General features: G+C 44.4%; 5 protein-coding genes across 10 annotated transcripts in view; all 5 read right to left on the reverse strand.

The window, feature by feature from the left end:
- The window catches only part of LOC132871395 (rho guanine nucleotide exchange factor 28-like), a 97,016-nt gene extending 90,264 nt beyond the window's left edge, over positions 1–6,752 (reverse strand). For 5 of the 6 annotated variants that reach the window (XM_060905515.1, XM_060905520.1, XM_060905517.1 and 2 more), the window contains exon 1: positions 5,501–5,790. In XM_060905515.1, the coding sequence (XP_060761498.1) occupies positions 5,501–5,753 (253 nt within the window). In that variant the 5' untranslated portion in view covers positions 5,754–5,790. Of the gene's footprint in view, positions 1–5,500; positions 5,791–6,673 lie in introns of those variants that run through there. The other variant, XM_060905518.1, reaches the window with a different exon arrangement.
- A 2,264-nt stretch (positions 6,753–9,016) lies between these two features.
- On the reverse strand, positions 9,017–9,551 carry insl3 (insulin-like 3 (Leydig cell)). The gene is made up of 2 exons (XM_060905522.1): positions 9,365–9,551; positions 9,017–9,249 (listed from the first exon to the last, which is right to left on the reverse strand). Exons 1-2 carry the CDS (start codon positions 9,549–9,551, stop codon positions 9,017–9,019), a joined length of 420 nt encoding a protein of 139 aa, XP_060761505.1.
- A 3,351-nt stretch (positions 9,552–12,902) lies between these two features.
- si:rp71-39b20.4 (potassium voltage-gated channel subfamily V member 2) lies at positions 12,903–16,426 on the reverse strand. Its single transcript, XM_060905456.1, has 2 exons — positions 15,113–16,426; positions 12,903–13,187 (listed from the first exon to the last, which is right to left on the reverse strand). The coding sequence occupies exons 1-2, from the start codon at positions 16,424–16,426 to the stop codon at positions 12,903–12,905; spliced, it is 1,599 nt and encodes a 532-aa protein (XP_060761439.1).
- A 6,293-nt stretch (positions 16,427–22,719) lies between these two features.
- Positions 22,720–27,049, reverse strand: angptl4 (angiopoietin-like 4). The gene is made up of 7 exons (XM_060906605.1): positions 26,493–27,049; positions 26,031–26,141; positions 25,853–25,925; positions 24,513–24,626; positions 24,191–24,286; positions 23,746–24,024; positions 22,720–23,653 (listed from the first exon to the last, which is right to left on the reverse strand). Exons 1-7 carry the CDS (start codon positions 26,976–26,978, stop codon positions 23,487–23,489), a joined length of 1,326 nt encoding a protein of 441 aa, XP_060762588.1. The 5' UTR covers positions 26,979–27,049; the 3' UTR covers positions 22,720–23,486.
- Positions 27,050–53,849: 26,800 nt separating this feature from the next.
- On the reverse strand, positions 53,850–56,049 carry LOC132871397 (uncharacterized). Its single transcript, XM_060905523.1, has 2 exons — positions 55,425–56,049; positions 53,850–54,031 (listed from the first exon to the last, which is right to left on the reverse strand). Exons 1-2 carry the CDS (start codon positions 56,014–56,016, stop codon positions 53,994–53,996), a joined length of 630 nt encoding a protein of 209 aa, XP_060761506.1. The 5' UTR covers positions 56,017–56,049; the 3' UTR covers positions 53,850–53,993.
- Between the last annotated feature and the right edge of the window lie 15,225 nt (positions 56,050–71,274).

The following is a 71,274-nucleotide window of genomic DNA, read 5'->3' on the forward strand; positions in this document are numbered from 1 at the left end:
TTGCTCAATCGACTAGGCACGGCTTGCTTTTACTCAACACTGGATTTGACAAAGGGTTATTGGCAGATCCCCTTGACTCCATTATCCCGAGAAAAAATGGCCTTTTCCACACTGTTTGGCTGTGGCAGCGGGGGCATGGTCAAGCGCCGGTCTGTGACAGGAGGGTGGAGCCGGGGAAGGTGAGTGGCAGAATCGCGACACCTGAGGATAATTAACCTGTTTGTGTGTGTTTTTTCCCAGTAACCGCTCCCTATTTAAGGAGGCAGAGAGAGAGGAGAGGGAGCGCAACCCGGGACCAGACGAGTGTGTGTGTGTGAATGAATGAATAAATAAGATTATTAGACTGAAAAGTTATAAAAATAAATCACCTTGTCTGCCTCCAAACACTGTCCTGCCGTCCTCTGTGCTCCACCCACACTCGATACACGCTACAGTGGTGCCGAAACCCGGGAAAAGGTGGAGCACCAACACAGCAGCCCCATGGAATCCTCCCCGTTCGCGGACTTGGTCCACGCCCTCGCCACGGCTCAGCAGAGCCAGCACCAGGCACTTGTCACGCTCCGAAAGGAGCAGGAGCGCCGCTTCGAAGCCCTGGTGCTGGCCCAGCAGGAAGATCGAGAGGCGTTCCGGCGTCTCCTCGCGTCGGCGGGGTCCACCAGCACCCCGGCCGCAGGCCCGTCTCCCCTCACCGTGACCAAGATGGGCCCGCAGGACGACGCCGAGGCTTTCATCACATTGTTCGAGCAGGTCGCCGAAGCCTCAGGGTGGCCGATGGAGCAGCGCGCGGCGCGCCTCCTCCCCCTCCTGACGGGAGAGGTGCAGCTGGCCACGCTACAGCTCCCCGCCGATCGCAGGCTGGCCTACGCCGACCTTCGCCGGGCTGTCCTCCAGCGCGTGGGGCGCACGCCGGAGCAGCAGCGCCAGCGCTTCCGCGCGCTGCAGATGGAGGAAGTCGGCAGCCCGTTCGCGTTCGGCCAGCAGCTCCGGGACGCCTGCTGGCGGTGGCTGAGGGCCTAAGATCGCGATGCCGAGGGAATCATCGACCAGGTGGCGCTGGAACAGTTCATCGCCCGCTTACCAGCTGGAACCGCGGAGTGGGTCCAGTGCCACCGCCCGGCGTCACTGGATCAGGCCGTGGGACTGGCGGAGGATCATCTGGTGGCTGTTCCGGCAGCAGGACAGCGGACGACAGCATCTTCTTTCTCCTCTTCTCTCTCTCTTTCTCCCCCCCTCCTCCCGTGTCCTCGCCCCATTCCCCCACCGCGGAGGCGGGGGCAGGCTCCACCCCAGCCGGCCCGCCACACCCATGGTGCCCTCCCGTTTCTCCCTTCTGTGTCTGTCTCTCCCCCCCCTCAGGTGAGTGAGCCCCAGAACACAGCTGCAGAGGGAAGGCCCGGGCCGGTTTGCTGGCGCTGCGGGGATCCGGGCCACCTGCAGCAACAGTGTGCAGCGATGGAGGTGGGGGCGGTGGTGCAGATCCCCGACGCGCCAGAGGCTGCCCTCGATCGGGCCGGAGCGTATCGCATACCGGTAAGTGTACAAGGGGCTACATATCAGGCGTTGGTGGATTCAGGTTGCAATCAGACCTCGATCCGCCAAAGCCTGGTGCAAGACGAGGCATTGGGGGGAGCACAAGGGGTGAAGGTGTTGTGTGTGCACGGGGATATTCACAGCTACCCGTTGGTGTCGGTCCACATACATTTCAGAGGGGAGAAATCGATAGTGAAGGCGGCGGTTAATCCTCGCCTTACCCACTCTTTGATCTTGGGGACTGATTGGCCGGGATTTCGGGGTTTAATGGCACGCCTAATAAAGAGTGGGTCCTGCCGGTTAACAGGGGAGGGTCCTGGTGTCGCTTTGGCTGGAGCTGCGGTCGCAGAGCCGTCTACGTCATCTCCGCGACAGAGTGAGGAGCCACCGGCCCCTCCTCTTTCTATTGGGGAATCCCTCGCGGATTTCCCACTGGAACAATCGCGAGACGAGACTCTGCGACACGCGTTTGACCAAGTGAGAGTAATCGATGGTCAGACGCTCCAGCCGGGCGCCACCCCCTCCTTCCCCTATTTTTCCATTTTGAAGGACAGGTTATACCAAGTGATGCAGGACACTCAGACGAAAGAGCGAGTCACCCAATTGCTAATTCCAAAGAGCCGCCGGGAATTGGTATTTCAGGCGGCTCACTTTAATCCCATGGCTGGACACCTCGGGCAGGATAAGACACTCGCCCGGATAATGGCCCGATTCTATTGGCCGGGGATTCGCGGCGACGTCCGTACGTGGTGTACGGCGTGCCGCGAATGCCAGTTAGTAAATCCAGCGGCCATTCCAAAAGCGCCCTTGCGCCCCCTACCATTAATTGAGACCCCGTTCGAAAGAATTGGGATGGATCTCGTCGGGCCATTAGATCGGTCAACACGAGGGTACCGCTTTATATTGGTTGTGGTGGACTATGCAACACGATAACCGGAAGCGGTGCCTCTTCGCAATATCTCAGCACGCAGTATTGTGGAGGCCCTCTTCCACGTCATCTCCCGGGTTGGAATCCCGAAAGAGATTCTGACTGACCAAGGCACCTCGTTTATGTCACGAACACTGAGCGAACTGTATGGGCTACTGGGTATTAAGCCGATCCGCACCAGCGTTTATCACCCACAGACGGACGGTTTAGTTGAACGGTTCAACCGCACCCTCAAGAATATTATCAAAATATTCGTAAGTGAGGACGCACGTAACTGGGATAAGTGGCTCGAACCCTTGTTGTTTGCAGTGCGAGAGGTCCCCCAAGCCTCCACGGGGTTCTCCCCGTTTGAATTATTATATGGGCGTAAGCCGCGCGGCATCTTAGATGTACTGCGGGAAAATTGGGAGGCGGAACCTTCACCGAGCAAAAACGAAATTCAGTACGTTATGGATCTGCGCGCAAAACTCCACACGCTCACACACCTAACTCAGGAGAATTTGTGGCAGGCCCAGGAACGGCAAGCCCGCCTGTACAACAAGGGCACGCACCTTAGAGAGTTCACTCCGGGAGATAAGGTACTCGTCCTGTTGCCCACGTCGAGCTCCAAATTAATCGCCAAGTGGCAAGGACCCTTTGAGGTCACACGGCGAGTCAGGGACGTCGACTATGAGGTTAGGCGAACGGACAGGGAGGGGGCGCTACAGATCTACCACCTCAATCTACTGAAACGCTGGAATGAGGAGGTCCCCGTGGCATTGGTGTCGGTAGTTCCGGAGAAGGCGGAGCTGGGGCCGGAGGTCCAAAAAGGGTCATTGGCATCACGTACCTCTCCAGTCCCCTGTGGAGACCACCTCTCCCCGACCCAACTCACGGAGGTCGCCCAGTTGCAGGCCGAGTTTTCGGATGTGTTCTCGCCCCTGCCCGGTCGCACTAACCTCATAGAACACCACATAGAGACGCCCCCGGGGGTGGTAGTGCGGAGCCGTCCTTATAGATTACCCGAACACAAAAAAAAGGTGGTTCGGGAAGAACTTCAGGCCATGCTCGAAATGGGCATCGTCGAGGAGTCCCACAGTGACTGGAGCAGCCCGGTGGTCTTGGTTCCCAAGGCCGATGGCTCGGTCCGGTTCTGTGTGGACTATAGGAAAGTCAACGCGGTGTCTAAATTTGACGCGTACCCAATGCCTCGTATTGATGAACTAGCTGCTCGATCAACTAGGCACGGCTCGCTTTTACTCGACACTGGATTTGACGAAGGGATATTGGCAGATCCCCTTGACTCCATTATCCCGGGAAAAAACGGCCTTTTCCACACCGTTCGGCTTACACCAGTTCGTCACACTTCCTTTTGGGCTGTTTGGGGCGCCCGCTACGTTTCAGCGGCTGATGGACAGGGTCCTCTGGCCCCATGCCACCTATGCGGCCGCGTACCTAGATGATATCATCATTTATAGTAATGATTGGCAGCGGCACCTACAACACCTGAGGGCCGTCCTTAGGTCGCTGAGGCGGGCGGGACTCACTGCCAACCCGAAGAAGTGTGCGATTGGGCAGGTGGAAGTATGGTATCTGGGCTTCCACTTGGGCAACGGGCAGGTGCGTCCCCAAATTAATAAGACAGCAGCGATTGCGGCCTGCCCGAGGCCCAAGACCAAAAAGGGGGTGAGGCAGTTCCTGGGGCTGGCTGGCTACTATCGTAGGTTTATACCTAATTATTCGGACGTCACCAACCCGCTGACTGACCTCACTAAAAAGGGGGCGCCAGATCCGGTCCAGTGGACGGAGCAGTGCCAGCGGGCTTTCTCTGAGGTAAAGGCTGCACTGTGTGGGGGGCCACTTTTACACTCCCCTGACTTCTCTCTCCCTTTTGTGTTGCAGACCGATGCGTCGGACAGAGGGCTGGGGGCCGTTTTGTCCCAGCAGGTGGAGGGGGAGGACCGCCCGGTCCTGTACATCAGCCGGAAGCTGTCAGTGCATGAGGGGCGCTACAGCACAATTGAAAAAGAGTGCCTGGCGATTAAGTGGGCGGTCCTCGCCATCCACTACTACCTGCTGGGACGCCCTTTCACTCTCTGTTCAGACCACGCGCCCCTCCAGTGGCTCCACCGCATGAAGGATGCCAACGCGCGGATCACCCGTTGGTATCTGGCACTCCAACCCTTCAACTTCAAGGTGATCCACAGGCCGGGGGCGCAGATGGTCGTGGCGGACTTCCTCTCCCGTCGGGGGGGGGGGGGGGGGGGGAGTCGGCTGTGGGCCGGACGAGCGCCCGGCCTGAGTCGGGCGGTGGGGGTATGTGGCAGCGGGGGTGTGGTCAAGCGCTGGTCTGTGACAGGAGGGTGGAGCCGGGGAAGGTGAGTGGCAGAATCGCGACAGCTGATGCTTATTAACGTGTGTTTGTGTGTCTTCCCCAGTGACCGCGCCCTATTTAAAGAGAGAGAGAGAAAGAGAGAAGGAGAGCTCTCTCCCCAACCAGACGACTTGTGTGTGTGTGTGTGTGTGTGTGTGTGTGTGTGCATGCATGGCTGGAGAGTATTGCAACTGAAAAGTGCAAAATAAAAGAGTTTTGTGAACTCAGTTCCGGCCTGCCATCCTTCTGTGCTCCTCCCACTCATACGAACTGTCACAGTCATTTAAATTAAAGCTTTTTAGAAAATGTTTATTTATTGTTCAATAATTATAAATGTTATTGGCTGATATTGGATAGATTGTCTGAGCACATAATTTTAGTTTAGGAATTCAGCTTAAAAAAAATACTAGTGGTGAACAAAAACAGCTGCCATGACTGATGTAATGTAACAGTTCTCTGAGCTTACATTAACTTGAATAAATAATTTAATCTACTGAATCTGAGTCTAAAATAATTTAATAATTAATAATTTAAGCAACATGAAACTATCAGAACCAAATGTAACATGTCACAAATATGAATCTCTGCTGCTGTAAAATAAAGAGAGACCAAGGAATGAAAAGTGTTTAAATCTGTCGAGTTTGTAGTATGGTCGTGTGTGTGCAGTGTTTGTGAGCAGTGTTAGTTACCTGGAGTGATGAAGTACATCAGCGTGTGTACTTTAGTCTGTAGAACGTGAATTAAACTCGAACCTTCTAAAACCACAAACATTTCCTCCGATTCTGTTTGAGATGGAATTAACACAAAGACTCTTGCCTGTCCCTGACACACACACACACACACACACAAAACATGAAAATGATTCCTTGCTCTCTGTTTGTGATGCTGGCTGTTTTCGCTTCCAAATCTTACTAAGTACTTTTTTCTCTTAAACCTTAACATGTCAATAATGGTAAATAAGCTGCAAATTAGTAGTGGAGTTGACCTGATTTTGTGTGTGTGTGTGTGTGTGTGTGTGTGTGTGTGGTTGTGACAAAGGTGTCTGGCTGATAATACAGATCTAATGTTGTTTATCTTTGACAGCACAAAGGTAGAGCAAAAACATCCCTTTTAACTGTTTTGCATCTCGCTCATCAAGGGGAATTCCTCTGTTCTTTAAACTTTGTGTACTGGTCAAGTCTGAAATGCAAGGAAAAGAACTAAACGATGAAATGAGTGAAATGGATGGAGCTACTGAGCTACTGGGGCTGTGTTTGGCTGAACAAACATGGAGCTGAAGCAACCAGTCGCTGTTTACTGTGGAAATGTCACACTGAGAAAACCAGCGAGCACCAACAGGTTGATAAAACTCTTCATTCAGTGATTTATATCAAATTCCAAAGTAAGCAAAGAAATATTTAGTACAAATAAAAGCATTTGTATTTAGTGCAAGGCCCTGTCAGTGGAAACTCTAGGATTAGAGTGAAAGTATGAAAGATAGACATTTTTAGGGAGTTAATTAAGAAGAAGGTGAAGCTTCAGGTATGGTCCAAAGAGTCAAACATCCATTTCAAGGGATCTTTTCTATTAGGACTGTGACCTGCCCACATCATATTTAATCAGTATCTGTGAACTGTGAATAACTCTATCTATCTATCTATCTATCTATCTATCTATCTATCTATCTATCTATCTATCTATCTATCTATCTATCTATCTATCTATCTATCTATCTGTCTGTCTGTCTGTCTGTCTGTCTGTCTGTCTGTTACACAAGCACTAAAGACTAGGTGACTCTAGTCTAATCGTAAAAATGCATATAACCAATCTAGATTTTAACAAATTAACAACACCCACACAAACACACACAAATCTTTACCTACATAAAGTGGAACTTCTTTCCTGCTCAGCTCCATTAGGTAAATCAGAAAAAAATAGAAATGTATATAATTTGATATTTGTATTCAGATTGGTAAGGAAATAAATGTATTTGCTCTAAAGATGAAGCTGAAGAAGAGAGAGAACAGAAAACAGCGATGGAGGGGAGGAGCAGAAAAAAGGGAGGAGAAAATTAATGAGTAAAGGAGGAAACAGATGGAGGAAAACAGATAAACAGATTATTTAATAATGCTAAATTCAAACATGAGCATTTATGAGTGTGGTTTTGTATATACCCCCCCTAACATTCTCACACACACACACACACACACACACACACACACACACACACACTAATAATTCAGTGTTTGAAAAACTCTGGACACACACTTCTTTATAATGTAGTGAGCATTTTTATTGTCCATAATGCGAGAAAATACCTTCCACCATATATAGGGATGCATCAATACATTTTTTCTGAGTACAAGTATATATTTTTTGGTGCTTGCTGATGCCGATTCTGACACTGACGTGTCACTGCTGCGTCACTGTATGAGCTCCAAGCAGGAGAAAGAGCAGCAGCACACTTTCTGTTAGAATTATGTCATCTTGTTGTAATGTTCTGTGATTATATTATACATAATATAATGTTCCCTTAATCTTCCATTGCTGATGAGCTTTAACAATCTGGTGTTATTTGAATTTGTTCTGTCGGTGTGCACTGGCCTAACCTCCTGTTTTACACACATTTGTAAACACTTTGCTTGAGAATAGTTCTATAAATAACTTGTGCTTTATCAGTAAACTTCAGATTGAGCAAAACCTGACAAATGTGTGTGTGTCATTTCTCTCTTTCTCCAGGGGCTTGTAATTAATGACCAACAGGAAAAGGATATTTAACCCAAACACTTTCATTTTAATTTGTTTTGTCAACTCCAGCATTCAGTTATCAGTTATGAGAAGGTGAATTTGGTTTTGGGAACTATTAACGGTTTCATGTTTAATAATTAATAGAACAAACCAAGTTCAAAAGCCACTAAAGCTCCCAGTGATAACCACACCCACTCACAGCCACACCTCCTCTCAGCAAAGGCAATCTAAATCTCCCTTTTACTTGGGTTAGAGTTAGTCGTACATCTAGAGATTAAATTAATAAGACAACGATGAAAAGTAACAACCTTAATTATAAAAATTAAATATGCATAAACACTTAATATATTATTGTGCAGTATATTATTCATGAAAGCAACTCACAATAACTTTAATGCTTTTCTGCTCAATTGGTAATTTTTAATATATGATTGACATATGTAAAATACACACTTAATATTTGAAAACCATGTATTTATAATGTAATACCATGTGACATTTCAAATACGCACCTGGAATCTCCAAGTCTGTCAAAAACCATCAGTATTTCTTATACAAAGCCACATTTGCATGCTCACCAGACATTTTTTATTATATTTAGGTTTCTTAAAAAATCATAGTCAGAATTTGCCCCAAGATGGTACTGAAAAGTTATCTGGCTTGTGGATTATGAGCCAGTTTGTCCGTAACCATCCAAAAATAAACTGACTGCTGCTGGGGAACTATTATGTTCAGCAGTGTTGAATATTTATGTTTAGCAGTGTTGAGTGTTTATGTTCAGTAGTGTTGAGTGTTTATGTTTAGCAGTGTTGAGTGTTTATATTTAGCAGTGTTGAATGTTTATGTTCAGTAGTGTTGAGTGTTTATGTTTAGCAGTGTTGAGTGTTTGTTTAGCAGTGTTGAGTGTTTATGTTCAGTAGTGTTGAGTGTTTATGTTTAGCAGTGTTGAGTGTTTATATTTAGCAGTGTTGAGTGTTTATGTTCAGTAGTGTTGAGTGTTTATGTTTAGCAGTGTTGAGTGTTTATGTTTAGCAGTGTTGAGTGTTTATGTTCAGTAGTGTTGAGTGTTTGTGCAGCAGTGTCAAGTATTTATGTGCAGCAGTGTTGAGTGTTTATGTTCAGCAGTGTCGAGTGTTTATGTCCAGCAGTGTCGAGTGTTTGTGCAGTAGTGTCAAGTGGTTATGTGCAGCAGTATCGAGTGTTTATGCTCAGTAGTGTTGTGTTTATGTGCAGCAGTGTCAAGTGTTTATGTTCAACAGTGTTGAGTGTTTATGTTCAATAGTGTTGAGTGTTCAGTAGTGTTGAGTGTTTATGTTCAGTAGTGTTGAGTGTTCAGTAGTGTTGAGTGTTTTGTTCAATAGTGTTGAATGTTTGTTCAATAGTGTTGAGTGTTCAGCAGTGTTGAGTGTTTATGTTCAATAGTGTTGAGTGTTCAGTAGTGTTGAGTGTTTATATTCAGTAGTGTTGAGTGTTTATGCTCAGCAGTATTGAACCAGCTCAGTCTTGGTGCATCCGGATCTGCAGCACACTCCTGCAGGGCCGACATCACGCTTCAGCCTGGAGCTCGAATGTTCTGGAGACTCCATGATCTTGAGAAACGATGATAATGATGAGTTCAACACTTTCTCTGGAAAGTTGTCGATTGGCTGATCTTCACTTTTGCTCTTCGTTTGTGTCAGATTGAAAAACAGATCACTGTTGTACCGAATTTCTGGAATAAAATATAAATTTAAATTGAAGACTGTGGAATCTTCATATCTTAGACCCTCCATATTCAACTGAAAAATTAAGTTTACAAACTTTGCCATAAAAGATTAAAAACCCACCGTGAGGACTGATGGACACAGGGTCAATCTCAGGTGCATAGCGTCTCAGTCGTGAACTTCCACACAATGTCACAACCATCCTGATAAATTCACGGCCGCAAAGTTTCACTCGCACATCTTTTCCTGAAACCCCATCATTCTCAGTTATTAACAGAATGGTGAGAGTGATGATCCATTTAATATTCATGTTGCGTTTCTGCTAAGAGAACCGATAACGATTTCAGTGCGGTGCTGGAGTTTCTGTGATCATTTCTGTATCTGAGGGGTTTTATATCACCATCAAACCTGATGCTTTTACACTTGCCCTTCAAAACAGAAAATCATGTTCTGATCTGTGAAGTTCATCAAGGCTGCAGATAAAGATGAGGTGATTTATTATACAGCTTAAGGTCAGGAGACACTAACACTGAGATTCTAATAGCTGACTAACTTTAGAGAGAACTCAGAGGGAAAACGTCAGACATTGTGATGAGCCTTTGTCTGCGTCATGAATTTCAGCTGGAACATAATGTTTTATTTTTATTTGTGTTGTAAAGCCCCTACTTAAAAAGAATAATCTGGATGCTTCAGTATTGAACAACTACAGGCCAATATCAAATCTACCATTCATCGGGAAAATCCTTGAAAAAATTGTCTTCAATCAATTAACTGCCTTCTTGATATCAAACAGCTGTTTTGATAACTTTCAGTCAGGATTTCATGCCAATCACAGCACTGAAACAGCGCTGATTGAAGTTATAAATGACATACGTCTTAATACTGATGCAGGCAAAACATCGGTCCTGGTGTTACTGGACCTCAGTGCAGCTTTTGATACTGTTGATCACAACATACTGCTATATCGACTTGAACACTGGGTTGGGTTGACTGGTAAAGTTATCAATTGGTTAAAATCATACTTAAAAGATAGAAGCGTCTTTGTTACCATGGGAAATTGTACCTCAACATCAATGTCCTTGACCTGTGGTGTCCCCCAGGGGTCGATCCTTGGATCATTACTATTCAACCTTTATATGCTCCCACTTGGACAAATTATCAAGAACAACTCAATTTTGTATCACTGCTATGCAGATGACACCCAAATTTATTTTGCTCCATCACCAAATGATTATGCCCCCCTTGAATGTCTCTACCAGTGTATCGACCAAATCAACAACTGGATGTCACAAAATTTTCTTCAGCTGAACACAGATAAAACAGAAATAATTCTATTTGGGAAAAAAGATGAAAGACTCAGGATTACCACTATTCTTGACACAAAAGGGATTAAAACAAAAGATATGGTTAAAAATCTTGGTGTTTTCATTGACAACGAGCTAAACTTTGACAGTCATATGAAAGCAATCACTAAATTGGCATTTTATCACCTAAAAAACATTTCCAAACTAAGAGGACTTGTGTCAAAAAATGATCTGGAAAAACTTATACATGCCTTCATCTCTAGTAGGGTTGATTACTACAATGGCCTTTTCACAGGCCTGCCAAAAAAGACCATCAAACGACTTCAGCTGGTTCAAAATGCAGCGGCGAAGGTTCTCACACGAACAAAAAGAACAGAGCACATTACTCCAATTCTAAGGTCCCTTCACTGGCTTCCAGTAAGCTACAGAATTGACTTTAAAGCATTGCTGCTGGTATACAAATCTCTAAATGGTACAGGGCCCAATTACCTCTCTGATATGTTGCAGCGGCCTAACCCAATCAGATCTACCAGATCGCAGCAGCAAAATTTACTGGTAAAACCAGTTGTTAAAACAAAGTGTGGTGAAGCAGCTTTTAGCTACTATGCAGTACAGCTATGGAACCAACTCCCAGAGGACATCAAAAATGCTCCTGCTGTTGGCAGCTTCAAATCTAGACTAAAGACCAAGCTGTTCTCAGATGCTTTCTGCTAACTGATAAATATCATCATCTTTGCATGTTTTAAACTTTACTTAACTTTTATTCTATTTTATTCTGCTGTTTTTACTGAACTTTTACTTCATTTTATTATTTTGTTTCTACTATTGTTTAATTCTTATTATTTTTTCTCTCTTCTTCCCCCTTTATTTTATGTAATTTTATTTTCTATTGTTTATTGTTTTGCCTTTACCTCTGTAAAGCACATTGAACTGCCACTGTGTATGAAATGCGCTATAGAAATAAACTTGCCTTGCCTTTTGTGGAATTTTTGTGAGTATATAATAAGAATACAAATGTGGAGATCCCCTTAAATTGAAGTCACCTGCACCTAACCTTATAACTACTTATTCACACAGACAGACAAAGTGCTCCAGGCAGAACCACACACAGAACCATCTAGAACACAGGCACACAGCAAATCATGTAAGCAACTGATAAAGAGCTACACAGATAAATACAGGGTTATAAATAAATAATTTACAAGATAAATAATGAGCAATTAAGGGGTGACTCCAGGACAGAGCAGGAGGAAACTAGAAAGATAAAAAGATAAGAGTAAGAACTGGAGTAGATTCACTGTAAAACATGCTGTACAGGAGAGCAATGATATTATGTCCTTTTTTTCTTTCCATGTTATATTAATTTAATTGTTGGTATTTAAAAATCTAATTTATACAGGTGGATTAGCAGCCCTAAATTATCTCTAGGTGTGAAAGAGTGAGTGAATGAGTGTGTGTGGTCCCTTGAGATGGATTGGTGTTCTGTCCAGTGTGTCCACTGTATTCCTGGCTCATAGCCCATTTTTTTCCTGGATTAGACTCCAGCTCCACCACCACCCTGAGCAGGATAAACAGCTTGCTGAAAATGAACAAATATGTGTGTGTGTGTGTGTGTGTGTGTGTGTGTGTGTGTGTGTGTGTGTGTGTGTGTGTGTGTGTAAACACCAGACAATGCCAGGAGTACAAAACATCATTTAATTTGAAATAAAGTGTTTCAGATCACACAGTTGTTATAGTGCCATAAAATAAAATTTCAAATTTCAGAAATTTTAAAAATAAATTAAAAAAAAATTCTGACATTTTTTATTCATTGAACTTGTAACATTTTCAGAAAATTTCAGAAATGACTCACACTCACACTGCAGGCTTTGTTAAAGATTTGCCAGTTTGTCTGTTAATGCATTAAGTCTTAAAGCTGATTATCACTTTATCCTTAATTCACTTCGACTGTTTGGGACATCTCCACAAAGCAGATCAGTGCAGTGTTTAAATGCTCAGTTTTAAGACTCACATTAATAAATGTGTTATATTATAAATAAGTTCTATTAAACTTTTGTGAACCTTATGATGACCTTTGTCTGTGTCATGAATTTCAGCTGGAACATAATGTTTTATTTTTGTGGAATTTTTGTGAGTATATAATAAGAATACAATAAATACAATAAATACTAGTACACCTGATACACACCTAATAACATTAATAACTTATTAACCACAAATATGTACCTAAAACCAAATTGAGAACTTTTATTGAAGTAAATCTTTGCTTTAAAGCATTTAAGAATAATTAAACACTACTGACAGAAATTAAGAAACCACACATTTGATCCAATTGTAATAAACCTGTGTGTAAAGTTTCATCTCTGATGCTGAAATTCATTGTTGGTTTCAGTGTCTTGAGGATTAAAACAATTCTCAAACTTTCGCTCTAAGCGTTTTCTGAGGTGCAGACTGCACTGGACTTTCGTGTGGGTATGTTCCTGTGCTTTGAGTTTGGCATAATAATCTGAAAATTTATTAAACAGGATAGAAATTGGCATTCCATTTAAAATAATCCCAAATGAAATGCAGCCAAATGCCACAACACAACCAGAAAATGAAACTGGAATCACATCACCGTAGCCCACTGTGGAGATGCTCACCTGCAGGAAAGATACAATAAATAACAAATAATCAATAAAAGATTATTTCAAATTCAAGCACCACCAAGCTGCCATGGTTGGTGCCTAACCATCAACAGCTTAGCTGTATTCTGTGTCAATTTTAAGCTCCTTTGGAAAAAAAAAATCAGCCAAATGAGGTGAATGTTTATTTTCAAAATATTATTAAGCTCACAAACCAAAATAAATTAAAATACAGAGATAAAGACTCAGGAGTTTTAGTGGCTGCTTTTCATTTTTTACACTCGAGTGATCTGATTTGTTGATTCTCCCTCTGCAACTAAAGCATTAGAGAGCACTGATCAGATCAGATCAGATCAGATCAGTGGCTCATAAACACACATGGTAACATTTACAGTTTTGGCATCAACCACAGCCAAACACAAGTATCCACAAAACCCAAACCAATGAGAAGTCACTGCAGGAGAAACAAGCAAGAGTTGTACATGGACCAGAGGATTTGCATGGGTTCCTTAAAACAACTGCTGTTCTGTCTATTTTGCATACCATGTGATGCAAACAGTGAACAAACACAAGTGGTTTGAGGCTCCAGATATGAAAGATGCATATTTCTATTTTCCGATTGCTGTCAAATTCAGATTTTTCTTCTGCTTCTAAGCCGAGTGATATATCAGTCTTTCCCTTTGGGTTAGCTTTAGTATACAGCTTTTTCATATAGTGTGTGTGTGTGTGTGTGTGTGTGTGTGTGTGTGTGTGTGTGTGTGTGTGTGTGTGTGTGTGATTCGCCTATAGCACCCACAACCCCAGGGTCTGTGTCTAAACCCCATTTTGATGACTGACTGCAGTTTGCTGCATCGCAACAGCAAGTAGTGAGCCAGACAGAGCTCCTGATATCACAAACGAAACTCTGGGACTAAAAGTCAATCATGAGAAAAGTGCCACCCGAGCCTTCCTGAATACAGGGATGTCCTGATTATGGAAGAAGTCAGGAATTTATAAGTGGACATACCACACATATACAGAATTTCTACATCTGTCAGGAATGTTGGCAGCAGCAGTTGTCATAGTAAAACCAGGAACGCAGCACTTCAGACTGTTTTAGTCTGTTTTAGTATGCTTAATGTTGTTTGTTTGTTGCTTTACCAGTGGGTTTTCTGAATAATAAATATCTACATATATATCAACCAGCCCTATATACATATCTCCCTAATCTACAAACTTCACTGGCTGGCTTTAGCTCACAACTAACATCACTACAAAGTTTAGACATTATAAAGTCTGATTAAATGACATAGCTGTTTACTTACCTAGCTTTGGAGAGCTTCATTTTGGAGAAGTATGGAGTGTATGGAGATGAATTGTGGACTGAATATATGTAATATGTTTATATAATATTTAATATGAAATAGATTTTTCCTAGGACTTGATAAAGATCAAAGCCTATGATCAATGTTTTTTGTAGGTTTCACTTCTCTGCTGTTTATTTAATTTTCTGCTCTTTCTTTCCTACCAATGGACATTAATATGGCAGCTACAAAAAAAAAAAATCACATGACTGAAACAATATCTATATAAACAACTTACAGAATATCTATGAATTTTAATTTATTTTAATTTCCTTCTATTTTCTTTTTGTAAGAGCATAGAGACTTTGTTTATATGCTCCAAATACATATTATTATTATTATTATTATTATTATTATTATTATTATTATTATTATTATTATTATGAATACAAATCTAGCTCGATTATTTTTCACTGGTGAAATTTCAGCTGCATTTCTGAGCCTCATTACCTTTATTTCTGTTCAGAATGTATGTGTCCTGTTTGAGAGAGAGAGAGAGAGAGAGAGAGAGAGAGAGAGAGAGAGAGAGAGAGAGTGTGTGTGTGTGTGTATATGTGTGTGTGTGTGTGTGTGTGTGTGTGTGTGTGTGTGTGTACTCACTGCTGCCCACCACCACGTATCTGGAATGCTGCTGAATGGAGTCCCCACCACATCTTGTTCCACCGAGTACATTAGAGCAGAAAAAACAAAGATTCCCATAATAATAAATAAAAATAAGCAGCACACCTGCTCAAAACACTGACGCAGAGTGAAACCAAATGCTCGCATTCCTGTTGAGTGTCTTGCTAATTTTAGAATGCGAAAAATTCTCATCAATTTGACAATCTTTAGTACTTTGCTGACTTTGCTCACACGTGCCATTGTTTTGAGGTCATCTTGAACACTGAGATCTTCCTGATCTGAAAATGTCTCAAACACCAACTGGATAAAATATGGCATCACTGCTACCAAGTCAACAAAGTTCAGGGCACTTTTCAGGAAATTCTTCACATTGCTGGTGGTCAGCAGACGAAGGAAATACTCAAAGGTGAAGAAGAGAATTGAAATGATCTCGACAAACTCCATGTATGTTCTTCCATAAATTTTATATTCTGTCAGTTCATTCACAGTGTTTAGAGTCATGGCAACAATCGAGATGAGCACAAAGATGGTGGACAACACAGCGAAAAACTTCGCTCCCACAGATGAGTATGGATTTTCCATTAAATCCCAAAGAGTCTTCCGAAGATCACCCAGAAACATTGTTTTAAATCCCTCATCATTGTGAACAGGCTCAATTTCAGCCATCAGTTCTTTATTCACCTTAAGTTGGTCTCGAATTTCATCCACTTTTTCCTCATACAGGATTCTACAGCAGCGAGGTGTGTCATTCAGGTTTAAACCCCAAAACTCAATTTCTTCCTCAAAGTGAATGGGACACAGACTCTCCATCACCCACAGCATGTTACTGTAGTAAAGGTGGAAGATGTAGTGGAAGAACGTTGGGTCCCGGTCAAAGAAAAATTCGTTATTAATCACACAGTAATCATCACAGAGTGTCAGTCGCTTTACAGGATCTGAACATACAGCTAAAGCTCCAATTCGTGATTTAGGATATTTAATGGCCAGATGTTTAGAAAGATGAAACAATTTTCCACCTACATTCAGGTGTATCATTCCTGAATGTCTGTGTTGTGGCTTTGTATTATCACATTTATTTTCTTTACTTGTAGTTTTTAAATCTTCTACTTTATTTGCCGGGCTGTCGAGTCTATCCATCGATGTCCATGGTTTAACAGAACTGTCCTGTGAAAAAGGAAAAGCACTGTCTCCTTCCTCGATGCTTTGGGAGAAGCTGACATTGAGTTTAACACTAGCAAAAAGACTTGATCGCCTCTTTATCAACTGTTTGAAATGACATCTTGATTGGTTCATCATTGCAGGTCCTCAGAAAAAGGATTAGATGTCCACCCACTGATAATTGATTATTTGAGCAAGAATTCAAATCACAGTCTAAAAGTATTTTTCCAAATTAAGTCAAAATAATAGTTTTAAACTGTGACAAAAAGAAATACCCAAACACATTCCAAATCATCAATCCCTCATGTAGTCAGTCTCCAGTCTGCAAGATGAAGAAGAACAGAGCAGAAGACAAGGAGCAAGGGATTTAATCACTTCACACACTCCTAATCTCTTGGAGTTAAAAATACAGTCATGAGGATTAGTGCAGTGATTCAAAGTTCAAACAGGAAATGCAGAAGTTCAACAGCTTCAACCCAACACAGTGAGGCTCAAACCCATGTAATTGTTAAATGATCATTAATGTTTAGCGACATTAAAGGTCTAGATCTGTCCTCTGATTACTGTACTGTGTTTAATTGTTGCCCTGACACGATACAGTTATTTTTTCTGTACTTCATTAAGTGCATATGTTGTTGCTACATTGTGAGGCATGAACATTTGGGAATTGTTTTGGTCATTTGTTCATTTTTCACAGAGAACACTGTCTAAACCTGACACTGATGATCAGCTCTAAAGTCATAGATCCAGGGGCAAAGCTCAAAATCCTGACTCACCCCATTAATGCCCCCTTTCATTGTGGTCCAATACACAAGATAATACAAACCATCATAAACCCAGTGTTAGTCATACAGAAGTACATTGCAAGATTAATCACAGGAATTCATCACAGCTGGTACGAAACATTGGTCATGTAGATGAGTGCTGAGAAGCTCAATACAGTTAAACATTCATTAAACATTAATCAGGACAAAAAGATCTGCAGGAAATTGAGAAAATGAGCAACAGTGCTGAAATTCCTTATGCAACAGCAGCCCCCTCTACTGTTTATGTTAACACAACAGTATTTTTAATGATTATGAAAACCCAACATCACTATCTGGGGTTTCAAACAATGAGTTATGTCAGGAATCGTGTTTGGGAAAACGAGCAGTGCTAGTGTACTGGATGGTAGTATGTAATACAACAGTTTAGAAGTAACACAGCAAGTCTGCAGAAATAATGAACATTTCTCTCGCTTTTACAAACATTACCATATTCACTTATGCTGTAATTTGCTGATCAATGTATTATTATTATTGTTATTACATCCATCTATCCATTATCTGTAACCGCTTATCCTGTGCAGGGTCGCGAACGGGCTGGAGCCTATCCCAGCTGACTACGGGCGAAAGGCGGGGTACACCCTGGACAAGTCGCCAGGTCATCACAGGACGACACACAGAGACACACTCACATTCACACCTACGGTCAATTTAGAGTCACCAGTTAACCTAACCTGCATGTCTTTGGACTGTGGGGGAAACCGGAGCACCCGGAGGAAACCCACGCAGACACGGGGAGAACATGCAAACTCCACACAGAAAGGCCCCCGTCAGTCACTGGGCTCGAACCCAGAACCTTCTTGCTGTGAGGCGACAGTGCTAACCACTACACCACTGTACCACTATTATTATTATTATTATTATTATTAACAACTTTCACATTTTCTTATCATACACTCGACAACATAATACTAATTGATACATTTGTTGATTTCAAAGGACAAATTATTATTTTGTTTTACAGGACAACAAAATGTGTAAATAACTGAAATGCAGGAACACAGCAGGTGAATAATAAACTTAATGTGAGAAACATCAGGCGTAATGGAAGGCGATGGTTAAAGTCACACATGTTGACAAAAACAATTTTCCTTATCCAGACATCTGTGTTAAGAAACTTTTTAATTTCACCTTGGCATCTCACTTCAGAGACCACATTGTGTAAGTAGCCAGTTTATCAAACACAGCAGTAAGGTTTAAGATTTAAGAGAGCTTTATTGTCAATATGTCCATATACAAGTATACAGTGCATTGAAATAGCGTTCCCCTCAGGCTCCCCATGGTGCATTTATAGAGAAAATAGAAGATTACAAAACAAGGAATATAAATAACCCTATCTATAGCTTTTTTTCTGTTTCCATTTCTGTCTGAGAGTACGCCGTGCGCATTTTGGCTGCTGCTTCTCACCGGAGCTTTTCATTTTTTTTTCTTTTGTTGTGTTTGTGTAGTTTGATGTTTGTTTTTTGTTTGAGTATTTTGTCTGCCGGTTGTGGTGTCAGTTCCCTCCAGACCTTGGTGTGCCGTGGGCGATGCCTGTGCACCTCACTATGGACTGCAGTGAGCGCATTGCTCTTTTTAACATCGGGGTTGTCCAGTGCTCTGTGCGGCAATACTTTTGTGCTTGGTGCGGTGCTCTGAGCAATGTTGCTCAGTGGCATGGCAGAGGCTGTGCAGGTGGTTTGGGACATCCTGGCACTTTGCATGGTGGTGCTTCTGTGCTCGCTTTGTGGATCCATGACACGGTGTTCTGAGTGATGTTGCCTGGCAGGGTTTCAGCGGCTGTGCAGGTGGTGTGGGATTTATCTTCATGTGCCTGGTGGGATTGTGTTAGCTATGCCATTGGAATTACATCCTGACCCTCTTTTGGTGGACTCATTTTTCCCCCCTTCAACTGTAAAGCGACTTTGGGTGTGAGAAAGGCATTATATAAATTGAACTGATTATATTATTATTATTATTATTATTATCTCATCTCATTATCTCTAGCCGCTTTATCCTGTTCTACAGGGTCGCAGGCAAGCTGGAGCCTATCCCAGCTGACTACGGGCGAAAGGCGGGGTTCACCCTGGACAAGTCGCCAGGTCATCACAGGGCTGACACATAGACACAGACAACCATTCACACTCACATTCACACCTACGCTCAATTTAGAGTCACCAGTTAACCTAACCTGCATGTCTTTGGACTGTGGGGGAAACCGGAGCACCCGGAGGAAACCCACGCGGACACGGGGAGAACATGCAAACTCCACACAGAAAGGCCCTCGCCGGCCCCGGGGCTCGAACCCGGACCTTCTTGCTGTGAGGCGACAGCGCTAACCACTACACCACCGTGCCGCCTATTATTATTATTATTATTATTATTATTATTATTATTATTATAGCTATCTAAGTAGACATTTAGCTATCTAAACATATAGCTATCTAAGTGCAATAAACAACATAAATAACAAGACAGGTGCAAAGTGGCAATTGTGCATTTGTGTGCAAATAGGCAGTGTAGTGCAAATGGGTGTGAATGGATGAGAAGTTGTAGTTTCAGTTTGAACTGTCAGTTCTTCAGGGTAACAGCGAGTTGAGGACTCTGATACCCCTTTTCCACCAAATCAGTTCCAGGGCTGGTTTGGGCCAGTGCTGGTGCTGGTTCACAACTCGTTCAACTTGCGAGCCAGCTGAGAACCAGTTTGCTTTTCCATAGCTCATGGTGCTAAGGGGAGCCACGTCACTACGTCGCTGTATACGTCAGTTACGTTGCTGTATACGTCAGTTACGTTGCTGCATTTGCATAAACCTTGGTGCGAATATCGAAGCAACAACAACACGGAGAAGAAGCAGCAACAACAACAACAACAATAATGGATGACTTCGCATTTGTACAGCTGCTGCTTCTCGGCACTTAAAAATGGTGACCTTTCACGGTCTTGCGATTGTTGTTGGTCTTACCAACCCCCCCCCCCGCTGATGTAAGCGGTTCTTTCCTCTGGCCCAGCAAAGAGCTGGTGCTAGCCTGGAACCGGTTTTTCTGGTCCCAGAGCCAGTTCTTTGTCAGTGGAAACAGAAAACCCGGTTCCAAACTAAGCACTGGCCCCGAACCAGCCCTGGAACTGCTTTGGTGGAAAAGGGGCATGAGTGCCTGGGGGAAGAAGCTGTTGCCGTGTCTGGTAGTGATGGTTTGGACATTACAGTACCTTCTGCCAGACATTAGGAGGGAGAACAGTGCATGTGATGGGTGGGACTTGTCCTGCACTATGTTGTTGGCATGACGGATGGTGCGCTTCATATAGAGTTGGGAGATGGATGAGAGAGAGACTCTGATGATCCTCTCTGCCGTCCTTACTATCTGCTGCAGGGACTTTCGTTCAGTGATGTTGCAGTTCCTGAACCAGACAGTGATGTAACAGCAGAGAACACCCTCAACGGTCCCTTGGTAGAAGGATGGGAGGATGGGAGGAGCTTAGTAAAATGTCCATGGTGCTTCAAAAGAAAAGGAAGCATTCATTTGTCACATATACAACACAGTGAAATTATTTTCTTTATATATCCCTCATTGCTAGGAAGTTAGGGTTAGAGTGCAAGACCAGCTGTGTACACATCTCCCTGGAACAGATGGTTAAGGACCTTGCTTAGGGGCCCAACAGTGGCATCATGGCGGTACTGGGGTTTGAATCCCCCAACCTTCTGATCAGTAACCATTGAGCGATTGTTGTTGCGATGAGTTTCCAGGTCCTGGGTCCAAAGCTGCACTCATGTGTGTGGGATTTCACACTGCTTTTATTCCAGGGCTTTAAATATACATGATCAATTCATGTTAGTTGTACAAAAAAACCCTGAAACAAACATTTACATGGACCCAAGTTAACGAGTTGAATAAAATTTAAGAGATGAATTTATGTTGAGGGGCGGCACGGTGGTGTAGTGGTTAGCGCTGTCGCCTCACAGCAAGAAGGTCCGGGTTTGAGCCCCGTGGCCGGCGAGGGCCTTTCTGTGTGGAGTTTGCATGTTCTCCCCGTGTCCGCGTGGGTTTCCTCCGGGTGCTCCGGTTTCCCCCACAGTCCAAAGACATGCAGGTTAGGTTAACTGGTGACTCTAAATTGAGCGTAGGTGTGAATGTGAGTGTGAATGGTTGTCTGTGTCTATGTGTCAGCTCTGTGATGACCTGGCGACTTGTCCAGGGTGTACCCCGCCTTTCGCCCGTAGTCAGCTGGGATAGGATCCAGCTCGCCTGCGACCCTGTAGAACAGGATAAAGCGGCTACAGATAATGAGATGAGATATTTACAACTAATAGTTGCTCATCCACAGCCCATAGCTGAGGAAAATTTCTCTTCTGGACTCCCAGTATGGTGAAAACAACTATGCAAGGAATTGAGATTTATTCACAACCCAAGAAGCCAGAGGGTCTTCGGAGAACACTGGAGAAAGAAAAACCTACACATGCGTAATGTGGAAGGTCAGGAGGACAAGTGGAATGACATGGAAGAGCAGAACTTTGCATTTTTGACCAGGAGAAAGTGGTAATACCAAACTAGAGTTGGGAGCTTTATAATATTTATCAGTGAGGCTCTAATGCAATGGTTGGTCCTTGTGCTTTCTTCAATGTATTTAAAAAAATATATTTTGGTTAATAAACTCTGCATCATAAAATGACATTTTAACACCAAAAAAGCAAAAACATATCCAAATGTGCAAAGATTAATATGACAAAAGAAATATGTAACAAAATTAAGACTGTGCACCCTAAAGGAAAGAATATCTCTTTTATTTAGCATGAAGAGAGATCAGTGGTGTGAAGAGAGGACAGTGAGGCTTGTGTTTAAACACTGATAGTAATTTTTACCTCAGGTGATGAGAGACTGATGTGGATGATGCTGGTAATCAAACTAAGAACTTAGTAAAGTGTTGGCAGATTGTCTGTCAGCTCAGAATACTACAGAGATGACAGCAGAGTTACTAAGGACTTGAATAACAATAAAGAATATTATACAGGAAATTATTTCTACATGAGTGAGGCTTGTGAGAAACATGTGGCCCTAGAAGTACTTTGTTGTCAGAGTTAAGTAGAAGTTACTCTACATCCAGTGTCTAATGTCCATTACACATTCAACTTTGAAACATACAGCTGTGTCACTGGCATAGGAGTGGAGGCTAATAGCTTTACGAATAATTCCAGCATATATAGAGAGAAGAACAGTGAGCCTTAAACAGATTATTTATTCCAAATATTAATTTTAAAGCTTATTATTCAGTGACACCAATAGGAAATGTGTGTCGGGATGAGAGTGAGTTTAAAGGGTTATTCTGAAGGAGTTTCTCATTTTTAAGTCCATATGTTTGCTCATTAAGTTTTTTCCATTTACATTAATAGATTAAAACGGTTTATTATTGGTTCCATGTGAGGAGTCTGAGTGTGTGAGAGAGAGAGCGCATGAGCTTGTATGTACAACAGGCAGCGTGCTGCCTATAGACGTGTTCATGCTTTTGTTATCATCCCGTCATGTCCCCCCATCACCCACCAAAGCCTCACCCCCATCACCAACTCGTCTCCTCCCCCTACCGCCCCGCCTGTGGCCCTCGAACTCATAAATAAATTTTCAAGAGGCAGCAAGAAGGGTTTTCAAAAATAAGATTTATTGGTCTGTTTGAGACCAACTCTTTTTGTAAAAAATGACACTACGCCTTATCGTGCAAACATAAATTATGAAAGAAAATACAAATGCACAAAGAATGTTAAAACAACTATCATGAAAATAGGACAACTATCTAATCAAATAACATTAATATATTACACACAACACTGACAAACATACGCAAACACACGTCAGTGTTTAAAGTGAAAACAGCAGTAAAATATTAACACCAGTCAATGTGACTGAAAGTCAATCCACAGGAATGTGCACAGGTTCAAACTCGCTGAATAACACTCCTGTTAAGAACTGTATTTTACATATTTATAACGTTATGATGAGTGTTGAATTTTTCTCTGGAAAATGCCTTTAATTAATGCCATTTCTTAAAGTGGATGATCTGCTGCTTGGTCCATGAACCAATTATTTTTGTAAACAATCTCATTAGGAAGCTTCTGAAAATGAACCTTTGTCTCTGAAATGAATCTTTCTGAGATGTCCTGCACTTGAAAATTCCTAAAAAAATCAATCATTCAGACACACAGAACTGGGTGTTGGCTCAACATTAGAATCTGATTATTTTTGGCTTTCTATCTTGTAGTTCCTCTCAGATTCATAAATCAATTTATTAATACAAATTTAACAAAAGAGACCTTCTGTTTATCTGACCTTCTGAGCACCAATCAGTTCTTTAGGAAAGAGGATCTTACAGACATGACATTGCTGTTACAGTCTGCAGCATCACATGTTTAGCGAACAGGTGAAATCATCATCACTGTGGTTTTCAGAGAATAATATCGACCATGCCAGGTCTTCCAGAACATTCCCTGTTTCCTCTGATGCCTCTGTTTGGGAGGTGTGATGAAATACCTGCCATTGAGGTTGGAGCGGCCACAGTTACTGAACCACCAGCCACCTGAAAGTAGAAGAGGAAATGTTAGAACGGAGATCAGACTGTTTCTCCACAGTGGGGTAGGCTAATGTTAAGGTCGTGTTAGGGTTGCTCACCAGACAGATGTTTGGCGCAGTTGAAGTCATGTTTCTGATCATTGTCTCTGTCGCGAGTTGAAAAGGACAGACTGGATGAATCAGTGCTTAAAGAACTTTCCAGATTCCCACCAGGACTTTCCAGAATTTGGAGAGAATAGTTCCTGTCCTCCCCGTTCAGACGGAAACGGTACTGCACACTTTGATGCTCATCTCTCCAGTCAGACATTTGGATCCTCAGGATAAAATCTTCATCTTTAGTCACACGGTACATTTTCTTGAGTCCGAGCCAATATTCACCTGCACATGAAATTAGAGATGATTTTATTTTAAAAGCCTCTGAGATTTCTGATCAGTTTAATATTAAGATTCTTTAAATGACAGTAAAGTCTGACATAATACTAATGCTAAGGCAGGTTAAATGCTAACTGCTAAAGCTTCCTGTGTTTTGAGATCAGAAACTCACCATCGAGGTTTCCAAATCCATTTTGATATTCATTCCACAGCCGATCAAAATCTACAGATCCCTCATGACGTTTCTGGATAACGGTCCAGCCACCATCTATACATGTGCACAGGTCAGTGAAAAATGTGTAATTATCATTTGCTATGTTTAGACATTTAGTTTGTAGTTTTATTTATTTAAATTTTTGTTATTTTCTGTTGCTACTAAAATGTACTGAGCAAAAAAAAAGCAGTTTAGGCTTCATGCTAATTAAGAGATTTGTTTTTTAAGTGCAATATCTCTGAAGTATGTATTTATTTAGCTTATTTGTTTGTATTCATACCAGAAGTCATTTCGCAGTAGACGCGGAATGGCGGAGAGTCACGAGGCTGCAGCGTGTAAACTCCACTTGCTGTCTCTCCACGCAGGAAAAGATCATGACAGTTTGATGCTATCACTGCAAAATAATATTAAACACACAGAACACAACAGTGCAGCACAGGGGTGTGTGTAAGAAACAGACAGCAGTTGAGAAAAAAAATGTTTGTGTGTAAACACCTTAAATGTAAGATTTTTTATTTGAATTAAATGGACAATTTAAAAGCTGTGTGTGTGTGCGTGCGTGCATGCATGCACTATTGTTCCTTTAAAGCAATTTGAAAATTCCCATTTGGAAGCACTGAATGTCTCAACATGACCTTTCCCCTAGTTCTCAAGCTGACTTCCCTCATCTGCTGTTCATTAAACACACACACACACACACACACACACACACACACACACACACACACACACTTCATGCCTCTTTCACGTGCACAGCAGTGTGTGTGTGATGTCACAGCAAGCAAACAGCCATTGCTGAAATTTGAAATGCAGCCTCAAAGAGACACAGTGTAATAAATAGGCTACTAAACACCACAATTAAACCCATTAAAGGCATCACTCACTGTGTTCAAGCCACTGAACTGAAAGTATTTTAACGTGATTCATAATTAAACAAAACTCCATTTATACACTTCATTTCATTCACATTTGCATAACAATTCAGCTTTATTACAAAGGATTTTGTGTGTGTGTTTCTGACAGATCAAGGGGAAAGGTCACACTGCTGGAGGAAGTGACTGAATTTTTCTTTGTGATGGAATAAAATTTTCCCAAATGGCTGAAAGTCTGTACAAAGTTCATGAGACAAAAATATTCGTCTGCATTCCATCTGGATCCCAGCCAGAAATCCGACCTAAACCTCAGTGTCTCTGTGGATCAGATCAACACCCCTCAACTTTCACCTACTTGGAAACTTTACAACTCATTTAAATTTTTTAAATAATTCCACCTGAACCAAAGTAATTTCATTCTACTAAGTGTTTACAAACAATAAATAATGTTTACTTTTGTCAGGTCACTTAATAGCTGTACTTTTAGTGATCATTGCGTTGCACAAAGTATTGTCACCCCTCTACCCTGTCCAGAACATATGCACGAGTGGCTTTTATTCTTACTGTGTGTGTGCGCGTACAGAGTGCACTTTGATTACTGCACTTCATTTACCCATACGATTCAATGCAGTTTAGCTTTAATGAGTGTAACTGTAATAACATGCGTAATAGACACTTATACCTGCAGATGTAATGTTTACTTCATGATAATAATACATATAAATCATCTGTGTGGAGCAAAACTCACTGGTTGACGTGTCCTGTTGTTCAGTTCGAACTTCATCAGCGTCCGGGTTCAGTCTCTCCTTTCTCATCTGGATCTGTAAACCACATAAATAATTACTACATAAACACTATGGTGATATCACTGATGAATTCAATTTAATAGCTTCATTGAGAAACGATTAACATAATTAATAACTCACTTGATTCTGCAATGCTCGAATACGAATGTTCTGTTTGTCCAGTTTTTCCTGCTGCTGTTTAATTCTTTCCACAAGTTCATCAATTCTCTGATTCTGTCCCTCCAGCAGCAACTAAAAACAAAATATAAAACAGGCATTTGCAGTGTGAGGGTTTATTAACTGTACATTAGAATAAATAATGCAACTGAGCGACACACACCAGCAAACAGAATAAATGTCACATTTAAAATCATGATAAAAAATGAATCAGCTGCAGTGAGCGGCTCGGAACTGATGATGGAGTAAAATTTCGATCTGATCTGTGAAACTGTTCCTGCACGTACGACACGCACGCGCGCTAACGCCCACACGTACATGCACACACGCGCGTGCACTCTCACACGCAACCGCTGCAGGTGGACTGAGGTGTAATTGACGAGAATTATGCTGTTTTATGAGTTTATTGCTCAGAAATAAATATACCTGAATGGCGTGCGCGTCGCTATGATTGCTGCTCGTGAGCGCGTGCCTGTCTACTTTCCCCTCCAGGTTAACGAGTCTGTCGTGCGCGCGCTGTCTGTCCTTCAGCAGCTCCCCGGTTTTCTCCTGCATTTCGGAGGACATGTTGAGGATCCGGTTCTCGCGCTCCTCCAGACTCTGTGCTCGCGCTTTGAGAGCCTCGCTTTCCTCGTGCAGGCGCCGTGTCAGTGCCGCGAGCTCACTCACGCTGCCATTAAACACCTGCAGTTTGACAGAAATGTCCCTCATCTGTCCCTTCGTTTTGTCTACGTGCTCTTTCAGACTCTGTCCGAGTTGCAGCAGGCCGTGCGCGAGCACGTTGACGTCATCCCAAGCGGCATATTGCACGCGCTTCTCTTTTCCTGCAGGAGCTTTTCGCTCGTACGGAGAACCGGAACCGGAGCTCACGAGCAGCGCGATACACAGCAGCTCCGACAGCTTCAGCTTCATTTTGCTGTGTGTGAATAAATTGCGATCCGCTCGCGCTTAACACCGTGTATCGCTCGCGCAGGTCTGTTCTGTATTTATACTGGCACTGTGCTCGGTTCTAACCTCTGATTGGTCGGTTTTTCCTCGCGGGGTTTAACCGTTTCGGTACGCATTGACGCAATAATGCAGCGGTTTACATGATCAACGTCTCGCGAGATTTAAACACAAAACACCATCGAATAAATTATTAATAAAAAACTGCGATTAACATGATCAGTGTGTGTGTGTGTTGATGAGTGAGTGTGAGAACTGGGGGAAAGGTCGCTAACAGGAAAGTAGCAAAAAAAGAAAAGGACTGAATCACCAGATAACGTTTTCCTTTAAACAGGTGCGCGCGTGTGTGTGTGTGTGTGTGTGAGAGAGAAATGTTTTGTTTATTTTTATTTTACAGAAATTAATCTCAAAGCTTTGAAGGAAAATATATTACACTTTTAAAAATAATTCTTAATTTATTTAATCTTGTGTTATTTACAGCAAATAAACCACAAACCAAACATCTATTTACTTTGTGTTAAGAACAGTCTTCAGCATTAGTGAGTTTAGACCATTTTTAGTGATGCTCAAGCACGCCTAAATTTCATCTTAGCGCCCCAGAAAATAACAGTAGTAACAGTAGTAATAATGCATTTTATTATTATTTTCTGACATCGTCTCCTAACATTATATTTTGCCAACGTGTCTATTGGAGATGGTGCAGGTTCAAACACAAGCAGGTTTAACTGTCCAGTATTCCTGACGTCACGACGTCGCGGTGCACGCACACAGGCGTTGGATGCTTCAGCTGAATTGATTAATTGCAAGGCACTGTATGCATGACATTCTGACTTGGGGTTGAGCCCCCCTAAATGTCTGATTCTCGAATTGCTCCTGGTGTGTGGTGACGATGTTAGGACTGACTTTATGTTAGGACTGTTAATGTTATAGTCATGCTGTCTGTTGTTGCCCGGATGAGGATGGGTTCCCTTTTGAGTCTGGTTCTTCTCGAGGTTTCTTCCTCATGTCGTCTGAGGGAGTTTTTCCTTGCCACCATCACCACAGGCTTCATCATTGGGGATAGATTAGGGATAAAATTAGCTCATGTTTTAAGTCGTTCAAATTCTGTAAAGCTGCTTTGTGACAATGCTTATTGTTAAAAGCGCTATACAAATAAACTTGACTTGACAATGTGAACAGTGGAAACTATAAAAATCTTTCAAAACCAAATATAACATTTTGAAATATGTTTTATATATAGAATTATGAAAAACGTTTTATCTATAACATATATAGAAATAACATATTTAATTACACTGCAACTCTACAATTAAAATTATCTTTTTCAATAACTACAGCCAAGTTCATGATTATGTAAAACAAAACAAAAAAATGAAGAAAGGAAAAGTGCAAAGGAAGGGTTTAAATTGTTTTGTGTATTTGTTATTCAATGTGTTTATCTTATTAAAATATTTATCTTTAATAACATCTCCAGAACAAGGAAAAGAAAATGTCAATTTCCACATAAGCAGTGTGGAGTTATAGTGTGTGTATGAGCAGTGTGGAGTTATAGTGTGTGTATGAGCAGTGTGGAGTTAGTAGTGTGTGTATGAGCAGTGCGGAGTTATAGTGTGTGTATGAGCAGTGTGGAGTTATAGTGTGTGTATGAGCAGTGTGGAGTTAGTAGTGTGTGTATGAGCAGTGTGGAGTTATAGTGTGTGTATGAGCAGTGTGGAGTTATAGTGTGTGTATGAGCAGTGTGGAGTTAGTAGTGTGTGTATGAGCAGTGCAGAGTTATAGTGTGTGTATGAGCAGTGTGGAGTTATAGTGTGTGTATGAGCAGTGTGGAGTTAGTAGTGTGTGTGTGTGTATGAGCAGTGTGGAGTTATAGTGTGTGTATGAGCAGTGTGGAGTTATAGTGTGTGTATGAGCAGTGTGGAGTTAGTAGTGTGTGTATGAGCAGTGTGTTGCGTGTTTCGGGCTGAACAGCTGCATTTCAGCTCAAAGCTCACCGACCTTTCACCTACATTCTAAGACATCTGTGCAGCTGTTAAAAATCCACACTTCTGGAAAATGACTCAGCTACGTTAAAACTTTACACCCCCCCCCACACACACACACACCACAGGAACTGCATTTATTTACTTTATTTACAGTTTTACACAAAAGGGAATTACACATACCACATTTATGTGCCTATTCACAAGACACCAATGAAATACTGAGGAAAATAAAACTCATAAAATGTGAACATTCATTAACCCTCCGGGGTCCGAGGGTATTTTCTGGCACTCTAATGATTTTGGTGTGCTCTGATTTTGTTGTCAATTTCAACAAATCTAAGCAGTATTTTCAAAGTCATATGACTTTTTTATTCAGCACAAGTTCAGCTACAATAATATCGCTGTAGTTTGTATGTCATGATTGTACTTTAAAAAATTAAATAAATAATAAAAACTTTATTTGCCAGGTATGTGAACACACATGAGGAATTTGACTCTGGTTTCACTTAGCTCTCATAGTACAAACAGATAAAAAGCATAGACAAAAACAAAAAGTTATGTACATGTAGAAGGGTAAATATATGTACAGACAGCATAGTGCACAGATGAATTAGTAAATATAAATATACAGTGTGCACAGAATGACGGTATGAGTATGCAGATATTTCACAGTTGATGTTACTGATATTTGAGTCCGGTTTTAGCTGTTCATCACAGAGACAGCCTGAGGGAAAAAACTGTTCTTGTTTCTGGTTGTTTTTGTGTACAGTGTTCTGTAGCATCTCCCAGAGGGGAGAAGTTTAAACAATTTGTGACCAGGGTGTGATGGGTCTACAGAGATGTTACCTGCCCGTTTCCTGAGGGGCTCTGCATGCTCTTTCGACAAGGCTTTCGCAGATAGCTTTTCACAGACAGTTGTAATTTATCGTTGAGCGGGGAGTAATAGGCGTGCGTGATGTTATTCACCGCCACAACGCAAGGGGGCGCGAAGTCACGAAATCGCTAGGAGTAGTTGGTGGGTGTGGTTAGTGGAGTGTTTATCCTCTGGTTACTTATAATGACTAGAACTGGAGTCGTATAGATGTACGTACTTCCTCACTTCCTCGATCAACCGCTCTTCATGCTGCTCCATCTTCGCTCGTGTTTTTAAAAATGGCGGTCGTGAAAACAAAACAAACCGGGAAAGTAGGGAAGCGGAAGTGCGTGTACAGCGGATGTAGAGTGGACCAATCAGAGCCCTCTTGTCTGCGATGCTGTCTGCGAGGCTTCTGTGGTGGTCACAATTTTTGGGAGGTGCGCGCAGAGCGTCTGCGAAGGTGGGGGGGCTACGCAGACGCCATCTGCGACGCCATCTGCGAGGACTGTGTTGTCAGCATAAATTGGCCTTGACTCTGGACAGGTATAGGTCTTGGATGGAGGGCAGGCTGACACCAATAATTTTCTCTGCAGACCTTATTGTCCGTTGCAGTCTGTTCATGTCCTGTTTGGTGACCGATCCAAACCAAACAGTGATGGAAGAGCAGAGAACAGACTGAATGATGTCAGAGTAGAATTGTGTCAGCAGCTCCTTAGACAGGTTGAGCTTCCTGAGCTGGTGCAGAAAGTACAACCTCTGCTGGGCCTTTTTGATGATAGTGACTGTGTTGGTCTCCCACTTCAGGTCCCGGGAGATTGTGGAGCCCAGAAACCTGAAGGTTTCAACAGCAGTCACAATGTTGTTGGTGATGGGCGGCAGGGTGGGGGTTAGGGACAGTAATTTGGTGCTTAAAACAATCACACTCCATGACTTTGGTTCCATGGTGTCATGGTTAGCACTCTGGATGGTGAATCCAGTCATCTGAGTTAAAATGTCAGTAGAACCTGTAAAAGCTTCTACCTGCATTGAATGAGGGATAAACAAGACACTTCTGTTTCAGTGAGGAAAATCCCACTTTTTGTGCAACACATGATCAAAATACATGAAAAACAGAAACATCCCCCCTTTTTACTACAAAGATTAAAACATTTTTGTTTCGCCCTTCTTGCCATGTGGCTTTTCTTTTCTTTTTTTTCTTCCCATGTTGTCCTGAGAGAATCCAAACAGAAGCCCCCAAGAAGGGTGAAACAAAAAGCTTACAGCACCTGGCATTCTCAGGCAGTCTCCCATCCAAGGACATCATGGCAGTGCGACCAATGCTTGCAGCAGCCTCTGCTGACGTTAGTGAAAGTTTTTCCGTGCAAGGAGCAGTTTCATCCCTGTCTTGTAAAGCGGTGGGGCGAAAATATATTTATAATCACGCCTTTCTTCTGGATATTAGAAAGCACTGCGGGAACTGCAGACAGATATTGCTAAACTGGCTTAGTAAGTTAGGACTGTTATGCTGAGACTGCACAGAGGTGTAGCCCAGGCTGTAAAGCGACATAATTTTGTTAAGACTATCCTCTTAAAATAATCCATTTTACTTGGGGAAAAAAAAAAAACAATTCATTGAAAGTCATTGAGCAGTCATTAAAATTCTAAAAGCAATTCATTTTATTTTGAAATAAATAGATGCTTTATAAATAATTCATTGAAATTGATTATATGCACTAAAAACTATTGAAAAGTGTTTAAAATGGAGAAAAGGAGAAATAGAGAAAAAAAGTTGCTGCAGAAGGCTATGTAGAACGAGCTTCCCAAATAGCCAATTAGTGCACCTTGTGCGCCCCAGGTGATCAACCTCATAGGTTACGTCCGGTCGTTGCTTCCTGTTTTGCGGTCATGTTTACGATTGGCCTTGTGCGTTGTCTGATCCAAACATAGATAAAACCTGTTTTCATCCACGGGGTAAAACCTGAAAATAACGTTTTAAATTGAGTTGGAATAATTCTTAATGATGTTAAACACTGTTTGACTGGTATATTGTTAATATTTAAACTTTATAGAGCAGTGTGAGACCGGACGATTTCTGCCGAATGGGCGAGGGTAATTGCTGGAACACTTGTTCCTAAATTGATCACTCGGTGAGTGGAAAAAAAGCCCAAAACACTCTTTAACTTGTTTGGTTGATTTGTAAAGCATCTGAAAGTTATGTTAATCGGCGCAGCAGCCATGAAAAAGGTGCTAATGGTGCTATAGCCGCCTGAGACTGTGCCCATGTTTACATTAGACCGTATCAGCGGATCATCAGATTAATGTTTTTAAAACGATTAGTGTGCACACAGCAACACCAATACACGATTTGCGTGCATACAGCAACACCAATACACGGATACGCTCGGCTCCGCAGGCATCCTGCGCTCCAAATCACTCCGCCCTGAACAGCGAGTGCCCTCTGGAGGGTGCGCACTCCGGCCCTGCGCAGCTCACAGAGCGCGCGAGTGAAGCACACTAGCAGTGTTTTCGGGACTGAGCCGCTGTGTGTGTGATCCCAGCGCATATCACTTACCACTTGCAAGTGGAAGGATGGCAAGCCTAAAGACAATCATAACTACACAATGGGCAGTATTTGCATCAGTATTTGCAGTATTTTCATACTTTTATACTCTTTAATGAAAGGTGATACAAGGCGGAAGTCCGCGCCGTTTTTCAGCAGTCGCGTCACATGACCAACACCAGCGAATCAGGAAGGTGGATGTCACAGTGACGTTGTCCAGTGAGACGCCAGCTAGAGCTCAGCACAGTGTATCCGCGTATTCTGAATGTTTACACAGCACCGGAGCTGACACGATTTGGATTGAATACGTGGACGCTGGCGGATTCCCGTTTCCCGGCGTTTCCAGGCGGTTTAATGTAAACGGACAGTGCATCTGTGAAGAAAACGAGACAGATATGGTCTAATGTAAACGTAGCCTGTGTTGTGATGCTAATGGGCCATTGACCTGAACTTAGCAGTTTAGCTTGTTGGTGTCACATCTAAATAATCATTTCAGTGTTGTTTATTGTTATTTACTAAGGCCAAGTTTACATTAGCCCGTATCTGTCTCGTTTTCTTCGCGGATGCACTGTCCGTTTACATTAAAACGCCTGGAAACGCCAGGAAACGAGAATCCGTCAGGGTCCACGTATTCAATCCAGATTGTGTCTGGTCCGGTGCTGTGTAAACATTGAGAATACGCGGATACGCGGATACGCTGTGCTGAGCTCTAGCTGGCGTCGTCATTGGACAACGTCACTGTGACATCCACCTTCCTGATTCGCTGGCGTTGGTCATGTGACACGACTGCTGAAAAACGGCGCGGACTTCCGCCTTGTATCACCTTTCATTAAAGAGTATAAAAGTATGAAAATACTGCAAATACCGATGCAAATACTGCTCATTGTGTAGTTATGATTGTCTTTAGGCTTGCCATCCTTCCACTTGGAAGTGGTAAGTGACGCGCATGCCCGACATGCACTGAGATCACACACACAGCGGCTCAGTTCCGAATCACTGCTCATGCGCTATACTTGCGCGCTCTGTGAGCTGTGCAGGGCCGGAGTGCGCACCCTCCAGAGGGCACTCGCTGTTCAGGGCGGAGTGATTTGGAGCGCAGGATGCCTGCGGAGCCGAGCGTATCCGTGTATTGGCGTTGCTGTGTGCACGCAAATCGTGTATTGGCGTTGCTGTGTGCACACTAATCATTTTAAAGACGTTAATCTGATGATCCGCTGATACGGTCTAATGTAAACCCCACCTAAGGAATATTTTTCTAAGCTGTTGTTCATTCCATATGTTGAAAAAAAATAAGATATTGGTGAGACTGCTTGATGAAAGTGTGTGCTTGTGGTACTTAAAGAGGTAAATATTTAGTGCAGTTTCTCAATTTACCGGTGCAAGGAGAGACAATTAAGCACGTTAGGCCTTAATGCCTCTAGCTACCATGGGGTTTCTGAATTTAATGCAGTTTTCTACCAAATTAAAGGGTACTATGCAATATATATATATATATATATATATATATATATTAATTTTGAAAAATTATATTTTATTTGTTACTAATGTAACTAAAACTATTTCAGCTCTTGAAACAGTTATTAATGTAACTACAGTACTTGAATATAAAAAAAGCACTTTGAATGTATTTATAGTTTCGCAACTACAAATTAATACTTGAACTCTTGAACTAAAGATAGATTTGATTTTTGTTGTACAACTAAACCTTTTGAGAGCATGATTTAAACTGCTTAATGCAAATGAGTATTATTGATTGGTGATAATCAACATGCTATTTGGATCTGCTTTGACCTCTCTGTAGGTCAGGTTTTTTTCTGTGACTTCATTTGATGAGGTCCCAGCCACGGTCCACCGTCTATCGGGGAGTTTCCAGCTGGGTTCGTGTGAGGTTTCCAGAGATCCAGAGAGATTGTTTCGAGAGTCCATGATCCATAGATTCCCAGTGTGAGCTGGGTGGCGAGCCACATTGAAACCACCGATATTGAACTGAGAGTGGTGAAGGACTCCTAAATTCCCCCTTCCTCACGGACTGTGTGGTAGAATAGAATACACATACACTGATACACTTGACACGGATCTGAAGAAAAAGGGCCCCAACACTAACTTTGGGACAGAGGGTTTTATTTTGCCGGCTTTATTACAACCCTGATTCCAAAAAAGTTGGGACAAAGTACAAATTGTAAATAAAAACGGAATGCAATGATGTGGAAGTTTCAAAATTCCATATTTTATTCAGAATAGAACATAGATGACATATCAAATGTTTAAACTGAGAAAATGTATCATTTAAAGAGAAAAATTAGGTGATTTTAAATTTCATGACAACAACACATCTCAAAAAAGTTGGGACAAGGCCATGTTTACCACTGTGAGACATCCCCTTTTCTCTTTACAACAGTCTGTAAACGTCTGGGGACTGAGGAGACAAGTTGCTCAAGTTTAGGGATAGGAATGTTAACCCATTCTTGTCTAATGTAGGATTCTAGTTGCTCAACTGTCTTAGGTCTTTTTTGTCGTATCTTCCATTTTATGATGCACCAAATGTTTTCTATGGGTGAAAGATCTGGACTGCAGGCTGGCCAGTTCAGTACCCGGACCCTTCTTCTATGCAGCCATGATGCTGTAATTAATGCAGTATGTGGTTTGGCATTGTCATGTTGGAAAATGCAAGGTCGTCCCTGAAAGAGACGTCGTCTCGATGGGAGCATATGTTGCTCTAGAACCTGGATATACCTTTCAGCATTGATGGTGTCTTTCCAGATGTGTAAGCTGCCCATGCCACACGCACTAATGCAACCCCATACCATCAGAGATGCAGGCTTCTGAACTGAGCGCTGATAACAACTTGGGTCGTCCTTCTCCTCTTTAGTCCGAATACACGGCGTCCCTGATTTCCATAAAGAACTTCAAATTTTGATTCGTCTGACCACAGAACAGTTTTCCACTTTGCCACAGTCCATTTTAAATGAGCCTTGGCCCAGAGAAAACGTCTGCGCTTCTGGATCATGTTTAGATACGGCTTCTTCTTTGAACTATAGAGTTTTAGCTGGCATCGGCGGATGACACGATGAATTGTGTTCACAGATAATGTTCTCTGGAAATATTCCTGAGCCCATTTTGTGATTTCCAATACAGAAGCATGCCTGGATGTGATGCAGTGCCGTCTAAGGGCCCGAAGATCATGGGCACCCAGTGTGGTTTTCTGGCCTTGACCCTTACGCACAGAGATTCTTCCAGATTCTCTGAATCTTTTGATGATATTATGCACTGTAGATGATGATATGTTCAAACTCTTTGCAATTTTACACTGTCAAACTCCTTTCTGATATTGCTCCACTATTTGTCGGCGCAGAATTAGGGGGATTGGTGATCCTCTTCCCATCTTTACTTCTGAGAGCCGCTGCCACTCCAAGATGCTCTTTTTATACCCAGTCATGTTAATGACCTATTGCCAATTGACCTAATGAATTGCAATTTGGTCCTCCAGCTGTTCCTTTTTTGTACCTTTAACTTTTCCAGCCTCTTATTGCCCCGTCCCAACTTTTTTGAGATGTGTTGCTGTCATGAAATTTCAAATGAGCCAATATTTGGCATGAAATTTCAAAATGTCTCACTTTCGACATTTGATATGTTGTCTGTGTTCTATTGTGAATACAATATCAGTTTTTGAGATTTGTAAATTATTGCATTCCGTTTTTATTTACAATTTGTACTTTGTCCCAACTTTTTTGGAATCGGGGTTGTATTTTAGTTGTTATTTTTCATTGAATGCCTTGCAACAAACTATGTATTTTTATTGTGTTATTGATTATTAATAACAAGTGGCCACACAAAAAACTCAAACCACTGTTGCTTGTGTCTTTTGACTACTCAACAACAAAGGCTCTCACAAGCTTATAGTCTTCTATTACTGGTCCATCTATTAATATTGACTATTATTTACCTGTGCTCTGTTATTACATCGTAACAAGGGTGTAGAGCTCTCTGAGGTGTGGGTGGAGCACAGAGGACGGCAGGACAAAGCTTCAGGTACAAATCGGCCTTTATTGCCAGACTTTTCAGTGTAACAATATCGTTTTATTCTATTCAATACACACACACGCTGTGTTCTTGTCCTGGGAAGAGCTCCCCTCTGCCTCCTTAAATAGGGCACGGTTACTGGGAAGACACACAAACACAGGTTAATTACCATCAGGTGTAGTGATTCTGCCACTCACCTTCCCTGGCTCCGCCCTCCTGTCACAGACTGGCGCTTGACCACGCCCCCGCTGCCACATACCCCCACCGCCCGACTCAGGCCGGGCGCCCGTCTGGCCCGCAGCCGACTCCCCCCCCCTTGATGGGAGAGGAAGTCCGCCATGACCATCTGCGCCCCCGGCCTGTGGACCACCTTGAAATTGAAGGGTTGGAGTGCCAGATACCAACGGGTGAGCCGCACGTTGGCATCTTTCATGCGGTGGAGCCACTGGAGGGGCGCGTGGTCCGAACAGAGGGTGAAAGGGCGCCCCAGCAGGTAGTAACGGAGGGCGAGGACCGCCCATTTGATTGCCAGGCATTCCTTCTCAATAGTGCTGTCGCGCCCATCACGCACCGACAGCTTCCTGCTTATGTACAGGATGGGGCGGTCCTCCCCCTCCACCTCCTGGGACAACACTGCCCCCAGCCCTCTGTCCAACATGTCAGTCTGCAACACAAAAGGGAGAGAAAAGTCAGGGGAGTGTAATAGTGGCCCCCCACACAGTGCAGCCTTTACCTCAGAGAAAGCCCGCTGGCACTGCTCCGTCCACTGGACCGGATCTGGCGCCCCCTTTTTAGTGAGGTCAGTCAGCGGGCTGGTGACGTCCGAATAATTAGGTATAAACCTACGATAGTAGCCAGCCAGCCCCAGGAACTGTCTCACCCCCTTTTTGGTCTTGGGCCTCGGGCAGGCCGCAATCGCTGCTGTCTTATTAATTTGGGGACGCACCTGCCCGTTGCCCAAGTGGAAGCCCATATACCGTACTTCCACCCGCCCAATCGCACACTTCTTCGGGTTGGCAGTGAGACCCACCCACCTCAGCGACCTAAGGACGGCCCTCAGGTGTTGCAGGTGCCGCTGCCAGTCATTACTATAAATGATAATGTCATCAAGATATGCGGCCGCATAGGTGGCATGGTGCCGGAGGACCCTGTCCATCAGCCGCTGAAATGTAGCGGGCGCCCCAAACAGCCCAAAAGGAAGTGTTACAAATTGGTGTAAGCCGAACAGTGTGGAAAAGGCCGTTTTCTCTCGGGATAATGGAGTCAAGGGGATCTGCCAATATCCCTTTGTCAAATCCAGTGTCGAGTAAAAGCGAGCCGTGCCTAGTCGATCGAGCAGCTCGTCAATACGAGGCATTGGGTACGCGTCGAATTTAGACACCGCATTGACTTTTCTATAGTCCACACAGAACCGGACCAACCCGTCGTCCTTGGGTACCAAGACCACCGGGCTGCTCCAGTCACTGTGGGACTCCTTGACGATGCCCATTTCGAGCATGGTCTGAAGTTCTTCCCGAACCACCTTTTTTTTGTGTTCGGGTAGCCTGTAAGGGCAGCTACGCACTACCACCCCCGGGGGCGTCTCTATGTGGTGTTCTATGAGGTTAGTGCGACCGGGCAGGGGCGAGAACACATCCGAAAACTCGGCCTGCAACTGGGCGATCTCCGTGAGTTGGGTCGGGGAGAGGTGGTCTCCACAGGGGACCGGAGAGGTACGTGATGCCAATGTCCCTTTTTGAACCTCTGGCCCCAGCTCTGCCTTCTCCGGAACTACCGACACCAACGCCACGGGGACCTCCTCGTTCCAGAGTTTAAGCAGATTGAGGTGGTAGATCTGTAGCGTCCCCTCCCTGTCCGTTCGCCTTACCTCATAGTCTATGTCCCCGACTCGCGGTGTGACCTCAAAGGGTCCTTGCCACTTGGCGATTAATTTGGAGCTCGATGTGGGCAACAGTACGAGTACCTTATCTCCCAGAGTGAACTCTCAAAGGCGCGTGCCCTTGTTGTACAGGCGGGCTTGCCATTCCTGGGCCTGCCACAAATTCTCCTGAGTTAGGTGGGTGAGCGTGTGGAGTTTTGCGCGCAGATCCATAACGTACTGAATTTCGTTTTTACTCTGTGAAGGTCCCTCCTCCCAATTTTCTCACAGCACATCTAAAATGCCACGCGGCTTACGCCTGTATAGCAATTCAAACGGGAAGAACCCCGTGGAGGCTTGGGGGACCTCTCACACTGCAAATAACAAGGGTTCGAGCCATTTATCCCAGTTACGTGCATCCTCACTTACGAATTTTTTAATTATATTCTTGAGGGTGCGATTGAACCGTTCAACTAAACCGTCCATTTGTGGGTGATAAACGCTGGTGCGGATCAGCTTAATACCTAGTAGCCCATACAGTTCGCTCAGTGTTCGTGACATAAACGAGGTGCCTTGGTCAGTCAGAATCTCTTTCGGGATTCCAACCCGGGAGATGACGTGGAAAAGGGCCTCCGCAATACTGCGTGCTGAGATATTGTGAAGAGGCACTGCTTCCGGGTATCGCGTTGCATAGTCCACCAGAACCAATATAAAGCGGTACCCTCGTATTGACCGATCTAATGGCCCGACGAGATCCATCCCAATTCTTTCAAACGGGGTCTCGATTAATGGTAGGGGGCACAAAGGCGCTTTTGGAATGGCCGCTGGATTTACTAACTGGCATTCGCGGCACGCCGTACACCACTTACAGACATCGCCACGAATCCCCGGCCAATAGAATCAGGCCATTATCCGGGCTAGTGTTTTATCCTGCCCTAGGTGTCCAGCCATGGGATTAAAGTGAGCCACCTGAAATACCAATTCCCGGCAGCTCTTTGGAATTAACAGCTGTATGACTCGCTCTTTCGTCTGAGTGTCCTGCGTCACTCGGTATAATCTATCGTTCATAATAGAAAAATAGGGGAAGGACAGGGTGGCGTTCGGCTGGAGCATTTGACCATCGATTACTCTCACTTGGTCAAACGCATGTCGCAGAGTCTCGTCTCGCGATTGTTCTAATGGGAAATCTGTGACGGATTCCCCAACGGAAAGAGGAGGAGCCGGCGGCTCCTCACTCTGTCGCGGAGATGACGTAGATGGCTCTGCGACAGCAGCTCCAGCCAAAGCGACACCGGGACCTCCCCCTGTCAAATGGCAGGACCCACTCTTTACTAGGCGCATCATTAAACCCCGAAATCCCGGCCAATCAGTCCCCAAAATTAAAGAGTGGGTAAGGCGAGGATTAACCGCCACCTTCACTATAGATTTTTCCCCTCTGAAAAATATGTGGACCGACACCAAAGGATAGCTGTGAACATCCCCGTGCACACACAACACCTTCACCCCCTGTGCTCCCCCCAATGCCTCATCTTGCACCAGGCTTTGGCGGATCGAGGTCTGATTGCAACCAGAATCCACCAACGCCTGATATGTAGCCCCTTGGATACTCACCGGTATGCGATATGCTCTGGCCTGATCAAGGGCAGCTTCTGGCGCGTCGGGGATCCATACCACCGTGCCCACCTCCATTGCTGCGCACTGTTGTTGCAGGTGGACCGGCTCCCCGCAGCACCAGCAAACCGGCCCGGGCTTTCCCTCTGCACCGGTGCTCTGGGGCTCACTCACCTGACGGGGGGGAGAGACAGACACAGAAGGGAGAAACGGGAGGGCACCACGGGTGTGGCGGGCCGGCTGGGGTGGAGCCGGCCCCCACCTCCGTGGTGGGGGAATGGGGCGAGGACGGGACACAGAAGGGAGGGGAGAAAGAGAGAGAGAAGAGGAGAGATGAGAAGACGTCGTTGGCCGTCCTGCCGCCGGAACAGCCGCCAAATGATCCTCCTCCAGTCCTACTGCCTGATCCAGCGACGCCGGGCGGTGGCACTGGACCCACTCTGCGGTTCCGGCTGGTAAGCGGGCAATGAACTGCTCCAGCACCACCTGATCGATGATTCCCTCAGCGTCGCGATCGTCATCCCTCAGCCACCGCCAGCAGGCGTCCCGGAGCTGCTGGCCGAACGCGAACGGCCGGCCGACTTCCTCCAACCGCAGCGCGCGGAAGCGCTGGCGCTGTTGTTCTGATGTGCGCCCCACGCGCTGGAGGATGGCCCAGCGAAGGTCCGCGTAGGCCAGCCGGCGGTCGGCGGGGAGCTGTAGCGCGGCCAGCTGCGCCTCTCCTGTCAGGAGGGGGAGGAGGCACGCCGCGCGCTGCTCCATCGGCCACCCCGAGGCTTCGGCGACCTGTTCGAACAATGTGAGGAACGCCTCTGGGTCGTCCTGTGAGCCCATCTTGGTCATGATGAGGGGAGACAGGCCCACGGCCGGGGCGCTGGTGGACCCCGCCGACGCGAGGAGATGCCGGAAGGCCTCGCGATCTTCCTGCTGGGCCAGCACCAGGGCTTCGAAGCGCCGCTCTTGCTCCTTTCGGAGCGTGACGAGCGCCTGGTGCTGGCTTTGCTGAGCCGTGGCGAGGGCGTGGACCAGTTCCGTGAACGGGGAGGATTCCATGGGGCTGCGGGGTTGGTGCTCCACCTTTTTCCCGGGTTTTGGCACCACTGTGGAGCTCTCTGAGGTGTGGGTGGAGCACAGAGGACAGCAGGACAAAACTTCAGGTACAAATCGGCCTTTATTGCCAGACTTTTCAGTGTAACAATAACGTTTTATTCTATTCAATACACACACATGCTGCGTTCTTGTCCCGGGAAGAGCTCCCCTCTGCTCTCCCTCTGCCTCCTTAAATAGGGCACGGTTACTGGGAAGACACACAAGCACAGGTTAATTACCGTCAGGTGTAGTGATTCTGCCACTCACCTTCCCTGGCTCCACCCTCCTGTCACAGACCGGCGCTTGACCACGCCCCCGCTGCCACAAAGGGTTACAGATTTGGCTAGCCAGCCAGGAGAGCTGTGTTGAGTGTGTAATTGTCAAATTTATTTTGTGTGTACAAGCTGCTGAAATTAAAGGTAGGTTCCCCCCCCCAAAAAAAATAGAAAAATAAATACGGCAAAATGGAAACAGTAATGCAGGAATCAGTTGCAATTCCCTGCTCTGTAGTGGTTAGTGGATTAACTGAGACAGATAGTGATGATGAAATATCTACTTACCTTCAGAAATATGGTTCAATTAAACGTTTTCTTCATATAGATGATCCCAAATCAGATTTCCACAGACACATCATTGTAGAGTTCACACATAGCACTGCTATGGAAGCCTTAGAGCCTCTATTGCCCCTTAAGCTTCAAAGCCCCACCCAGACCAACACAGTGTATGAAGTGAAGAGCTTGGCAAGTGTTTACACACTAGATGCCCGGAGCAAAGCTACCAAAGCATACATGGAACAACTTTGTGACATTGCCAAGCTGAGTGGAACATCACTAGAGCAAATGCTGAAAGAAGATCTGGCATATCTTGCTTTGTCTACAGCTAGCACACTGTCCTCTTCTCCTCAGCCTCACCAAGATTCTTCACCTGAGCAGAGCCCACTCTCCCAAATGGAATCACCTCACCAGGAAAATGTCTCATCCTCTCCATGGCTTTCTTTTGTCAACCCATCTGATCTTGCAGCTAAGAAATCTTCTCACGATGAGGGTCAGCCTCATACCTCTTTGATCCTCACAAAAAACCTGACCGAGTTAACCTTGTCGCTAACTCCTCCAATTGTGACTAGTAGCATGACCCAGTCCACCATCGACTTGAATCCCCCCAGCATTCAACAAGTGGTGGTTGAACACGTTGTCTGCAGCAGTGAAAGCCCATCACACCTGGCTACACCAGGTAGGCTTCGAGCTTTCTCAGGGAAATGTCCATGGTTTAATAACAAAGTGGATTTCGACACATGGCGTACCAGTGTTGAAGTTCTCATGAAAGATCCCTCAGTCTCTGATTCATACTGCATGCATCGCATCCTTGACAGTCTCCTCCCTCCTGCTTCTGAGATGACTAAGCATCTTGGCCTACATGCTAAACCTTCGGCCTATCTTGAACTACTGGAATCTGCCTATGGAACAGTTGAAGATGGCGATGAACTATGTGCCAGGTTCATGAATACACTTCAAAATGATGGGGAGAAGCCATCTGCTTTTCTGCAGAGGTTGCATGTGGCACTGGGCACAACTATGAGACATGGTGGTGTGTCCTCTCATGATTTCGACCAGCAGCTTTTAAAGCAGTTCTGCCGTGGCTGCTGGGAAAATTCCCTAATAGTTGACCTCCAGCTTGAACAAAGGAAGAGGAATCCACCATCCTTTGCAGAACTGTTGCTGCTATTAAGGACAGAAGAGGATACAGGCGGCGAAAAAGAGTCGCATGAAGCAGCATTTGAGAAGCACCAAGCCTGTTTATAGTGCCAGTAAACAGTGTGTCATGTCTCATCTTCAAACAGCATATGCTGCTACTGATTCTGATTATTGCACTGAAGTCGAGATGCTGAGGAAACAGATATCAGACATTAGTGCCCAGCTTAATAGCATGACAGTTGAGAGTCAAAAACAGAAATTGCCCAAACAGAAAGCAAAGTCCCTTGCTTCTAGTGCCAAAGCCAAGGCTCACCTCGTGAAAAAGAAAGGAACAACTCAGCAGAGCCCCGCTATCAAAATGAGCAGCAAATCACGCCCTTGGTACTGCTTCCAGTGTGGGGAGGATGGTCATATTGTCTCAGCATGTGACAATGAGCCAAATCCTTCCCTCGTAGCAGCAAAGAAAAAACAGCTGAGAGAAAGGCAGGCTGCATGGGAGTCCTCCAATCCCCTTGGCAATCAGGCACATTTAAACTGATATCTGCTCCCATAGAGGGACATAAGGGAGTGACACCTGACAAATCCAGTCCCACAATTGAAAAACCTGCCTGGAAGAGAGCTTGAAACAAGAGGAAACCCAGTACACTTCCTCGTGGCCTTGTGGGAACTAAAACCACAGCTCAGGTAACTATTGCGGGAAAAGACACCAGTTGTCTTTTAGATACAGGTTCGCAGGTGACTACAGTGCCCTGGTCTTTTTATGAGCAACACCTTCCAGATCTGACCATCCATCCATTAGGCAATCTTCTTGATGTGGAGGGTGCCAATGGCCAACTAGTCCCCTACTTAGGATACATTGAGCTCTCTGTCACATTTCCAAAAGACTTTGTAGGGACTGACATTGAAGTCCAAACTTTGGCGTTGGTTATTCCCCACCTCAGAGCTGCAGTCCATGAACAGGTACTTATTGGCACTAACACTCTTGACACCCTGTATGCTGACCTTCGAGATGACCCAAATTTCTCCACCTTCCAGCCATTGCCTTATGGCTACAGGGCTGTCCTCACAATCCTCCAACTGCATCAGAAAGGCTCCACCAGTAGTAGCCTTGGCTGGGCAAAGACTATTGGAAAGGCACCTGAGGTTGTTCCAGCAGGACAGACAGTTGTCCTCAAAAGCATGGCTAATGTCTCTAGTGCTCATTCTGAGAAGTACGTCATTATTGAACAACCATCAGCATCCTCCTTACCCAGCGGCCTCCTGGTCACAGTTAGTTTGGTCAGCTTGCCAACAAAACAACCTTGCCACCTACCTGTTGTGTTGAAAAATGAAACAGAACATGACATTACAATTCCATCCAAGACAATATTGGCAGATGTTAATGCTGTTGTGAGAGTGTTACACAAAGAACAAACAGTAAAAGAACCAAAACCCCCTGACCTGAAAAGGGAGTCCCCCCAACCGACAAAACTGAGTTTTAATTTTGGAGACTCACCTTTACCCCCCAAGTGGAGAGAACGGGTAACAAACATGTTGAACTCCATGCCAGACGTCTTCTCCCATCACGACCTGGATTTTGGACATACAGACAAAGTTAAACATTGTGTCAGGCTCAGTGATGAAACCCCTTTCAAGTTCAGACCACGTCCGATACACCCCCATGATGTGGATGCAGTGAGAAAACACCTACAGGAGCTCCTTGATTCAGGGGTTATTCAAGAGTCTGAGTCCCCATTCACATCTCCTATTGTCGTTGTCAGGAAGAAGGATGGTTCTGTTTGTCTTTGTATAGATTTCAGGAAGTTAAACCTTCAGACAATTAAAGATGCCTATGCTCTCCCAAAGCTCGAGGAGGCATTCTCTGCGCTGGCTGGGTCGAAGTGGTTGTCCATCCTGGACCTTAAATCAGGGTACTATCAGATCGAAATGGAAGGATCAGACAAGCAGAAGACAGCATTTCTTTGCCCGCTAGGATTTTGGGAGTTCAATAGAATGCCCCAGGGTATTACCAACACACCATCAACATTCCAACGATTGATGAAGTGTGTTGGAGAGATGAACCTTAAAGAGGTTTTAGTGTTCATTGACGACCTGATTATTTTTTCATCTTCCTTGGAGGAGCACGAACAGCGCCTGAAATGTGTCTTAGAACTGCTGAAGGAATACGGACTGAAGTTGGCACCAGGGAAGTGTAAATTTTTCCAGACCTCTGTCAGGTATCTTGGTCATGTGGTTTCTGAGAAGGGCTTACAAACAGACCCAGAGAAAGTAAAGGCCCTGACAACGTGGCCTGTCCCCACCAACCTAAAGGAACTCCAGTCCTTTTTAGGTTTTGCAGGGTATTACAGAAGGTTCATTCAGAGGTATTCTCATGTCATCAAGCCCCTAACTGAATTAACCTCCGGTTATCCACCCCTTCGGAAGGGCAAAAAACCTAAGAAAGCCACAGGCTGAGAATACAACCCAAAGGAGCCTTTTCATCAGAGATGGACACCCCAGTGTCAGGAAGCATTCCACCTGATAATCCAGAAGTTGACTTCAGCTCCGGTCTTAGGTTTCGCAGACCCCCAGCTTCCGTATGTTCTACATACAGATGCCAGCACCCTCGGTGTTGGGGCTGCACTGTACCAGGTTCAGGATGGCCAACTGAGAGTTATAGCCTTTGCTAGCCGAGGACTCTCAAAGAGCAAAAGGAAGTATCCTACCCATAAACTCGAATTTCTGGCCCTAAAGTGGGCAGTTACAGAAAAATTTTTGGATTATTTATATGGGACAGATTTCACTGTGGTTACCGATAGTAACCCATTGACTTACCTTTTAACCTCAGCCAAGCTTGACGCAACAGGTTACCGGTGGCTGTCCAGCCTGTCGACATTCTCCTTCCGACTTCAGTACAGAGCTGACAAGCGAAACTTGGATGCTGATGCCTTGTCTCGCCGTTCCCATGGACCACTAGAGGATGACCCTGTATCACAAAAAGAAAGTGAGAGAATCTGGCAATTTGCTTTGTACCACCTGAGTGATGCTGACACACCACACACTGTTCCTCAGGAGGTGATTCAAGCGATTTGTGATTGACACATGGTCACCAGTGTCAGAGGTGTGAAGGCTGAAAGCTCCAGCCCTGGGTTGACTTTAGTTGAATATCTTTCTCATCAGCCCACAGCCATTCCAGACTGTTTTCAGGAAGAGCAAATGGATGGGTTTCCTTTTGTACCCTCATTTTCCAAAGAGGAACTAAGGAAAAAGCAGAGATCAGATCCTGCAATCAATGAAGTGATTGTTCAAATGGAGACTGGTAAAACCCCACCTCCCACCCTCAAAGCAGAGCTGCCTGAGCTCCCTTTGCTACTGCAAGAGCTCAACAAGCTGGAGCTACGGAATGGAGTGCTCTATCAACAGCGGCAAGACGGACCCAATGTCACCTTCCAGTTAGTGCTCCCTGAGAAGTTAAGAGCAACAGCCCTGCAGAGCCTCCATAATGACATGGGCCATTTAGGAGTCGAGCAGACAGTCAATCTAGTAAGAGCCAGATTCTACTGGCCAAAAATGTATATGGCCGTTGAAAAACTGATCAAGACCTGTGAGCGATGTGTCTGCCGTAAAACTCCTCCTGAGAGAGCTGCTCCACTGGTCAATATATCAAATCAAAATCAAATCAAGTTTATTTGTATAGCGCTTTTAACAATAAACATTGTCGCAAAGCAGCTTTACAGAATTTGAACGACTTAAAACATGAGCTAATTTTATCCCTAATCTATCCCCAATGAGCAAGCCTGTTAATATAAAGATATATAGAGACTTGTCAGCCTCTGGAACTCTTGTGTATTGACTTCTTATCCTTGGAGCCAGATCGGTCCAACACAAAGGATGTATTAGTCATTACCGATCACTTCACAAAGTATACGCTAGCCATACCAACTCCAAACCAGCGAGCCCGTACGGTAGCAAAATGTCTTTGGGATAATTTCATAGTGCATTATGGCTTCCCAGAGTGACTACTCAGTGACCAGGGCCCAGACTTTGAGTTGCACACCATACGGGAACTCTGTGAGCTGGCAGGAATAAAAAAGTGCATACGACTCCATACCATCCCAGAGGAAATCTGGTTGAGAGGTTCAACCGTACACTTCTCCAAATGCTTGGGACATTGAGTCAACCTGACAAACTGCATTGGAAAGACTTCGTGAAACCTCTTGTGCATGCCTATAATTGCACCAAAAATGATACAACTGGATTTTCCCCCTATGAATTGATGTTTGGGAGACAACCCAGGCTTCCCATCGACCTAGCCTTTGGCCTGCCCACCAACACCAATGAGCTGTCTCATTCCCAGTACGTCAAAGACCTAAAATGTCGCTTGGAACAGAGTTACAGGATTGCAACATCCAATGCACAAAAGAATGCTGATCGAAATAAGACCCAGTTTGATAGACGAGTTGTGGACTCATCCTTGGAAGTGGGTGATAGGGTCCTTGTTCATAATGTCAAGCTGCATGGAAAGCATAAACTGGCAAACAAGTGGGAGGACGATGTCTACACTGTTCTCAGGAAAGCTGGTGACATGCCTGTCTACACCGTTAAGTCTGAGGGCAAAGATGGGCCAGTGCGCACCCTACATCATGACCTGCTCCTCCCTTGTGGCTTTCTATCTGCAGCTGTGATGAATGAACCTGTCAAACAGCTCCCGGTCAGAAGACCTAGGACAAGACAATGTCCCACCACTGAAAGTGAAGAAGAGGAGGAGGACTCTGACTCAGAAATTGTAGTCACTCGGATGTTTTCCCCTTTCCAGACACCAGAGCCCAATGTCAATGAGATTTACATGTTGAGGAATCCCCCATGTGCGATCAGACAGTCAAATGAACCGGATGTGTCATCTGCTCCAGTTCTCTCTGATTCTCTGGCATACGAGCTCCTTGCCAAGAACAGAGATGAGCTATCCATGCAGAACCCACCTGAACAAGTCAATCTACCTGAACAAGTTAACTCACCTGAACAAGACAACCTATCTGAACAAATACATAAAACAGATCAAACAGAAAGTGACTTACCTGAAAATGTATACCCTGTAGAAGAAGGAAACTTACCTGATAATGTCATCCTGCCATGTGATGTCCATGATGAACAGCTTCCGGTGCTCTCTGATGTGACAGCAAGTAAAGAGGACATGGATGGGACTGGAAGTGGAGAATCTGAGGAGAAAAGAAAGGATGAGTTGGATGAAATGGAGACAGAGAGACAGACAGAAATGGATACCTCTGTCAGGAGATCAGAGAGGACACGACAACCGCCAAAGCGACTTGACTATGCTGAACTTGGGAATCCCTTGGTCACAGTGGTTAAGTCATTCTTTCATGGACTAACTACAGCACTGGCCGATGCTTTGAGTGAAGAAGAGAACTCCCTATACCCCTCTGACCTGACCACTCAGATGAATTATATTTGATTGCTGCCATGTACAGGGACGTACATAAGATCAGGAGGGGAGGGTGTAGCCCAGGCTGTAAAGCGACATAATTTTGTTAAGACTATCCTCTTAAAATAATCAATTTTATTTGGGAAAAAAAATTCATTGAAAGTCATTGAGCAGTCATTACAATTCTAAAAGCAATTCATTCTATTTTGAAATAAATAGATGCTTTTTAAATAATTCATTGAAATTGATTATATGCACTAAAAACTATTGAAAAGTGTTTAAAATGGAGAAAAGGAGAAATAGAGAAAAAAAAAGTTGCTGCAGAAGGCTATGTAGAATGAGCTTCCCAAATAGCCAATTAGTGCACCTCGTGCGCCCCAGGTGATCAACCTCATAGGTTACGTCCGGTCGTCACTTCCTGTTTTGCAGTCATGTTTACGATTGCTGCCTCGTGCGTTGTCTGATCCAAACGTAGATAAAACCTGTTTTCATCCATGGGGTAAAACCTGAAAATAACGTTTTAAACTGAGTTGGAATAATTCTTAATGATGTTAAACACTGGTTGACCGGTATATTGTTAATATTTAAACTTTATAGAGCAGTGTGAGACCGGACGATTTCTGCCGAACGGGCGAGGGTAATTGCTGGAATGCTCATTCCTAAATTGATCACTCGGTGAGTGGAAAAAAACCCAAAACACTCTTTAACTTGTTTGGTTGATTTGTAAAGCATCTGAAAGTTATGTTAATCGGCGCAGCAGCCATGAAAAAGGTGCTAATGGTGCTATTGAGGTATTTCACCCACGTGACCAAGTCATGTGATGCTGCCATTTTGGACGGCACGGCTCGAATCAGTTTGAATGCGAGGAAGGCGACAAATGAAAAACATAAAAGAAAAAGGAGCGAGATGCAGAAAACACTTTCACTATCGAGCGATGTAGGCCATTTACAGGGCGAGCAGAGGGAGAGGTATTTGCAAAAATTGAGGTTAGCAGGCTTAGAGAACGACATTTACCTGCTTCCATCAGGATTGTTCACTGACCCATCGCCATACACAGGTTTGGGAGATTAGAATAGAATATTATTTTCCTTTTGATGAATAAAGTTTATAAATACTACTTATATCATGTCATAGCCGGAGCGCACCAGCGAGCTCCCCCGGCGCGCCAGCGAGCTCCCTGGCGCCCGAGCGCGCTAGCGAGCTCCCCGGCACGCCAGCGAGCTCCGGTGCCCGAGCGCGCTAGCGAGTTCCCCCGGCGCACTAGCGAGCTCCAGCGCCCGAGCGCGCTAGCGAGCTCCCCCGGCGCGCTAGCGAGCTCCGGCGCCCGAGCGCGCTAGCGAGCTCCCCCGGCGCGCCAGCAAGCTCCCCAGCGCGCCAGCGAGCTCCGGCTATGACATGATATAAGTAGTATTTATAAACTTTATTCATCAAAAGGAAAATAATACATGACAAACAGGAGAACAAAATGTCTGCTACATGCAACCCTAGACAAATTAACACTGCCTTGTTTCACTGCTCAGATGGGTTAACAAACACTGACCCATTTACTTTTTGCTATATATTTTGTCAAAATTGTGTTAACTGATAAACTAACCTGAAATGAAATGATCACTGCAAAGTCTGGAGTACTCTGTTGGCTCCCAATCCTGTCTCTTCACAGCTGCAATCCATTTGGACCTCTTGTCTGGGTCAGTAGGAAACCAGTAAAAGGAGCGTCCTGCACGCTGTCCCTGTCTGTTGTGGCAGCCCACAGCACAACAAGCAAACACCATGGTTATTTATAGAGTGCTTACTGACAAATTAATCTATTCTAGGTGTCTGTAACACATTTTTTTCCAAGCTGGTTCCCCCTCTCTGTCTGCAGCGTTAGTATGTAGCTTGCCGTCCAAAATGGCGGACACCGGGGCATCATGTGACCCTGTGACGTCAGGTGAAATACCTCAATAGCCGCCTGAGACTGTGTTGTGATGCTAATGAGCATTGACTTGAACTTAGCAGTTTAGCTTGTTGGTGTCACATCTAAATAATCATTTCAGTGTTGTTTATTGTTATTTACTAAGGAATATTTTTCTAAGCTGTTATTCACTGCATATGTTGAAAAAAAAAAGATATTGGTGAGACTGCTTGATGAAAGTGTGTGCTTGTGGTACTTAAAGAGGTAAATATTTAGTGCAGTTTCTCATTTTACCGGTGCAAGGAGAGACAATTGTGCACGTTAGGCCTTAATGCCTCTAGCTACCATGGGGTTTCTGAATTTAATGCAGTTTTCTACCAAATTAAAGGGTACTATGCAATATATATATATATATTATTTTGAAAAATTATATTTTCTTTGTTACTAATGTAACTAAAACTATTTTAGCTCTTGAAACAGTTATTAATGTAACTACAGTACTTGAATATAAAAAAAAGCACTTTGAATGTATTTATAGTTTCACAACTACAAATTAATACTTGAACTCTTGAACTAAAGATAGATTTGATTTTTGTTGTACAACTAAACCTTTTGAGAGCATGATTTAAACTGCTTAATGCAAATGAGTATTATTGATTGGTGATAATCAACATGCTATTTGGATCTGCTTTGACCTCTCTGTAGGTCAGGTTTTTTTCTGTGACTTCATTTGATGAGGTCCCAGCCATGGTCCACCATCTATCGGGGAGTTTCCAGCTGGGTTCGTGTGAGGTTTCCAGAGATCCAGAGAGATTGTTTCTAGAGTCCATGATCCATAGATTCCCAGTGTGAGCTGGGTGGCGAGCCACATTGAAACCACTGATATTGAACTGAGAGTGGTGAAGGACTCCTTCATTCCCCCTTCCTCACGGACTGTGTGGTAGAATGGAATACACATACACTGATACACTTGACACGGATCTGAAGAAAAAGGGCCCCAATGCTAACTTTCGGACAGAGGGTTTTATTTTGCCGGCTTTATTATTTTAGTTGTTATTTTTCATTGAATGCCTTGCAACAAACTATGTATTTTTATTGTGTTATTGATTATTAATAACAAGTGGCCACACAAAAAACTCAGTCTACTGTTGCTTGTGTCTTTTGACTACTCAACAACAAAGGCTCTCACAAGCTTATAGTCTTCTATTACTGGTCCATCTATTAATATTGACTATTATTTACCTGTGCTCTGTTATTACATCGTAACAAGGGTTACAGAGGCAACCCTGGAAATCTCTTTGTAACCATGAATTTAATTTCTTTTGTGTTTTAAGGATAATGGAGTTGAAATTCAATGAACACCTTGTATTTTGATCTTTGGAGATGATGATTCCCAAATAAGTAACCTGATCTGTCACAGGGATGTCATGTAAAGAGGGTACAGAACAATCTTTTATGGCCATGAGTTCACATTTTTTTTAAGTTTAAGTGGAGGCCAGAAGCATCAGAGAAACTTTTAATCAACTCTATTGCAAGAGGAATTTGAGAAGCATCCTTCAGGAAAAGCGTGGTGTCATCAGCAAGTTGACTAATTTTAATCTGTCTATCAGCAATTGAAATTCCTTGTAACACACTACTTGAGATATGATGAGCTAAGGGTTAAGAGGCAATTAAGAATATATAGGGTGAGAGAGGGCAACCTTGTTTAAGTCCATGAGAACCGTTAAATCTAGGGGATGTACCATATTTTAATTTGACCGAACTACTGCCATTCTTATATAGGGTTCTAATACTTTTATAAAAGAAATTTCCAAAGCCAAATTTGTTAAGAGCTTTCAAAATAAAGCCATGTTCATGTGAATCAAAAGCTTTATAGAAGTCAATAAACAAAATGAAACTATTGTCTTTAATTACGTCATTGTAATCCAATAGATCTAGTACAATACTATTAGTGTAACTCAGAGGTTACTTAGTATTTGTTTTCCGTTTTTTTATTTTTATTATCAGCATATTTTAGTGTTTTGACTCAATAATATTTTATTAAGTCTTACGATAAAATAGTACTACATGCCACAAAGTTCCCTAGTGTTGATTTAAATCTACATTTAGTGGAAAATTTTAAGATGTAGACATCACACCAACTTAGTTTTTATTTTTTATTTATTTTCTCGCTAAGCACTGGATCATTGGTTTAATAGTGAAGTTGCTGACCATACCCCTTTTCCACCAAATCAGTTCCAGGGCTGGTTCGGGGCTAGTGTTGGTGCTGGTTCACAACTCGTTCAACTTGCGAGCCAGCTGAGAACCAGTTTGCTTTTCCATAGCTCGCGGTGCTAAGGGAAGCCACGTCATTACGTTGCTGTATATGTCAGTTACGTCGCTGTATACGTCAGTTGTGTCGCTACGTTTGCATAAACCTTGGTGTGAATATCGAAGCAAAAACAACACAGAAGAAGCAGGAGCAGCAACAACAACAACAATAATAATAATGGATGACTTCGCGTTTGTACAGCTGCTGCTTCTTGTCGCTTAAAAATGGCGATCTTTCGTGGTCTTGTTATTGTTGTTGGTCTTAACAACTTCGCCCTCCCGCTGACATAAGTGATTCTTTCCTCTGGCCCAGCAGAGAGTTGGTGCTAGCCTGGAACCGGTTTTTCTGGCCCCAGAGCCAGTTCTTTGTCAGTGGAAACAGAAAACCCGGTTCCAAACTAAGCACTGGCCCCGAACCAGCCCTGGAACTGCTTTGGTGGAAAAGGGGCAAATGAGTACCTTTGATGCAGGGGGGAAGTGGGGAATGAGAGAGGAAGGAATTGGGCAGTTCTAGAGAGAGACGGAGAAGGCTGTATGGCGAGAGGGAGATTGAATGTTGGGTCAATGAGTAGGCCAACAAGTCATACAGCACTGTAGCCTAAGTCATGTTTTAGTTAATTATAGAAGAAGGAAATTAACTAAAAGTAATCTGTAGTAAGCGAGAGAACACCGCTGTTTTGTTTAACCTATAATTAGGTGGACTATTCATAAAGTTATCCACGTACGGAGTGGGTAGCCGACTCTAGTTTTAATGTTATAGTCTATCTCCGGACTGCAATACTGCTGGTATTAAGCAGTTGTTTGCTGGATGGTCTTCACATTCAGAAATTCACAGGAGCTATTTGTTGCACTTGTATTTGCTGCTCAGTTAGCACCACTGGATTTTGGGATGCTGGTGGTTCCACTGAGTAGGCCGATGTGGTAGCTACGTGTTAGAACCTGTGTCTGTCTCAGTTCAGATGCGTTGACGTAAGAGCGCTCTGGAGCAGGGTTAAAACAAACCACACGAATGAAATCAATCTGGTTTATTCAGGCACTGCTCAACGATACACAGAAAGAGCAGGGTTTATATACATCAGAAGCTTGCGTGACAAGATAAGTAAGGGGCTCGGGGGCACAAGGTCAACTCGCCAGATAAGGAGTCGTTTTTATTATACATGAAAGAGCAGACCATACACCCCCTAGAACAGGAGGAACCAGGAATGTGGTTTCAGCGAAACTAGAAGGTACAGAGAAAATAAAAGAGTATGTTCTCGCGATTATGCACGTTTACCAGGGTGTGAAAGGGTCATAAAGCTCAGGACAGCTATGCACGAGAACACACACAATCTTACAATCCCCTCTTTTATACTTTGTTTACAGAGTATAACTACAGTTTAGACTCTAACGTATTGACAGACATAACAAGACTGATTAGTATGTTGTTTAGCAGTCCAATTGGCAAATCGCCAAAAAACGTTGTCCTCGTGGCTGGCTTGAGCGGGATTCCCTGCTCCAAGCGCTAAGACCAATACCAGAAGGAAAGTCATACTGGTCACTGACTTTGTTCTTTCTGTGTCCACAGGATGTAGATAGTTGAAGGTAGCCCAGGCTCACGTGTCTTCCAGATTCCTCAGTTCAGAAGTCTGCGGGACGCACCGACCATCCCCTCTTTGTAGATCAGCCGAAACCGGATCACTCCGGATGCTGGAAAGGGGATCCCTGAAAAGGCCGTCAGCTATTGTCACAGCAACTTTCTGAAACACAAAAACCTGTTAAGCATCAACAATATAGATTTCTATTACATTGGAGCCTTCTTTATTCGACTGGCATGAATCCACTGTGGAAAAAGGTCAGTTAGTACAGCCGTTCGAGTTACAGCGAGCACATCCGTGGGTTCACTGTAGGGCGGTTCCTCCAAAGGAGCGCCTAATTTCGCAAATTTCTTTACCAACACTTTATCCCCTACCTCAAAGGGGTGAGTGGGTGCCTCAGGAATGGGAGGCTTTTTGGAATTTAGTCTCGTCCAGTACTCATCCAACACCCGCATGAGACCCACGGCGTACTCACTGAGATGTACATCAAGATCACTCGTTCCTATAGCCTGCATACCTCTGCGCCAGGGTGTAGGAAAAGGCCGGCCCATCACGAGCTCGTACGGAGACAGGTTGTCGAGGGCCACTTGAGCGGTCATTCGCATGTCAGCGAGGACTAAGGGTAAAATTTGTACCCAGTTTTTAGTGCCGGTTTCTTGCATTGCCTTGCGCAGCTTACCCTTGATTGTTCTATTTGCGCGCTCCACAATGCCGGAGGATTGTGGATGGTACGGGATGTGGAATCGCCAAAGGATTTTTAGGTCCTTACATAGTTCTTGGGTCACCTTAGAGGTGAACGGCGTCCCTTTGTCAGAGTCTATCCCTACCGGGAGGCCATAACGCGGAATGATTTCTTGCGTCAATTTGTTTACCGCCGTGCGAGCGTCTTCTTTCCCGCAAGGGAAAGCCTCCACCCATCGTGAAAATTTGTCGACCATGACCAAGAGATACTTAAAGGGGCCCTGTTTTGGCATGTGAGTAAAGTCAATCTGCCATTCCTGGAACGGCGTGTCAGGTATGGGAAGGTGCTGATGTACCGCGCCTGGTTTAGATGGATTATTCTGGGCGCACGTTAAACATCTGTCTAGAATGTGATGTACATCGGTGTGTATTTTGTCGATGCAAAATATTTTGGATAAATCCTCCACTACCCCCCTTCGTCCGCGGTGAGTGGGACCATGAAACTCGCGGACGAGAAATGGAGTGCAATGTCTAGGTAAACAAAGGCGGCCCTGAGCATCGATCCGAACGCCGTCAGACGGCTGCGCGCCGCATGAGTCCCAGAAATGGTTGTCTGAGGCCGAAGCGGAGGCCTGGAGGGAGATCAAGTCAATGTCCGGAAGAACGGCACTAATCATACGGCTGGATGAGACCAGGGAGAGAGTAAGCGAAGGCGGAAAAACACCGGAGGCAGCCGCGGCTTTGGCAATGCGATCGGCGAGAGAGTTTCCCCTGATCTCAAAAGAGTCCCCAATACAATGAGCACGAGTCTTAACAATGGCTAAAGAGCGCGGGAGAAGACACGCTGTAATAAGATCAGTAACAAGCGAAGAATGAGAAATGGGCTTACCGTCTGCAGTGGTGAACCCACGCGAAGCCCAAATCCGACCAAAGTCGTGAGCAACGCCGAAAGCGTAACGTGAATCAGTGTAGATAGTGACGTCTGTGTCCTGGGCAATAACACATGCACGAGTTAGAGCGTATAGTTCGGCAGCCTGAGCCGAGGAGAAAGGAAGAGAAAAAGCTTCAACAGTTTCATCAGGAAGGCGGCACACAGAATAACCACACACGAAAACGCCGTCAGAGGGGCGTGAGCACGAGCCGTCCACAAACAGCGAATCACCTGAAAGTAACGGGGTGGAGCGTAAGTCGGGGCGGATACTTGTCTCGAAAAGAATGCTAGAAATGCAGTCGTGTGTTTCAGAAGGAAGAAAATCATCCTGTGAATTGAGGAGGCGCTGAAGCGCGTGCGCGAGAGAATCAAAGGAGGAGGAGGGCTTAACAGTAAGGTTTTCGGTGGCCAAAAGAATAGACTCGTATCCAGAGCGACGCTGCGCAGATAAATGCTGGGTACTGAGGTTCTTTAAAACGTGCACTACATCATGTGAGGTGTGGAGAACGAGCGGGTGAGACAAAACCAGCCGTTCAGCGTCCGTGACCATGACAGCACATGCAGCCACCGCCCTGAGGCAAGCAGGGAGACCCTGTGCCACAGAATCAAGAGTTTTAGAGAGGAACGCACAAGGCCGCATACCCCCCCCGTGCTCCTGCGCCAAAACCCCAGACGCAGTTCCCTGCTGGTTGCACACATATAAATGAAACGGCAAACGGTAATTCGGAAGTCCGAGAGCAGGGGCCGAGCATAAAGCCTGTTTCAAGGCCCTGAAGGCCGTCAGCATCTCATCAGACCACACCAGGGGCTGAGTCAAAGGGTCCGAGTGCAGAATTGCAGAGCGCAGACACTTGTCATAGGTGGAACAGTCAGGAATCCACTGGCGGCAGTAATTGATAAGTCCCAGAAAAGCCATGAGGGCGTGTTTGGTGGCAGGCACCTGAGTGTCTAGGATGACCTGCACACGCTCGGGGCTGAGCCTGCGGGAGCCCTGGGAGAGATCGTGACCCAGATATCGAACAGTGGGGAGGCAGAACTGAAGCTTAGTTCGTGAGACCTTGAAACCTTCTTGCGCCAGAAGAGAGAGGAGAGCGAGTGTGGCTTTAGCGCAAAGGTCCTCGTCCTCCGCCGTTACCAGAAGATCATCCGCGTATTGGAGCACGGAGGAGCCCGAGGGGAGGCACAAACCGGCCAAGGCGTCCCTCACTACGGCTGTAAAAACCGCGGGGGAATCGACATATCCTTGGGGTAACCTGGTCCATGTGTACTGCTTTCCCCTGTGCGTAAAAGCGAACAGGGGCTGCGTGTCGTGGCCCACAGGGACGCTGAAAAAGGCAGAACAGAGGTCAATCACAGAGAAAAACGCATGTTCACACGGAATCGAGGCCATAAGAGAGGGAACGTCTGGAACTAATGGGGCGACTGGGATAATTAACTCATTAATCTTACGCAAGTCCTGGGTGAAACGCCACGTGCCGTTGGGCTTCTGCACCGGGTTCACTGGGGTGTTATAAGGGCTGACACAGGGAACAACCACACCTTGCTCTAGGAGAGAACACAGAACATCATCAATGCCAGACAGTTTAGCTGGGGAAAGGGGGTACTGTTTTACATATACTGGCGAAGAGTGTTTAATGACCGCCTCGTAAGGGGTACAGTTAACAAAGCCCACCTCGTCCTTATGTTCCGCCCAAAGAGAAGCTGGGAGATCAGAAAGAGAGGGTGTGAGGCAGGTAACGGCACAAGCAGCATTGAGAAGGTTATGGGGGAGAGAAAGAGAGGTGAGGGCAAGAGCAGCCGACGAGGTTTCGTCTGGTATGTCAACAACCATGTGTGAGCCACTAAAAGAAATAGAGAGCCCTAGGAGGCTCATGAGGTCCCGTCCAAGCAGGTTAAAAGGGCAATCAGGCATGCAAACAAAGGAGTGAGAAAACTTCAGTAAAGGATCAAGGGCACAAGTAACAGAAAGGGGGGGCGTGCAACTGGAATGGAAAGGAACCCCTTCTATTCCCACAGAGCTTACAGACCGTGTAGATAAAGGACCCGCATATTCCCTCCCCACTGAGGACATGGTAGCCCCGGTGTCGAGTAAAAAAGGATATTCAGTCCCTGCCAGGCATAAAACAATAGTGGGAAGATCTTCGTTAAGAGGGGAGCTGAATAAAAGATTTAACATAGCAACGGTCGGGGTTTCATCGCTCTGAGGGCAGCCCTATGGGCGGGAAAAATCCCTCTGCCCAGAAGGGCTCGGGGCAGCGTGAATGACAGGTTTTTCACGTTCCCGTTCATCACGCTGTCTCGCATGGCACTCTCTTATCCAATGTCCCTCTTTTCCACAATAGTGGCACTTTCCATTTCTCCTCCCTCCCCCGCCGCGCGGCCCCGTTCGGCGACCCCTCTCCTGTCGTCCATCCGCTCGTCCGCCCGGCACGACGGATAAACATGCTTTATTCGTTTTACAGTCTAAAAGACCATCGCTCTCCAGCGTGCGCACCCGCTCCCCGGCCTGACGGAGGACCAGATTATTCCGGTCACTCCAGTGATGTTTTAAAACGCTCTGTATTTCGGGGCGACAATTAGACAGAAAGGTGGACAAGAACATTGGGTTCGGGTTTGCCAAATCAAGTTCAAGACCTCCCAAATGTTGCCAAACTTCCCCAAAGCGCTTCCAGAAAGCCGACGTCAGCTCAGAACGCTCCTGTTTGCAGTTAGTGACCTGTGACAGGTCTCTATTTGCTTGTTTTAAGGCGAGCAGGTATCGCGTCAATTGCTCACGAAGCTGCTGCAGTGCGTTCGGCGTGTCCTTCCAAAAGAAGGTAGTCACGGTGCGCCGACGCGGGCGACCGTCATCCCCTTCATACTCTTCCTTAATATTTTCAGCTTGATCATTGACGGGGGCGAGAACCTGAACGTTTTCTAACAGGGCTGTCTCATCATATGCGCCTCCTAATTTATTTTGCAGAATAAACCGGTAATCAGCTCCCGTAAGCTGACAATTACGAGAAACATTAATTAACTGATCAACAAAAAGCAAGGGCTTGTCGGGTGACGGAAGAAGCGAGATGATGTCCTTAAGAGCCGACGGGGACGGAGGAGTTATATCAATACCACTGCGCTTTGCAACCCATACACAAGCAGCGTTTTGTGGCGGATAAGGACGCGAGCCGGCGTCTGGACCCACACCATCGGGATTATCCCAATCGTCATCATCAGTGTCATCATCGGTATCGTCACTACTTTCTTCGTCTTTGCCGTTCTTGGCTGATGCAGGCGCACCCTTTATCCCTCCGGGACGCTGCCCTCTGTCAACCGTGGGGGGGGGGGCACGCAGACACAGCAGCCAGGGACGGATAAATTTTAGGAATCGTTTTTGCAGCTGACGGCGATTTACCAGTAATTTTTCCAGCCTTACTATAAGGTGGAGGTTTACTATCTAACGAGGCTGGAGGAGCAGAATGAGATTTGGATTTTCCTAGCGCCGCCTCCTCCGTTTCCTTGGTGACGGGTGCAGCCCGAGGCTTCGGGATGGATTTCAGGACTGAACGGGGAGTATAAGCCTGTTTAAAATTATCCCAAATCTTCTTCATATCATACCATTTGGCATATCCTTCCCGCATATACGGGCGATCCCATCCGGGGTCCCCTAATCCCTCATAAATCATGCGATGGGCCGATGCAAGATAACCAGGATCGAAAGTACCTCGGCGAGGATATGAAGGAATTTGAGGGTTGGCCTCGGTCCAACCTGCCAAATTATCGAGCCAGGGAGAAACATAATAAGCGAAACCGCACCTAGTCATCCATTCGGCCGGGGTTTCCCCTGGCGCAGGCTTAGGGAACGAGCTTCCCATCGTACAATGACAACAAACGGATCTGAAGAGGAACAGACAACAAATATAGTACAAATTTGTATAGCGCGCTCTTCCTGGACTCGAACCAGGGAAAACTGTCCTCCGTAGGACACTACGAAACTACTGCCAACCAGGTAGTCAATCAAACATGTCTTACCTGATTGAGAGTATCACGTCGGGGTCACCAAATTGTTAGAACCTGTGTCTGTCTCAGTTCAGATGCGTTGACGTAAGAGCGCTCTGGAGCAGGGTTAAAACAAACCACACGAATGAAATCAATCTGGTTTATTCAGGCACTGCTCAACGATACACAGAAAGAGCAGGGTTTATATACATCAGAAGCTTGCGTGACAAGATAAGTAAGGGGCTCGGGGGCACAAGGTCAACTCGCCAGATAAGGAGTCGTTTTTATTATACATGAAAGAGCAGACCATACACCCCCTAGAACAGGAGGAACCAGGAATGTGGTTTCAGCGAAACTAGAAGGTACAGAGAAAATAAAAGAGTATGTTCTCGCGATTATGCACGTTTACCAGGGTGTGAAAGGGTCATAAAGCTCAGGACAGCTATGCACGAGAACACACACAATCTTACACTACGCTACCCAGATAGCGCCACTGGTGACCCGGGAAAGTCTGTGGTTCCTCCGGCTACAAGGGAGCACCGGTAATAATCGTGGGAGCGGCCATTTTGTGCAGTACATTGATTCATATTTTCCATCGTTTTTTTCTGGCTCGACTGAAAGACTACTGACAACAGAGTCATGAGTAGTAACCAGAACTTTGAACAGGCCTGCAACGTTTTATTTGTTTTGGGTTTTTTTGGTTTTCATTTATTATTATGCCGGCTGTTGTATATTTAAGTTTACCATGGCAGGTAAACTAAGTTCAGGATTCTGAGTGTGGCCACACAGGAAATATTAGTGGGGTATATTGATCATTGTTGAATCATTACTGTCCAGCAATTATTAACCACAGTCTGAGTTCAAGCCCCGTGGCCGGCGAGGGCCTTTCTGTGCAGAGTTTGCATGTTCTCCCCGTGTCCACGTGGGTTTCCTCCGGGTGCTCCGGTTTCCCCCACAGTCCAAAGACATGCAGGTTAGGTTAACTGGTGACTCTAAATTGACCATAGGTGTGAATGTGAGTGTGAATGGTTGTCTGTATGTGTCAGCCCTGTGATGACCTGGTGACTTGTCCAGGGTGAACCCCGCCTTTCGCCCATAGTCAGCTGGGATAGGCTCCAGCTTGCCTACAACCCTGTAGAAGGATAAAGCGGCTAGAGATAATGAGATTTTATATATATATATATATATATATATATATATATATATATATATATATATATATATATATTGCATCTCAAAAAATTAGAATATTGTGAAAAAGTTCAATATTTTCCATGAGTTATTTAAGAAAGTGAAAATGTTATATATTATAGACTCATTACACATAAACTAAAATGTTTCAAGCATTTTTCTATTTTAATTTTAATCAGTATGGCATACAGTACAAAAACATAAAAAACATCTCAAAATATTAGAATATTTCATTTCAAGTTTGAGTAAAACAGTATGAACACAGTGTATCTCTTGGTCTAGTTCAGTACACACAACCACAATCACGGGGAAGACTCCTGACTTGACTATTGTCCAGAAGATGATTACTGATGCCCTCCACAAGGAGGGTAAGCCACAAAAGGTCATTGCTGAAAAGGGTGGCTGGAAAAGGTGCACAAGCAACAGGGATGGCTGCAGTCTTGAGAGGATTGTCAAGAAAAGTTGATTCAAGAACTTGGGAGAGCTCCACAAGGAGTGGACTGAGGCTGGTGTCAGTGTATCAAGACCCATCATGAACAGACGTCTTCAAGAAAGGGGATACAACTTTCACATTCCTAATATCAAGCTACTCCTGAGCCTGAGACAATGTCAGAAGTGTCTTATCTGGGCTAAGGAGAGAAAGAAATGGACTGTTGCTCAGTGGTCCAAAGTCCTCTTTTCAGATGAAAGTACATTTTGCATTTAATTTGGAAATCACGGTTCTAGAGTCTGGAGGAAGAGTGGAGAGGCACAGAATCCAAGGTGTTTGAAGCCCAGTGTGAAGTTTCCATAGTCTGTGATGATTTGGGGTGCCATGTCATCTGCTGGTGTTGGTCCACTGTATTTTATCAAGTCCAAAGTCAACACAGCCATCTACCAGGAGATTTTAGAGCACTTCATGTTTCCATCTGCTGACGAGCTTTTTGGAGATGCTGATTTCCTTTTCCAGCAGGACTTAGCACCTACCCACAGTGCCAAAACTACTACCAAAATGGTTTGCTGACCATGATATTACTGTTTGTTTGGCCAGCCAACTTGCCTGACCTGAACCCCATAGAGAATCTATGGGGTATTGTCAAGAGGAAGATGAGAAACACCCGACCCAAAAATACAGATACTCTGAAGGCCACTATTAAAGCAACCTGGGCTTCAATAACACCTCAGCAGTGCCACAGACTGATCACCTCCATGCCACACTGCACTGATACAGTAATTCATGGTAAAGGAGCCCCAACCAAGTATTGAGTGTATAAATGAATATACTTTTCAGAAGTTGGACATTTCTGTATTGTAAATCTTTTTTTGATTGATCTTAGGGAATATTCTGATAATTTGAGATACCGGATTTCTGATTTTCATGAGCTATAAGCCATAATCATCAAAATTAAAACAAAAAAGGCTTTAAATATTTCACTTTACATGGAATGAATATAGAATATATGAAAGTTTACCTTTTTAAATTAAATTATGAAAAAAAGGAACTTTTTCATGGTATTCTAATTTTTTGAGATGCACTAATATATATATATATATATATATATATATATATATATATATATATATATATATATATATATAAAATAGTTTGTTTATTAATTTAAAATTCATGGTGCTAGGCACTTCTTAGTTAATTTTTTGGGACAGCATCAATATTTTGGGTATTGTCAATAAATACTTTATTGGGATATATTTTCTGCTTGATATTTGCCACTCACTGCTGGGATAGAAGCTATTAGGATTCAGATACAGTTTATATTTATTTATTAGTCTAGGTTGCTGAATCCAACACCAGTCCACTTATCATTTATCACATGATGGGAAGGGCTACATTAGCAATGTGTCTTCCTCATGAATCCAGATTGTGACTCACCTATGATCAAGTCCAAAACGTCCTTCAGCCTATTAGCGAATATGGTAGCCAACACTTTGTAGTCTTTGTTTAGGAGTGTGATTGGATGCCAGCTATCTAAACTTTCTTTATCTTTATTTGTGTAGCCCACCTAAATTGCACTGTGTTATTGCATGTAGTTAGAAGTATTTCCCCCCTGTCCACTAGATGGCGCTGTGCTGATAGTAAATCAGTGCATTATACTCGAGAAGAAGACACCACGGCGGCATTTTGTTTTCAGCGGCAGATAGAGTTGCAATGAGTGGGAAAAGATGAGAGACTGAACAATATTTTGATACTCTAGAGTTAATTTTTGAAGCAATCCTTTATTTCTAACATTCAAGAAGAGGTTTTCAGTTGATGTACCATTTCTGAAGCTGTATTTTGTGTTTTTATCATTTCATCTCCGATTGTTTTTTTTGTTGTGCATTCTTCTGCCATATTTGAGAGAGAGAGATACGGCGAGCCAGTGATTCTGCTGAGGAGTGTGACTGTGTGTGTACAAAAGCCCATCTGATATCCTTTTATGTTATGCCAATTATTCAGTTTCCTATTTTAGTCAGGCAGTTAATTGGCCACCCTTGAGACATTAGGAACCTTTTAGGCCCCCTTTTGCATTTGTTAGTAGCAGAAGGCAAGGTCAAGGTGGTAACAGCAGTTGGATTATATCTGCAGTCTTTCACAGATGTTTCATAGTTTTGTGTGCGTGCATCTACTGGTGAGTGCCTTTATTAATATTAGAAATTTGTTGGGTGTTTAAATTGCACCAGTTATGTATGAGTCTTGTAAGTACCAAATTAATCTGGTTTTGTTAAATTGATATTGATTGGTAATTCTTGCTGTGTCATGCTAGCTAGCTAGTACTGTTACATGTAGGCAGTAATTATTACCATGAGGGTAAAGAAAATTGTATCCATTCCTTTATTTCAGAACCACACATACATGCACAGAGACAATGTTTATTTTGATATAAAGAAGAATTTATTCATGTGTGTTGTGGGTGTAAAGATAAATAAAGAAGACCTTTGCTTGGAAATACTTCTTCCTCATCATTGTTCTGATCGGACAACCTGTAGAGCTTGCTAACGGATTAGTAGCCAGAATTCGTTTTACCTACACATATTTTACATGGTCCTTCGAGCCGGATACAGCAAGCTCTATAGCTAACCAATGTTGAAGCAAGCAGAAGGTGACACCCATCAGTCACCCACAACACAAGAAGCACCTCAAGCTGAGAGCGCACATACTCCAGAGCTGAGGAGGCATGCATATCAACTCGCTGAAGAGAATGCTAGGGTGAGACGCTGTATAGAGGAGATGGAGGAGCAACAGAGGTCTCGGTGCATGAGACATGAATATCACTCACTCCCAAGGCATCGAGCTTCACGCTCTAGATCAAGCTCGCCGCTGTCACAGGAAGGGGAGATGCTTCAAAGATATCATCAGGATCCACATCCTCCACAACCTGTAGCTGAATTGGCAGCCACTGAGAGCAAGCAACAGCATGCACTAAAAGGAGAGGATATTGATGAGCTCACTAGTGGTTTTGATGGGTTACTACGCCATCATGGGCCATCAACTAGAGACCACTCAAGCCGAAACCCAAGCTGCTATCCTCAGTCACCTCCTCGCCGTAGCCATTACTCACCTATAGGTTCCCGTCATGATTCAACCTGGGGTGTGTCACAACGTTTCCGTAGATCATTCTATGTGCATTATCATCATAGCCCACCTGCTGAGGGCTATACCAGGCAGTATAGATATAACTCTGAGAGGGGCTATGACCCAGGTTGGCATTATGGTTCTCGATATATTGAACCATCCTACTCACCTCAGCGTCTGAGCTCTCACTCATCTCGATGCTCCTCACCACCGCGTCCTGTAGAGACAGAGTTTTTCTATCGAGGTCCAAAGGCAAAGATCCCTGACTTCCAGTGTGAAGATCCACGTGAGTTCAACAGGCTCAAAGTTGCTCTAGACAACCTCCTTCCCCCAGATGCAACGGAGCAATTCAAATTTCACATTTTAACGGATCACCTGAAGTTGGAGGACGCGTTGCTAGTTGCTGATTCTTACAGTAATAGCCGTTACCCTTACTCTGATACAATGGATGCTCTGACTGAGTTATATGGGCAACCACATCAACTTGCACTTCAGCGTATCTCAAAGCTAATGGAGGAGCCAAATGTCAAGATGGGCGACACCAAGGCATTCAAGCGATTTGCGCTTAAAGTGCGAGCATTAGTAGGCATGTTAGACCAGCTTGGTTATGCTGGGGATACAGAGCTACGATGTGGATCTCATGTTTCCTGTATCTTAGGGAAGTTGCCTTATGATTTAAGAGCGAACTTCAGGAGGTTTGTGGATCCCAAGAGGACTCCCATTCCCACTCTACTTGACCTGGCGAAATGGCTGGAATATGAAGTGATGATTCAAGTGGATAATTCACAGCCAACTGTTGAGCCTAGTAAGGAATGTCAGGGCCCCAAGGAGCAACGCAAAGACCGCAAGTCACAGCTTAAGTCCACGACCGTTCTTCACAGCACAGAGCAGGACAGTTCCCTGTCTGAACCACAGTTGGGTAGTTCAGACCAGCCTAGGGAAAAGCCAAAGAAATTCTGTCCCTTTTGTAACACCACAAAGCACTATCTGAACCAGTGTGCAAACTTCCAAATCCTTACTAAGGAACAAATTGAGAAGTGGATCCGGTGCAATCAGAGGTGCTGGAAGTGCGGGCGTGAACACTTAAGTGCAGAGTGTACTCTTAAGGCTAAGTGTAAGAAATGTGACAAGCGGCATCTAGAGATCCTTCATGAAGTGAATGCGGGGAGTAATAGTAAGACGACTACTTCTGTGAAGAACACGATTGGGTCAATGGAGAATTCCAAACCAACTAGCTCTATTGCTCAAACCCTCTATGTGGACAGACCTGCTGGTAGTAGTAAGGTGCTACTGAAGATTAGCCGAGTCATCTTGAGGAATGGTGACAACTCATTAGACACATATGCACTGCTAGATGATGGCTCTGAGCGTACCATTTTGCTGGATGAGGCAGCACAGCAACTTGGTCTTCAAAGTACGTCTGAAGAACTGTCTTTATGTACAGTACGCCAAGAGATGCACGTCATCAAGGGAGCCACAGTGTCGTTTTCAGTGTCACCTGCTCACCAACCTGGGAAGATGTTCCTCATTCAAAGGGCATTTATAGCTAAAGAGCTTGGTTTGACATCCCATACTTACCCAATTGCTGCACTCAAGAAGTCATATTGGCACTTGAAGAATGTGCCTCTACAGCCTATTGACTGTGCGCAGCCCTTACTCCTTATAGGATCAGACCATCCACATCTCATCATACCAACGGAGCCTGTGCGTCTTGGTCCGCCGGGAGGGCCTGCTGCCATTAAGACCCAGCTGGGATGGTCACTCCAGGGGCCTTCTAAGCTCGTGAAGCATAGCCTCACCACTCAACAATGCCTTTTAACATCCATTACCTTGAGCAACTCTGAGTTACTACAACACGTCGAGAAGCTGTGGCAATTGGATACTTTGCCCTATCGTAGTGAGAAATTCGTGATGCGCTCAAGACAGGATGTAAAGGCCATCCAAATCCTCGAGGAGAAGACCATCAGAGTGGAGGTAGACAGAGTTTTGCGATATGCCACACCGCTGTTGTGGAAAACTGATCTACCTCCGTTGGTTGCTCCAAAGAAAGCTGTGATGGCCCACCTGCATGGTACAGAGAAGAGGCTTGCTGCTGATCCAGACAAGGCTGCCACCTACAACCAAGAGATCAGCAAGCTAGTCGAGGCAGGTTATGTGAGCAAAATCCCACTAGAGGAAGTAACCAACAGTCTTGGGTGGTATATCCCCCATCATATGGTCCACCATAATGGGAAGAACAGAATCGTCTTTAACTGCTCCTTTGTTCATAGAGGCATTAGCTTGAACGATTATCTTCTCCCTGGACCTGTGCTGGGTGCCACTCTGCTTGGGGTTCTCCTCCGCTTCCGAGAACATGCCTTTGCAATCAGTTCTGATATAAAGGACATGTTTCACCAAGTCCGCCTCCTCCCAGAGGACCAGCCACTGTTGAGGTTCCTGTGGAGAGAAATGCGAAGGAATGACCCCCCAGATGTTTACCAGTGGCAAGTTCTGCCATTTGGAACAACCTCAAGCCCTTGCTGTGCCACTTTTGTTCTTCAAAAGCATGTGGTGGACCACACTGAAGATGGAGACAAACTGCGCACATCAGTGGAACAGTGTTTTTATGTAGACAATTGTCTACAGAGTCTGCAGTCAGCTCATGAGGCTAGAGATCTTGTCGATAAACTGCGCCATTTCCTGGCCAAAGGTGGATTTGACATGAGACAATGGAGCAGTAACTGCCCAAGTATCATCAGCCATTTGCCATCAGAGAGTAGGTCTGAAAGTGCTGAACTCTGGCTCACCCAGAATGTGAGCGACCCAGAAGAAAGCACCCTTGGCTTGATTTGGCACTGCCAATCAGACACCTTAGGCTTTAAGCATGGGCAGCTTGAGCTTGATGCACAGCCTACAATGTGCAGTATCTATAGCATTCTTGCCAGGCAGTACGATCCACTCGGATTCATTGTGCCTTTTACCACCAGAGCCAAGGTCATAGTGCAGAAGCTCTGGGATCGGAAGCGCGAATGGGATGATCCCAACCTACCTTCTGATCTTTTACAAGAATGGCATTCCTGGGTAGAGGAACTTCCCCAGCTATTGCGTCTTACTGTGCCAAGGTGCTACACCACCCCTGAGCTGGACATCAACACCTGCAGATATAGTGTCCACATATTTTGCGATGCTTCTGAAAAGGCATATGGCTCGGTAGCATATCTTCACACAGAAGACACCAGTGGATGCGCTCAAGTTGCCTTTGTTGCTGCCCGCTCAAGAGTGGCCCCCAAATGGCAATTGTCAATCCCAAGGCTGGAGCTGTCTGCTGCCTTAACAGGTGCCCAACTGGCATCAGTTCTGAAGAGATAGTTAACTCTGAATGCCCACCATTACATCTACTGGACAGATTCTATGACAGTACTTACTTGGCTGCAATCAGAATCCTGCAAGTTCAAAGTTTTCGTGGGAACTCGGATCGCCGAAATTCAGGAGCTAACCGACTCAGGGACATGGCGCTACATAGACTCACAAAGAAATCCTGCAGATTACATCACAAGGGGAAAGACCCTGTCTCAGCTGACTGATGACAGTCGATGGCTTCAAGGCCCAGCTTTCCTCTGGCAACCGGAGACCTCCTGGCCTGAGCGACCACCTGAGTGCATACCGAACATTCCAGAGGAGCTGCAGAAGCAAGCCTTTTGTGGAGTCACAGCAGTCCATAGTGGTTCACTGCAGATTGATGCGAGTCAATACAGTACATTTCAGGAATTTATGGAGGCTGTAGCCCGTTTAGAACACGGGGCGGCTTCAGATTCCAGCAGCTTGTCAGCCGACGACTTCAGGAATGCTGAGGTGGATATTCTTCGCCAAGCCCAGGCAGAGTGCTTTGAAGACGATCTGATTCAGCTTCAATCTGGAAAAACAGTAGCGTCAACCAGTAGATTAGCTACACTGGCCCCTGAATTTGATTCCAGCACCCGGTTAATACGCGTTGGAGGCCGCCTACGTAGATGTGATGATATAAGTCAAGACACTCAACATCCAGTTGTCCTCGACCCCACTCATAATATCACAAGGCTGATCATCCAACGGTATGATGAGGAGCTGCATCATCCTGGGCCAGAGCGAGTCTTCGCTGAAGTTAGGCGACGCTTTTGGATCCTGAGAGGTAGACAAGCAATCCGTAAGTTCCAGTACAAATGCCCTGAATGCCGTAAGTGGCGTGGCACGCCAGACATTCCACAGATGGCCAATTTGCCTCCCTCCAGCCTAAGGCTTTACAAGCCCGCCTTTCATTCAACTGGAATAGATTGCTTTGGCCCTTTCCAGATCCGAATGGGAAGGCGTAATGACAAGCGCTGGGGCATCTTGTACAAGTGTCTTACCACCAAGGCTGTTTATATAGATCTCCTGTCAAGCATAGACTCTGATTCGTTCCTTATGTCACTATGCCGTTTTGTGTCCAGAAGAGGTAAGCCACACAAGAGCTTATGTGACAGAGGGACAAATTTCAGAGGTGGTGATGCTGAACTGAAGGAGGCATTTCAGGCCCTCCAACCTGCCTTGAAAGAGAAGCTTGCTGCCCAGCAGATTGACTTCTGTTATAACCCACCTAGTGCACCGCACTTTGGTGGCTCCTGGGAGAGACAGATATGGTCTATCAAGGCAGCACTGGCTACAGTTCTTGGAGCACAAACTGTCCCGGAAGAGGTACTACGGACAGTCCTGGTAGAGATTGAAGGAATACTCAATTCCAAACCTTTGGGTTATGTGTCCTCGGATATCTCAGATCCTGACCCTGTGACTCCAAATTCTCTTCTGATGGGGAGGACTGATGCTTCTCTACCCCAGGTGATCTACCCAGAATCAGAGTTGCTAAGCCGCAAGAGATGGAGACACAGTCAAGTACTGGCTGATCAGTTCTGGGCCAGGTATATCCGTCATTACCTACCAAGTCAACAGATTCGTCAGAAGTGGCAAAAGGAAAAGGAAGATCTGACTGTTGGCACAGTGGTGATGATTGTGGATCCTCAAGCCCCAAGGGCCCTCTGGCTTGTCGGTACAGTTAAGACAGTTCATCCTGGTTCAGATGGGAGAGTAAGGACAGCCGAAGTATTGGTGAAGGACCGGACCTACTTGCAACCGGTGGCAAGACTCATCCGACTTCCTGCACTCCCAGAAGACCCAGGATAGATGGCCTTCCAGAAGCAAATCTGCACAGCAGATTTGGGGGTGGCTGTACAAAAGCCCATCTGATATCCTTTTATGTTATGCCAATTATTCAGTTTCCTATTTTAGTCAGGCAGTTAATTGGCCACCCTTTAGACTTTAGGACCCTTTTAGGCCCCCTTTTGCATTTGTTAGTAGCAGAAGGCAAGGTCAAGGTGGTAACAGCAGTTGGATTATATCTGCAGTCTTTCACAGATGTTTCATAGTTTTGTGTGCGTGCATCTACTGGTGAGTGCCTTTATTAATATTAGAAATTTGTTGGGTGTTTAAATTGCACCAGTTATGTATGAGTCTTGTAAGTACCAAATTAATCTGGTTTTGTTAAATTGATATTGATTGGTAATTCTTGCTGTGTCATGCTAGCTAGCTAGTACTGTTACATGTAGGCAGTAATTATTACCATGAGGGTAAAGAAAATTGTATCCATTCCTTTATTTCAGAACCACACATACATACACAGAGACAATGTTTATTTTGATATAAAGAAGAATTTATTCATGTGTGTTGTGGGTGTAAAGATAAATAAAGAAGACCTTTGCTTGGAAATATTTCTTCCTCATCATTGTTCTGATCGGACAACCTGTAGAGCTTGCTAACGGATTAGTAGCCAGAATTCATTTTACCTACACATATTTTACAGTGTGTGTTCATCAATCTGTGAGCCCGTGACCTGGACGCATCCAGAGCTTTTTTTTTTTTTTTTTAATTTTATTTTCTTTCTTTTTCAATTTTCATTTTATTTATTTATTTTTTTGTGTGTTTGTGTAGTTTGATGTTTGAGTGTTTTGTCCGCCGGTTGTGGTGTAGCTCTGGACCCAGTTTTGGGCGTTGGTTCCCTCTAGGCCTTGATTCGCTGTGGGTGATGCCTGTGCTCCCAGCTATGGACTGCAGCGAACTCGCTGCTCATTTAACATTTGTGGTTGTCCAGCACTCTGCGCTTTAATGCTTGGCGTGATGTTCCGAGTGATGTTTGTTGGGTTCACCCAGAAAGAGACCCTGGATTCCTTCGTGAATGCCTTCCCTTCGGGCCCGAAGGAGACAAGGAGACGAATCGCTCAGAAACGGACAGGAGAACACGTGTGGGTTGTTCACATGCCAGTTTATTCGCTCGCTTCGTCTGAATGAAAACATTTGTGGGAATGTCTTATAGTGTTGCTGTGTTTATGTTTTGTCTTCGTGTGTGTGTGTGTGTCTATGTGTGTGTGTCTATGTAGAAGTGTGTAATGATCTTGAATCAATCATAATATAATAACATATTTTTGCTGACAATAAGGTACAGATAGATGTTATGTCTGATTCTTCGTGGAATAGTTTGGAATGTATAAACATAGATAATGTTTAATGTTTGCCTACGAAGAAGGTCAAAAAACACTAGTTTGCACAGAAAGGATCGTACTAATTCTTAATAATTAACATGAATAATTCTTAACACATGAATGTGTGGTCAGTCAGTAAATTACATCTTGATTATCTTGATTCCATCAACATAAGTAATTAACAAATAACAATCAGCTCTTAATAATGAATGTTATAAGAGAATAAACATAAAAAAAAAGAACAACTTAACCACAAGTACAATGAGAATATGTCTGAAAGAGAGAGAACAATTAAACCACTGACAGGATTAAACTTATAACTAAATTAGGTTAATGCTCTTAAACTAAAAATCCTTAGAATCATGAGATCTTAATTATAATTATAATGTCATTATGAAACTAATCTAGAACTATGAAACTAACATTAATCACGGAATGTATTCATTAATTACGGGATCTATAAAACTAATATTAATCATTACCATAGTGTATTTCAATATATTTCAGTGTATTTCATAGCCTTTATGAAGCCATGACCTAAGATTCAACTGAATGAATAAGCATAATC

Source organism: Neoarius graeffei, chromosome 23, assembly GCF_027579695.1.
Source record: "Neoarius graeffei isolate fNeoGra1 chromosome 23, fNeoGra1.pri, whole genome shotgun sequence".
Taxonomy (NCBI): domain Eukaryota; kingdom Metazoa; phylum Chordata; class Actinopteri; order Siluriformes; family Ariidae; genus Neoarius; species Neoarius graeffei.

What these genes read in the sequence shown, in the direction of transcription:
- insl3 (XM_060905522.1), bottom strand. Translation starts at nt 9,551, where the DNA reads ATGAATATTAAATGGATCATCACTCTCACCATTCTGTTAATAACTGAG. An exon ending in TGTGTCCATCAGTCCTCACG is followed by an intron (nt 9,250 to 9,364) that starts GTGGGTTTTTAA and finishes ATTTTATTCCAG; the next exon opens with AAATTCGGTACAACAGTGAT.
- si:rp71-39b20.4 (XM_060905456.1), bottom strand. Translation starts at nt 16,426, where the DNA reads ATGAACCAATCAAGATGTCATTTCAAACAGTTGATAAAGAGGCGATCA. An exon ending in ATACGTGGTGGTGGGCAGCA is followed by an intron (nt 13,188 to 15,112) that starts GTGAGTACACAC and finishes TCTTTCCTGCAG; the next exon opens with GTGAGCATCTCCACAGTGGG.
- angptl4 (XM_060906605.1), bottom strand. Translation starts at nt 26,978, where the DNA reads ATGAAGCTGAAGCTGTCGGAGCTGCTGTGTATCGCGCTGCTCGTGAGC. An exon ending in GCGACGCGCACGCCATTCAG is followed by an intron (nt 26,142 to 26,492) that starts GTATATTTATTT and finishes TTTTGTTTTTAG; the next exon opens with TTGCTGCTGGAGGGACAGAA. An exon ending in CTACTGCGAAATGACTTCTG is followed by an intron (nt 24,287 to 24,512) that starts GTATGAATACAA and finishes GCACATGTATAG; the next exon opens with ATGGTGGCTGGACCGTTATC.
- LOC132871397 (XM_060905523.1), bottom strand. Translation starts at nt 56,016, where the DNA reads ATGGTCACGGACGCTGAACGGCTGGTTTTGTCTCACCCGCTCGTTCTC. An exon ending in TGGGTTCACCACTGCAGACG is followed by an intron (nt 54,032 to 55,424) that starts GTAAGCCCATTT and finishes GATGCTTAACAG; the next exon opens with GTTTTTGTGTTTCAGAAAGT.